At 35.0% G+C, this 72,089-nt stretch overlaps 1 protein-coding gene across 1 annotated transcript; it reads right to left on the reverse strand.

The window, feature by feature from the left end:
* Positions 1–1,915: 1,915 nt before the first annotated feature.
* LOC145689265 (uncharacterized) lies at positions 1,916–52,133 on the reverse strand. Its single transcript, XM_081763401.1, has 5 exons — positions 51,984–52,133; positions 49,903–50,203; positions 47,147–47,200; positions 26,156–26,261; positions 1,916–2,051 (listed from the first exon to the last, which is right to left on the reverse strand). The coding sequence occupies exons 1-5, from the start codon at positions 52,131–52,133 to the stop codon at positions 1,916–1,918; spliced, it is 747 nt and encodes a 248-aa protein (XP_081619527.1).
* Positions 52,134–72,089: the final 19,956 nt, after the last annotated feature.

The raw sequence follows: 72,089 nt of genomic DNA on the forward strand, positions 1-72,089 counted from the left end.
GACTGGATATGATTCATTTAAACATATCTTAATTAATCTAATTAGCTTTCGTGTTATTCCAAGGTCTGTAAGAACGCTGTATAATGTTTTTTTCCTAACCAAGTCGTACGCCTTTCTAAAATCAATAAATAGTTGATGTGTCGGGCTATTGTGTTCCCAATTTTTTCGAGTATTTGGCGAATGGTAAATATTTGGTCGATAGTTGATCGATTTCGTCTAAATCCGCACTGATAATCCCCAATAATTTGATCTGCGTATGGGGTCAGTCTTGCTAATACAATATTTGAAAGGATTTTATAGGATGTTGGTAGAAGAGAAATGCCTCGATAATTATTACAGTCAGTTTTGTCGCCTTTCTTGTGAATTGGAACAATGATTGATTCTTTACACTCTTGTGGCAATTCTTCCTTGTTCCAGATAAGGAGAATGAGTTTGTGTATCTTGATCCACAATTTTTCCCCTCCAGTTAAAATTAACTCAGCCGGAATTTCATTTATACCCGGAGATTTGTGTTTATTTAATTTCTTTATAGCGGTTACTACTTCTATTCGGTTGGGTTCTGGAATATACGCTTCTGCGGTGTGTATCTCCTTTTCTTCACGCACATTAGTTTTTGGCTGCGTGTTAAGCAAATCGTCAAAGAAATCTCTTAATCTATTTAAGATGCTATCCGTGTCAGTAAGAACTGTACCGCCAGGTTTATTTAATATATAAGCACGAGGTCGATAGCTTTTCTTAAAATCGTTGATTCCCTCATATATGTCCCGGATGTTTTTTTTTACTATTATCTTCAAGTTCCTTAATTTTAGCCTTCTTTGTTCTAAAAGTTTTGGAAGCTTCGCGCCTGATATCTGCGAAATTTAGTGTAGTCATTTCATTCATTCCATGTGGCTACAAAATCAAAATTTCCGATTTGGTTTGCTAAAATGGAGTACTGGTATGCAACATATATACCTTATATTTTGTTCAATTTAATACTGTAAATAGGATATGAACTTTGAGAAGTTAAAACGAGATTGGTAGAACGCGAATGTTTTCTAGTAGTTCTAATGGGGAAAGAACCATTCGAGAACTTGTATGGCTTTCAGTGTTATTGCGAAAGATTGTGTAATGTTTGAACTTTCTGCGCTAAGGTGGTCATTAAAATATTATATCTTATATAATAAAAATGGAATTTCATTTATATTGATTGGCAGAACTCTACTGTGTTTTTGGTCAATCATCTTATCAACTAGTCTCTTTAGCGTGCAACGGTCTTAAGTATAAAACTTTTAAATTATTTTTGTGTGGGTTTCTAACCGGCGCCTTCGGTTTTTTGCATGATTAAATCTAACGCATCGGCGCATTGTGAAACTACGCCTAACAGCCCAGGGAATCAACATAACGTCTATGTGACACGAATCACACCGGAGAAACCTAAGCGTTATATCCTGCACACTTATTTTGGAGCAAGATACTTTGTATTTTCACAATAAACTTACATGCTCATGTTGCAGTTTTTTTGCTGCGGAGTGTACGTTTTGCCTCAGTATTCAATAATATATTTTATACCGCTTTTTTAAATGATATTAATACAAGTAGATTTTGCACTTTCTTTCTATGTTCTGAATTGATTATTCGATTTGATTATTGATTTTTATACTGTACTGATTAATGTTGCTAACCCTATTTAATATACAGTAAAATATTTAAAGTTAGCTACAGATAGAAGAAATAGGCATATATATAAGCAACATATGTTGCCATCTTTAAAAAAAGTTTTTTTTCTCTATTACAATCTTAATTGAACTTGTACCGTTACAGTTAGTTTGCTACTACTAATGAATATTACCTAGGTATATTTATATGAATACACAAGTATACCTTGACTATCCTCAGGTCCAATAGTATCCTCAAATTTATGTTTTATTTTTCTCTAATGAATAAAGTGTTTACCTGTAATATCTGTCAAATCGCGGAGAACCCTCATTTTTGTTCTAACCCTGGAGCGAGTGATTACGGAACCATGTAGATGGTATTCTCCTCCTTTTAGAGGTTCATCCTCGCCAATTCTGAAAGTACACATATAAATGTTATCACATATATGCCATATTGAGAAAAATTGACAGAAGATACTGTAAAAAATATTTATTAAATCGCATATACTTGATCAACCTCTATTATGTTTTAATTTAATAAAATGGGAATGTTGAGACCTCATACACACTCGACAAATGGACAATTTTATATTATGATACACACAGAATACGTTAAGTGTAACACGAAAATTCAAACATGAACAGACAATGAAATTAATATGCTTCTTACTGTTTGTCTTTTCTCGCTCCTCGGAGTTTACAACATGACCCGGCAATATATTTCGCAGCTAGCAGTTTTCCATGTTACATGCTACAGTCAATTATCGTAAACTATTTAGTTTGTTTTATAATAGCTGATAGCGCTAAAATGAATGGCAGCCAACGAATGCATGATCATCACTTAGAAATATAAATTATTAGTTTATACTTACATAGACACTCGTACCGGAGTGATTCGTACACTATCAGAAAGAATGGACAATTATTTACCTTTTTTATCCTGGCATCATTTAAAAAGTAAAATAACATGAATGATTAATTGTAATGGTATCTATCACGTCTTTATGTGTAATAAAATTCTTCATTGACAGTGGCATTGCGCAACTGATAATATTCGTATTGTGTGCTTGGATTTAAATCACGCTTTCCTTTAAAAGAAGCGAAAACATATCACCTATAACAAATTAAATCTGAGATCATTTTAGCATCTTTTATAAATGAGAAATAAATTTCCTTGATCGGTGATCAGGACATGAAAGGGAATCTAGCATTGTGTAATCCCTTACGAAAACACAATCCCAGGGGAACAAAATCAAAAGTCATTGACACAGGAAGATATTAAGCGGTACCACGTAATTGGAATGTATCAAAGATAACGCAGGTCCCGTGTGGGGATTAGCAAGTCGTCGAAAGTCGGTTGGGCAATAATTTTGCTTAGTTGTAGCCAACTGTTCGACAACAAGAGAAATCCCAATGATTATAAATAAGCTAAGCCCTGATGTACCATCTACTGATCCTATGAATTTTGGCACTAAATATTGAACTTAGTGATTTAAGAGCCAGTCAAGTGAGTACCAGTTTCTTCAAATAATGAAGTACTTTTAGATAAAGATTTGCACACAAGTGACATCAAGTCGTCAATTTTGACTACTTAATGAAGTTTAGATTCAAATTAAGTTAGAGATGGGTAATATTTTTCTTTTTCTTGTTCATTTTTTCTAAAGTAGCGTTTGCGAAACTTTCTTATAAGACTATATAGGTGAATCTCATTTTAGTATTTCACAACCATTTGCCTGTATATGCCTATGTACAAGCATTTGTCTATACAACATTTTCATATGCATTTAAAGTGTGTCTACTTCTCTCATTATTATCTTCCGAACAAGTATCAATCTGCCCTAAAACTAGAAATTCGAGGAAAATTAATACTTACGAATTTATCGACTCTGCAATTAACGAAGTACATTCGTGTTTTTTTTAAGTTTTGTACGACAAAATCGCTCCAACACTTACCACATGATGAAAGTGACTTGTGATTTTCCTTTCACTTTCAGCACTTTCACAGATAGTTACAACGTGCTGATAAGATCTCTGAGATTTTATGAGCCTATTCCTGCCGATTCCTACATTTCCCATTGTGCAAACTGACTGAGTTTTTTTCTAGTTTTCCTTTTTCCTCTAACCAAACGTTAAGCCTCTTCATCCTATAGATTTTACCTTCTGCATTTTATTTTATTTCTTCCATATAGTATTCTTAATTCCTTACCCCATGCATGTACACTTTCCTTGTTGCCTTAAGGTTTATGTTTGTGTGGATTTAAGTATAACTTGTTTAGAACACTATGTGATTTTGTATGCCATATTCTTTTAAATCTTTAAATGGAATACGTAGTAGAAGCTACAACATTGTCGTGTCCATATCACATGCACAGTTTCATTTACCTTGAAAGTAGATTTCACGCTTCCCTTGTGTCATCCTAGTTCTCTGAGATAGCTTGTGATTTGTTGCTCCACGCAAGAAATGTTAATACGTGTTTTGCACTATATTTGTTTTCTTTACATATATTGGGAGTTTGAGTCTAGTACATGTGGCTTCTTGTGTGACCAATTGAAGTGTTATTAACAAAAAGTGATAGATAATTACTAAACGTTCAGAACAAGCTTGACGGGCTTCCCTACTTAGGTTACGTAGCTCTATCATTTACCGCTGCTCATTGTCTTCACCAGAGTTTAATAAAGTCACGTATATTGATCAAAACAATGATCTCAATGTCAACACAAATGGAGGTCTTGAAACCTCGACGCACACAAAATGAATCGCGTAATATTCGATATCGACCATAGCAAACGAAATACATTTTAATACATATAACTACTTTAATGTAGGTAAAAAGTGTATACGTTTAGTTATAATTTTTCTTAAATTCTATCTGAATTCTAAATGGATCACTGATTTTTTAAAAACAATGTAATAAAATTGGACAATTCAACTCGAATCTATGCGTGTATTATAAATTTCATTTTCTTGGAACGAACGGAAACGACTCTGCATGGTAAGTAAACGTAATAATCATGGATGGAGATTATTCTGCCTTGTATTTGGTAATTACTGAAGTTTTTAAACTACACAAGGTAATTTTGATTGTTTTTGCAAAACTGTGAAGAAGCAAATGAAGAAATGAAAGTGTGTAATTCAAAGTATATGACATCAAGCTACTGGTACAAAAACATGATTAATTGACTGAACTCCAGCATTGTGAATTTATAACCTATGCTCTAATTATTCTTTATTTAGATAGACTTTGATTTATCAGCATCAACTATTTCCATGCTTACTGAAATAATTATATTTTTAGAAAACAATTATCACAGTTTCAAAGAAAAAACACAATTGAAGTTGGAGTATAAAACTTGATCCTTAATTTAAAGAGAATTGCTAAACTTAAAATGATTTCGTAACTTGGTTTCTCCTTCTGATTCTGAAGCTTTCATTCGATTATGAGATAACGACTAATCATATCATTCGTGCTTTATGGAAGACGTAAATGGCGCATCCCTGCCGTCGCGTTCTACTCGTTCTCTCATAGGAAATTTTTAAAAAGTTGCAAAAAGCAGTTTCACACATAAATCACAAGCTTCTAAGGAGAGATCCACTGTCCCCACTTTAACTCACATTTTCGAAACCTTGGAAAATTTACAACAGAGTTTACTAAAATTAATGCCTAAATTGCAGTGTGTCCTGGCATCCGACTACAGATCATGTGATTGTATCTCTATCTGTTACACTTGCAATAGTCAGAGTATATTTCATGTTAAAAATTATAATCGATTTGTTGAGAATGACAGGAAATTTACCCATCGTTACAATCTCTTCTATCGTAATAATAATATTAAGTTAGTCGGAAGAAGTGTCCCTATATTTCTTGCAACATTTCTCCTTGCTCCTGATAGATTTCCTGCATTCTTTGCTCTTAATTGACCGGAACATTCATGTCATCATTCAAAGGTTCCCCAACCTCTCACGCGTCTTGTCAGCATAAAATAAATACCGATGTCACATTTTTTATTCTCCCTCTAATAACAATAATTTGCGGTCGGGAAATCTGTATAGTAAAAGTGCACCCAAAAGAGAGGTTTGTCTCTCAAATTCCTGTCGTTTCTATTATCTCAAAACTTGATTGAGTGATTAATTGGGGGTTGATTGGGACGTCGGCAGCGTGAGTATGTGTCTTTGTCACGATATACATGACTGCTGGACACGGTAAACAACAGTTAAAAGCAAGAAAAACCAAAACAATCTAAAAAAGCGCTGCAATAGTAAATAATAGAAAGGAAATAAGAGAACGAATAAATCGAAAAATATTATAACAACGACATTAACGAAAAAATAATAAAATGGTAGGAAAAGGATAAAACGCAGCAGCAATAGAAAAACGACAACACACCAAATGGCTCAGAGAAGGTAAGAGACATATGTGTCACTAAGAAATCATAGTACACGCCTAACAACGCTAACATTGTGCTCCAATGCACGGGTAAGGGTACATGGGAACCCGTGACGTTTTCTGAGATCTGTGTATTCAGGACATTCAACAAAATTGTGCTGAATACTCAGTGGTACAAAACATTCTTCACAACACTCGCGGATAATGCCAGGCAGCAAATAAGTATGAGTCAAATTAGAGTATCCGATACACAAATACGTCAGAAGCACTTCATCTAGACGACTACAGTGAGAGGAGGTATGCCACTCTCGTAATAGTGCCTGCAATGCGTGAAGCTTATTGTCAATTGCCTGATCCCAAACCGCTTGCCATGGAGAGCGCATTAAGATATACAAATTGTTATGGAGATCAGAGCAAGGAAGACTATGCTCCAATGCAACCTCTGCCAAGGCGATTTTCTTGACAGCTGTATCAGCACATTCGTTTGCCCGATTGAAGGCATGACCCGGCATCCACCAGACAACGACGACATAACCCTGTTGGTGTAGTTGGCATCTCATGAGACTGTCTTGAACGAGGGCATGTTTACTGGAGACATTCTGAACGCTCATATTCACGCTCTGGGAGTGGGAACAAATCAGCACACGACGTAGGGAAAGCTCAAGGACATGATCAAGGGCAAACTTAGGGTGGTTAATTCAGTAGTAAATAGTGAAGACAGGCAATGTATTTGAAAATCTGAGATACCGTCTTCGGTGACAAAGGCACAGCCAACATAATTCCCATCCTTAGAACCGTATGTATAAAACACATTAAAATCGAGGTACTGGTCTAACAGTAACACAAGCTCCTGCTAGAAATTCTAAGAACTAGTGTGCTGCTTTGAATGGAGAGACAAGCTTAAATCTTCGCTTGGTGGGAGAAGCAGCCAGAGTGACGTAGCACATAGATGAAGCAACGAGAGAGAGGGCCACACAAAATCTTCGGCGATAAAGCTCTCACACGCAGTTATGTACCAAGGGCGTGTAGCGCGATGACGTTGGGCATAAAAGATAGGGAGATATGGCAGAATGCCTTATGCAACATGGGGCAGACTTGGAATAAATGGAGAAACCTTGTGATTCAACGTAAACGATCAGTTGTGGTTCAAATTAATGACAGGGTTTTAGTTAGAAGGCACGTAAAATCGTAAATAGGAGAAATTATATCTAAGTCACTCCGTGACAAGTCAATCGGACCTTTTATGATCAGGAGATTCTTTACAAATAACACTCTTTTACTATCTAATGAAGAAGATGGCCAAAAGTTGTAAAGAAGGGCAAAAGTTTCCGAAGTAAAGAAATACTTTTAAAGACGGAACCAGATTGATAGTAACTCATAATCAGAACACATTGCTCAATATTAACTGACAAAATAGTGTTTTTGTATATTTTAATGTGATTTTTTCTTTGCTCAAATTCAAATCTTTTTAATAAGTTACATTTCAAAGAAATATTTTAGAAATACCTTATAAATATAACTTTGTTGATAGTTTATATAAAAGAGATAAGTTTAACATGTTAATTATAATTACTAATTGTCTAGTCAAAGTAATGATCTGAAAATTTCAAAAGGGTAATAAAAAATGATCGTGTATTTGTCTAGTTTCTAAAGAGAAATTTTTAATATTTGCAAATAATAATGAGAGTTTTATATTCCTAGCTATAACTGTGTATCCTGAATGTATCACGATTCTCCCAGAATTGTCTTGTTACCTTAAGGCAGGGCAAATTGTAACAAAAGCCGCCCCTGAATCTTGGATTTGGAAGACGATCGTCAGGACGACTATTATTACAAAAATATATAAGCAGAGATTAATTATAAAAATGTTATACAAATGTTGTATTTGGTCTAGGAATTAATTCGTGCGGTTGGTACGCACACATTGAAGCTGTAGTACAAACACAAAATACATAAATACCTTAAGAAAAATATTGTCCATCGCTAGCCACCACTTTCGCCCATCTGTCAGGCAATGTACGGATTCCGTGGCGAAAGAAGTCCTCATCCTTGGAAGCGATCCAGTCAGAGACCCATGTTTCGATATCTTCTGAAGAAGTAAACCGCTGTCCAATCAAATCGTTGTTCATGCAATCGAACAAGTAGTAGTCCAAAGGAGCAACGTCTGGTGAATACGGCGGGTGGGGTAAAACTTCCCATCCGACATTTTCTAAATAGGTTTTGACCGGTTTTGCGACATGTAGGCGAGCGTTATCATGTTGAACAATAAGTTTATCATGTCTGTTCTTCCATTCTGGTCGTGTTCTGGCCAGAGCTTGCTTCAAACGCATTAATTGTCGTCGATAACGTTCTCCATTCATAGTTTCACCCGGTTGCAGCAGCTCATAGTACACCACACCTTTCATATCCCACCATATGCACAGCATAACCTTTGCACAGTGAATATCTCGTTTTGGTTGTGATGGACCTGGTTCACCTGTTTTCACCCAGGCCTTTTTTCGTTTAGGGTTCTCGTAATGGATCCACTTCTCATCACCCGTAATAATTCGATGCAGAAACCCCTTTCTGCTCTGTCGTTGAAGCAGCAATTCGCAAATGGTTTTTCGTCTTTCAACGTCTCTGTCTTTCAATTCATGTGGAACCCAATGTGACATCTTTTGAATCATTCCCATGGCTTTCAAGCGTTTGGAGACTGTTGTTTGATCAACGGCTAATGCTGCTGCAAGTTGTTCCTGCGTTTGACACGAATCCTGCTCGAGCAATGCTGTCAATTCTTCGTCTTGAAATTTTTTGGCTGTCCAGCTCGTTCTTGGTCTGCCAAGCCGAAATCACCACTCCTAAACCGTGCAAACCACTTCTGACACGTTCGCTCAGCTAGAGCATTGTCACCATACACTTCCACCAAAATACGATGACTTTCAGTCGCACTTTTCTGCATGTTAAAGTATTGCAGCAGGACACCCCGCAAAAACACTTTATCAGGCACAAATTGCGCCATGTTCACTTAACTACAAACTGGTATTGTTGACGCTTTAATCCACTGCCCTATACTACGAACGATACGCGATGACAGGGGTTTGCAACACATGTGTGGATACACAGAACTGTGGGACGCTCCGTTCGTTGCGCCATCTCTTGTCCACTCGCACGAACTAATTCCTAGACCAAATAACTTTTTTATCTTTTGAAAAAGAAATAAAAAGGAAGAAAATCATAACGATTAAAAAGATTGTACGGAAAGTGTAAAAATGTGGAATAGTATTTTCAGACGGCAACACTGTTTCCTTCTTCCTTGCAGCGAAGCGGATTCCCAGACGGTGGGTTACGTATGGCATGCCCCACTGTGAGGATGTCTGCTTGGGACTTGTGTGACATGAGGAAGCGTGGTTTCGCTGCACGATCACGCGTTTGTTCTTGCGGTGTGATTAAATTCTTCGTTTAACCTTTGTTTAGTGTGTATAAAGGAGACCAATGCTTTTGTAGTTATCAATTACGAATATATTGGAAGAAAAAATAAAAGTGAGAATTGTTATATTCTCGCGAGTGTCTGAAAGTGGACACATAAGCGGAGTTGTTAAATGGGAATTGATTTACTTGAATCCTAATACGAATAATCGATTCTCGTAAAGAAAAGGCTTAAGAAAGTGAATGATTTAGGGTTATCACGCCAATTACCGGATCGTGTATCTGTGAATCGATCGATGAAAAATCGATCACTCCACTTTATTTCGTTTTTCCTGATTACGTAGTTACTTCCATTGAAAGGAAATTGTTGTTTGTGAATAATGGAGGGGTTTAGTAGAAGTTAAACGGAGGTCACTATTCCGTCCAAAGAAGAGCGACGACTAGAAACAGTTTGCTAAGGAAAGGTATTTCACCACCATTATAAGGTAAGAATCAGTTTAATTTTTGTCTCCGTGTGATCCTTGTCAATATTAGGGAATATTTTTCTTAAATGTGTGGATGTTTAGTAGTTCGCTTCCGCCAATATGGTATTGGTTTGCTTATTCGTTAAGTAAGGAAATTATCTAGACAGTTATTCAGCCGTTTTTGACCAAATCTCAACTCCATCCTTGAGAAGAATTTGCAGCAGTCAAACCTGGAACTATATATATATATATTGCATGAGATGTCTTATAGAAACTGAAATTAACGTTGGAATTTTTGAAGGGATTCATCCAAGTGTAACATTAGTGTGATTACGTGGCGTGACAACTTGTAACGTTTGAATCATATTTGACACTAATAAAATCTAGATTAAATTTTGAAAATGTAGAGAAAGAAAAAGAGGAAAAATTGCATTAAGAATAAGGTTATGTGGAGCCTTCCCTCAGATTTCTTGTATCAGTAACATTTGAGAGTTATATACATAATTGTGACCTTACTTAGCATTGAAAGTACTGAAAGTTTAATAATAAGTAGGAGATTATATTCTTATTTATTTGAAAGTACAAAAAAAAAAAAAGAAAAGAAAAGAAAATATTTGAAAAGTGGAAGTTTGAAGATTCACGTCCTATTTAGATTCGACATCAAATTATTATATTTGTTATTACTCGCTCCGAATTATTGCTTGTTATTCCTTTTTGGAGTTTGATAAAATTTATAATGAAGAAATCTTGAATGATTATTTCTCAAATTATATACATGTGTTTATGTGTTATTTTATTTCAGTTATCCAATTGTACACTATATTCAATAGTAGGTTCGTGGAATATGACACTGTTTGAGCCAATAAAAGGCAATGGTTGTTGGAGGAATGAGCTTAGATATCTTACGCAAGGATCTTCAGATTTCCCACACCGACAGCGCCCTATTGATGAAGGCTGGTTCATTTTCATTTCTTTTTTAACTGACCGGATTCTTTATTGGCGCGTTATAGCGATTGGAATATTGGACTATTTCGATATTCGTATATACATATCAAGATTTTAAACATTCTCCCAAGACCACGTACTAACTATACAATGCAATCATTAATGTTTCAGGATAAAACGAGCCATAACACTACAGAAGATATCAATCTCCAATTGATAATCATACCCCCTCTCTAAGACGCCTGATCGTTGAGATCTTCGTTATATTCACCGCTGTACAGGACGCTCGGAGACCCGGGAAGAAAAGATAAATGTTGCCGATATATCAACAGAATGTAAATATTGGTTCGAAATTGCAATAACATGGTCAAATTGAATATAAAATCTTATTTATGATTATCAGAAGCAGAAATTGGCTTCGTTTTCCGTTCATAGCTACCACCTTTAAAATACTTTTTTTTAAATTCTACATAGCGAATATTAACTTATTGATGCATATTTTCTATGGAAGTTTATGCCAAATTGACAACTCGTTCTTGAAGCAACTATGAAGCAAATATTGACGTTTCGTTGTTGAGTTTCATACACCAGAAAGCTCTGGAAGCCCTTCCGGTAGTGCTACAGGCAATTTACTTTTCAATATTGGGACCAACAATCTACATAGAGTTACGGCATACAATTTATTTTTTTCACGGGCAACCATACTGGCCTACAATGTTTTCTTTCAGCGAGTTTAGTAGACATCCTATAAATAACTCTTAAATATAATCTATATGAAAACTATTTCTACTGTATATAAAAGTTAACCGTTTTCCACTTACAATTTGATTCAAAAAATAATGTCTGCTATGAATTTTTGGGACGCTGAATCGATTCGATAAACATGTTAGTAGATAGAGATGTACCTCTCACCACTGTCTTCTGATTATTTGAAAGTTAATGAATAGACGTGTTTTCATTTATCTTGTAACGTAGTTAATAATGATAGGTATGGTAATTAAAAGAGAAGAATTATTTTTATAAATGACAGGTAAAAGTATTGTTATACCAATTATAATAAACACAGAACTAATTAACTTTTCGGTTATTCATAGAAAAGTTAAATATTGAAAATAATATGAATTAGGGCTTGGGTTAAATATCATGTAAATGGAATTTGAAATACCGTTCTCGGAAACGAATCGGTATGATAAAATATAATTAGTTTACTTTTCCTCAGAACTGAATTTTATTCGGGTTTGCAGTATTGTGGAATACAAATGTGTAATCATTATAAACACCAGTCGATATATTTAACATTGGTACATCTATGCCACCCCCATCAAAGAATGTAACGAGGTACGACGCATACTTGTAGAATTCAGAGTTAAAGTTTGTTCCGAATGCAGCTATCACACCTCAAAGATCAAGTGGATATGGTCTTTTGTATGTCCGTGGTGTACGATATTTCCTCGGTTTGAAACAATGCCCCATAATTGAAGAACAATATTCTATAAATTACTAATTTCTATAATAATGTTATAATACGATAGCAATTAACATATATTATTATATGACACAATACAGCATTGTTTAGATATTTTTTATTACTGGTAATTAATTGAACTATATATATGATAATAGGGCAATTGAGAAAGGTAGGGCACGGATATCATATTCATCAAAGGGAGTATAGGCCGCATGCTCGTACTTTTAATACATTAGCAACCTCCCATCAGGTGAGAGAAATCCTTCTATGTGTACCTTCATCTTGTACAACTAGACTTTATAGGGTCGTTGTAAAGTGTACACCTTTCAATGCCTGCAACATATTCAGATACAAATAAGTAATAATATTAAAAGTCAGGGTTGTCATTTGTCATCCTTTACGGTAGTTAACAATGTAATGAACTTCAATTTTAATATCTGCCTGAAGTCAGAGTGCAAGGTCCCTGTTGAAATATTGTGATTTATCATGAGCTGGGGAACCTTAATTACATTTCTTGAACATTATGCTAATTGTATGGTATATTTCAGACTTACAGATCATAATATTATTAATATAAATTAAAATTATCAAATTTTCTTAGACGTAGAATAATTATGCTTTAATTTTTACTCAGTACACAACCACAGGTGTTTAATCTATGAAAAGTGTGTTCATGAACAAGATAAGTCGTTTTCGAAAATTATAAAACGTCTACTACTACAAGATACACAACATCCGAGATTCACTACGTGCAACACACAGTATTTTAAGAAAATCAATATCTTATATCTGATAAAGAAAATTGTTGTATATACAATGATACTCATAGGTATTTACTGTGTATCCCGAACCAATTAAGGAACCCAATATTCGAATAAATGCATACTCATCTGCAATACGCAATACTTTTCAAAAAATGTTCTTGTTAACATGTTCGAAATATTTTATTCAAAATTAAAACCGTGGTTACAACATAAAATTTCAGATTGTCTCGATTGTGTCTAATATCGAGGAGCATACTAAAAGACGAACTTACGTGCTTAGTCACATCCATCCATGGCCTTGTTCCAGAGCTCTTATATTAACACATGAAAAAAGATAATGATGGAAAGTCTCGATATCGTATGCAATAACTAGAGTGATATTCAATATCGCAGTTGATACATTTAGTGTATTTCTCATAAATTATATCACTATCCCAGTAGGAACTCAAAATATTGTTTATTTGGATCAAGCTTCTACCCATACAGCTACAGTCAAATCAATGTTTGAAAGCCTTAAAAACTAAAATTAAGTATTGTCTTCCATCAGCGCATAGATCGATCGGCAAAGTCGAAGTGAGCATCCAAAATTTACAACAAGCCTTCAACTTTCTCTAACGGACAGATCAAGTTCATGGGAAAGATCTTCTCCAAATAGTATCAGCAATTGTAAACTATACCCTATTATGGCAAATTGGAATTTCCGCTTTTCAGTCGGTTTTTGGATTACCCCTATTTTTCACATAGACTAACTACTCAACTTTCCCACGAAGAATTATATATTGAGACCAGAATATATGAACATCTCGAATTACTTTCATTGGTTAATTATAAACGAAACCAGAATTTTGAGAAACTGCAACGAAAAGTCGAGTCTTGAAACCATCAGTGTTTGAACCCACATCAATTAGTCATGATCACAAGAATTCATACCAGAAAGAACACTTTTACCGACTATGATGGACTTTAAAAGGTGCTTTACACCTAATTCCAAATTTCTATATAGTGGAAGTACATAACACTCAGAAAACATAGTGAAAGAGAGACTGAAATGGTATATCCCACAGCCAGAGCAACAAGACTCACAATTCGTCACAAGTACAAGCAATTCCTGAAATCTTAAATCCATTGAGAAATCTTTCACGAAATGGTAATTGAAAAGAAAAAAAATCTGGCAATTTAAAATGCACTCAACCTTCTTCAACCTACTAATACCTTCACTTTGAAACTAAAATACCACGGTATGTAATTCAAGAATACGTAGGCTCTATTCATGCTCAATTCACGCTATTCTCTCCTTTTCTCGCTCGAATTCCCAGGACAGACGTCTTCCTTTCTTGAAATCCTTTTCTCTTCCCCCCAGCAGTTGATTTGCAACCAACTGTGGCAGCTTATTATTTTCCTTGCATTCATAACAACTCATAAAGCAATCAAAAGTTAATCTTTCCCTCCTAACCCTTCTTCATTCTGTTCTAATCTCAATTCTGGTCTGTCAACACCACTTTTGGAACGTCACGATGGCTCAAATTCATTGCTGCTGGATTGTCCTTCCCATTTTCTCCTTACTACATAGCACATTTCTCCTCCAAAGCGTGACGTTTCCTGGTGTTACAAGTATACTCTCCCTCCCTCCCTTCCTGATAGTTTCGTAGCTTTGCATTCCGGTACTCTAATATCTCTTAGATAGTGTTCAGTGTTAAGACCACTTTCAACTTCGCATTCAGATACCGTGATCTTCAATGTCAAGAGTCAATACGTGTTCATGAACATTGCACTTAAGCGTTTCAGGACAAAACTTTTAAGCAGAACCTCATCGCTCTCTACGATATACTTACTAATTTAAGCGTAATACAAATTTACATTCCCAAATTTACACAGGCTGTGAAAATTCCGTTTCAATAAATCACTTCTTTCTTTTTCCTTCTTCATGGCACTTGTGTTACTATTGATTAACTAAATTTAGATTAAACACCCTGTATCCCCACGTAATATAAAATTCCCTACACCAAAATACTTCCTTCCGCTGACTTAATGAATGAGTGTTTGATGCAATACATGATTCAGGAAGATGCGAGATGACACTTTGGCCAGACAGACGTCGTGATTCCAGAAGCCGTTGGAATATATCCACCCTAGTTTGACACTAGTATTCCTGCAGAGAAGCCCAAGTTCATCGCACACCCAATACTTCTAAAGGTGACAAGCCCGAGTGATTGCAGCAGACTCCACCACACTTGCAGATGTTGCTGAGCCCACTCTTCAGTTCATCACGCTGGTGGACAAAAGTCGATGTTCATTGCAGCAGATAATACGAGGTCCAGATGACATTGAGGCATGCTGTCCGGTGTTCATTCCTGCTACCACTTACATGGCTATGGCTGCAGAAACAACCGCCTCTGGATATAGTTGCTTAATGCCGACCCGCATATTAATGCTGAGAACAACAAAGCAAGAAGTCCAGCATTCTTTTGTGGAAACATCTGCAGTCCTCGCTCACTATCTCATATCTGGAAGACAGATGCTGCCTACCAGTGCACGCTCCCAGGATAACGATGATGGTATTTGGTTCGAGAATATAAATGTATTCCTTCCCTCCCTAGTGTTTTGGGCTATCATGATCAGCGAATAGTTACGATGTACAGATGTAGTTTCGCAAAGTGACCACTGAATGAAGGCCACAATCCCTAGAACTGATCTTATTCCTCAGACATGCACAATATGATTGCCTTCCATCATCCTTGCTTCATTTTTTCAATTTCCTTAGCGAACGCTTCAGTGAGAACATTCCTCGAAGTAACACTTCACTAATTACAAAATACAACAAATTTCAAGGTCAGGAAAACTTTATTTAAAATTGTGGGCGTTATTTCTGTATTTCGATCTCCTAAATTCGAAAATGACACTCAAAATATCGTTACACCTGCTGTTTTAGCACAAATAGGTTACATTTGCAATTGATGACAAAGCAATATAATGATATTATATTCGAAAACACCATATGAAGCTCAGAAGTGGCGGATCGCTTTCAACTGTGCAACAGTTGAGCCCCTAACGGCACACAGCAAACTGTCACATAGGAAATGGCATTTCCCGTTCGTCATTGTGTTGTTTGAGGAAGGAAGTACATGTTAGTTTACAACGTCTACCCAAGGCTATCTAAACTCTCCTAACATTTTTGTTATAGTTGTGGTGAAGAAAGGTTGAAGAAATATTACCGATTTCGTAAAGAACATCCACCATGTCTATCTCGGAGTGAAACTTGGGGACACTAACAGACCATGGGCACCATAGGTTGCGTGTATAGAAGATTTACGACGGTGGTTGTCAGGAAAAAATAAGCCATTACGATTTGGCATCCTTAAGATATGGCGGTAGCAACAGAATCATAACAACGACTTCAACTTCTGCTCTTGTAAGGTTCGTGGTTTCAACAAGAAAAACAAAAGGACTACGAAGTATCCAAACAGCATTCGCTCAGCTATTCGTCGTGTTCCACGTATCCCGGATATCCCTATACCATCACCTGCGCAGTCATTAGATACGGAACGACAGTGATAACATAGATACGGAAGACGGATGATGCTGAGTTTAAAGAAGGCATAGATGAGGGCAGTATTCTGTTCACTTAGTCAGATCTAAATGATTTAGTCGGTGATCTGAGACTGACATAGGACATATCTGAACTCTTAGGGTTAAGACTGGGTAAAAGACATTTTGCTCAAAAGGACTCGTTAGTGTTCTGCAGTGATGTACAGGGTTTGATGGGTCAGCTGAACATTCTGTAAGCGCCAGATGACTAGAGAATATTTATCGGCATATCTAAAAAAACCTGAAGGCAGTTCTGCTGCACAATGGTAATATGTGTTCCTGAATATCCGTCGGCACTTGTGTGCACCTAAACGAAGCCTTGGCAACATGAAGGTGCTTCTTACTACCATACATTATGAAGATCATAATTGGATGTTGTGTAGTGATTTGACAACGTTAGGTACTTCTAGAACAACAATTAGGATATATAAAGTTCGCTTGTTTCATCTATGAATGGAACAATCGGGCTCGTGACAAGCATTTTGAGCAAAATTAGATGTTCTGAAGGTTGGAATTGATTCCAGGGGACAGAAATATCAAGTGTGACTCTCTAGGGAAAAGAGACAGAATACTCTTGCTACCTCTGCACATCAAATTTGCCATAATGAAGCAGTTTGTCAAGGCATTACCTAAGTGTGGCAACTGTCAAATAATTCTGTAGCAACTCTATTCACCAATCTGTCAGATACCAAGTTCAAATAAGGTGAGTTTACTTGTCCGGATATTCGTAAACTAATTCTGAAAGAAGGTTCCCTTCATTTAAAGAAAACCCTGGAGTTAGAAGCCTGGACTGCCTTAACTGTATGGTTCAAAACAATCGTAGCCTAGATTATATCGACATAGTTGAGAACATGTTGACAAACGTCGAAATGGCTGGATGCTTAATGAATTTCAAGATACATTGTTTACATTCGCATCTTGAGATTTTACCTCGAAATCTGGGTGTTCTTGTGAAGAACAGGATGAAGTAATCCATCAGGATATCAAGGACGTGGAACAACGATACCAGGGCACTTGGGATGTTTGAATCTTGAACGACTACTTCTGGAGGCTTTAACATAGCACCCGGAAATTCCGCATGAGAGGAAAAGCAGGAGCTACTTTATACCCACAAGAAAGACTGGAATGAATGATCTTAATGCATATTCTGTAGCACATTCTCTATATGTATGTGTTCACTGTGGGCATATTTCAGTATTTGTTGTAACAAACTAATATTCTACTTCAGCATGATTCATGTTCCAGATATATGTGTAATACTTCAATATGTGTTATCAATGTTGGCAAAGTATACGATTTGTGTCAAAGCAGTGGTTCATAAGATCTTTCGAGCGACATTTTCGAAATCAGAAGGTCGAAATACATAGGAAAGACCTAATTTTGCGAGAAAGATTTTGAGTGATGCATTGTGTTATGAATATGAACTGGAATCAATATCCAGTTGATGGTGTAGTGTGCTGAAGTACAAGTATTATTTTAAAATTTTTGCTTCTTCTGGCATATTTTAGATACAGGTAAAACCTATTCTGCCTCTTAGAATACGAAGATGACTAAAAAGCATATAGATCTTGTTTTCTTACAGTAGGCGTTCAGTTCTTCGCCCTTTTATATTGTGAGAAAAGCCGGCATTACCCAGTGTGTTAGACACATCTATATACATTAAAATTGTTGTATTTGCAAACAAAATCAACAGGCTAGGTTTCCATAAACACGTAAATTCACTTTCAAGAAAGTGGAACCAGAAAATGAAAGTGACAAACTCAAACCAGAAACACAAGTAAGGATCTCATAGAGATGAAAGGCAAAAACAAAGATTATATATAAATTCAACAAAAAACAAACAAATAGTCAGAACGGTTAGAAACGTCAATAGCGACAGATTGCTCAGTACCTAGGTTATCGTCTGTATCTCTGAGTAGTCAAGTCAATTGACAACAGAAAAAGTCTGAATCTTTATAATGTTCTACAGTAGATTCAATCCCTCTTCAAAACAATAGAGAGAAATTCAGTGTGCGGAGGTCTTCCTCCGAGACAGGATTACAGTTATTTCAATTCATGATTTCTCTATTGTATTCAATTTGTGACCGCTTTTGTATTAAACACTTAATTAAAATTTAATGTTCCTTCATAAGAATTATAACCAGATGCATTTAACTTAGTTTTGCTTTCACAGAGCATTTTAGTTAGTATAAATTATTTCTTTACTTATTATGAGAAATCTCCTTTCAATACATACATATATTTTTTAAGATTTCAATAAGATAATGATAATATAAGCAAATTTCTCTCATATTTAAATTTATTTCTTTAATGTTACACTCTTCAATTCTTAAAGTTTCGAAAGAGCTGAAACACTCACACAATCGCATACACACATGCATATATAAAGTTGAGAAAGAGAGAGAAGACAGAGATAGAGAGAGAAAACAACCAAAACCTCACCACGTACGTATAAAAATCTTCAATATACTTGAGTGAAAAATATTGAAAGAACTTCTGCCTTTCTTTTTACAGCAAAAGTGAGTATCTGAAAGTTTCTTGAAAGGACCTTGAACGTCAAGTGGAGATGGCTTTAGTAGTAATGAACTTATAATCTGGAACCACGATCCGATTTCGGACGTTCTTTTTTTATTTCTACATATTCTACTTATACATCTGACTGTTTTTCAAGAACGTCGATTTTATAATGTTGATATGTATCCGCAGTATGACAAATAGTTGCAGACAAATACACTTTATTAAGTTTTATTGCTTTCATGTTTTCGCAATTTCTATTGTACATACATATAATATACCAATCTTTTGCGAACCCCAACTAGATTTCAGATATTATGTTTTTAATATAATAGTTACTTATGTTCTAAAATGAACGTGTGAATTTACATACATTTGATTTATTTTAATTAAATTCGATTATATAATTATTTCTGTATTGATCAATATATTATTACATACTAGAATCTGACTGAAACGGGAGAGAGGAACTCACGACTGTACAATTAAATGTAGACCGCTTTACCACATGCTTTCCTTTGGAAATATTCACGTTGCATGCACGAAGGTCTGTATAATTTAGTTGTATTCAAAGAAAACATTCTTTATTTCTTAAACAAACTTATGAGTTTGATTGTTTTCCTTCCACTTGTTTGTACGACTCTTACCAATCAAAGAAATGTAAATACTCTGAAAAGCAGGAATTTAGAATAACAATAACTTGACATCAGATTCTCCATTTTTCATGACAACAATATTTTCTATTTCATTCGCTCTTGGCCATATTTAATGCTAAGATTGAAAAGGCTGCATGTTGCTTATATTTTCTTTATTCCTGATTCACACAAGCCCGAAGTTAGCCGAAGTTGGTCTGCTGCGCAAGAACGGGGAAAGGAGAAATAAGCATACAAGGTCATAAGCTGAAAAATCCGCTATTAGCAATACTATCGTAATCCTGAATAAAAGCCTCGATTAAAGAAAAATATCCTTAAGTTATTTCCGTGTTATTCACATCCTTGTTATACACGAAAGTTATACACATTCTAAACTGTTTTGTAAAAGAACGATTGGATGTAATGGGATTCGATCTTGTGTCAAAATAGTAGAAACATTTCTAGTCCACCACTCTAACCACATAATTACGGAGACTTCTGTTTTAGGTTTTTGGTTTCGTTTATATCTTGGCGAGTGTCATTTCCACCATCAAGAAGTTTTTTTTCTGATTATTTGTACATTTACGTACGATATCTTAGTTACAAAGCTAATTTTTATTTGGCAAACAATCTAGACTCTAGGTGTTAAAAAAATCATTTCAATATTTTACTATACTTTTTAGATCCTTGCCCCAATTGTTTTACTGGCAATTTTCAATTCTCATTCGCAATCTTACTCTTCTACTGCAAAATTCCCTAGAAAACATGATCTCTAGGATACACAAAACCGATCATAATGTTCTTTCTTGCTTATAATTTCAATATGTTATTATATATTTTGTAAATATCTCAATAAATATATTCTTTCTGTTATATTCACTTACTAATAACAGAATGCAGGTTTCAATTCATTGGCTAGGAAAAAAATAACTTTATATACCCTATTCAGTAATGTTAAAGGCAATGTAATTGATTTGTTAAAATTGACTACTTTATTGTCAATTCCTCTACCTGTAAACGAATCATGCAGGTTTAACATTAAATTGATCAAAATATTTTGCGTCCATAACACTAATAGTAGAACAAGAGTCTATACAACCTTCTAATCTTTTTCCTAAGATAAAAGCATTAACAAAGGTAGCAACACTTTTTTGCCCTACAACTTCATTACTGTTATTCCTGCTTTTACTTTCTGCATTATCCAAACACATTTTCTCTTTACTAACTTTTCCATCTCTTGTTGTCTCTTTTGTAAGTTTCTTGTTTTAAACTTAACTTCTCCTCCTACATTTTCATTTTCCCTATGTTCTAATGTCGCGCTGTTCATTCGTTTCGAGAGATTCAAAGTACGTTTTATATTGCATCTCCTAGCATAATGTGGACCAAAACACTCATAGCAAGCTATGTGCTTTTTTAAAACTGCCTTCTTTACTTTCTCCTCAGCTACAGAAAATATATTTATAATTTCGTACGTATTTATATTCTTTAAATATATTACATAAGAATGCAATTCACTCTCAGTAGACTCTAATGAACTCGGTACTCAAATTCCAGAAAATCTCTTACAAGACGTGGATCGAGACCACTCAACACAATATCTTTTATGTGATTCTTATCTAATCTACCATTACAACGGATTCATACGGAAAAATATTTAATTCATTTAAAGATTCAACGTTTAATAAAAATTGAAACAGTGACATATCGTCATTTCCATCGCACATATTAATTTCATTACTTAGACTACAAAAAGTATTATCAGCTACACCTATGGTAAGTTTATCTAAGTTAGTCATGAATGACTGAGAACCATGTAATAAATATGAACCGTTATGCATTGATTGCATATTAACAACAGGGTTCCTACTTCCACTATTACAATTCATTTCTTTATTGATTGTCAAATATTTATTCTCATCGACTACATTCGCCGATTGATCAACCAAATGGAAAGAACGAAACAGCTGATTTCTACATCAACTACTAAGAAAACTGTTCATGTCTGCTTCACGGTTAACTGACCTTGCACAACCACTAACTAGTTCGTCTGTCAGCTCCGTTGATAACAACCTCCTATGTTCTTCCAAGTTATCTGCACTACCAGGCGTAACAAAAGGATTACCTACCTGTGATCCGAGTCTATGTGATTGCCTTACGTAACTTCATGTTGTGGAACTCATCCATATCATCAGGGACTGATTTATATTTTCTGCATCTCCATTTGCAAAGTGATTCAATAGTAGTTGTGGTCTGCGTCCAATAGAATAATGAAAAAAAAAACACCACTTTTCTTTCCTTTCTCACGTGTCCGCAACGTGCAAGAAAGTTAACCCTTAACTGTGTTGGTGGGGTATTTAAATACCCCAGCGCCTCCTTCCAGCAATGTACATTTTCTTATTGTCGGCAGATGTTTCTGTTTTTCAACGTAATTTCATTTTGTAGTGGACTTGTGAATATGATGCTGTTTGAACGTCCTTATGATTCTATCGGTAATAATAACACCTTGCTGGCGTATACAAATCTCCCAGGAGCACAGTTACGGAAGTTTATTTTCTTTATTAAATTTTACTTTTGCTCTCAAAGAAAAACATAAAAGGTTGTATCTTGACACTGAAAGTACTACAAAAGGTTTCGGTAATAGTAAGCCTTGAGATGAGGGTGAAATCGCTACCATAAATCAGAACGAGCTAGAATCTGACGTTGAATCCAATACGGATAGTGAGTTTAACATTGAGAGTGACCATTCATGTTACACAGAAAAAAGTGAACACAGTTCATTATCTGTCCCTTACCTCCGCTCCTAACCCGCGTATTAATGATAATAAGTGAATAAAAAATCTTCAGTAATACATATTAGCCCTAGAGGGAAGTGGTAAGGTAAGAGTAATTTGACAGAAGACATCTTGAAATCGGCCATTTTGAATGAAAGTGAAGTTTTGACAAATGAAAACCATAGCATGTGACACCTCATTTTAATAATAAAAATATCTGTCATGACAAATAATGTATGCATGTCCTCATGAGAGAAAATAATAATTGAAATCGGAGCCAGACACTTGAGTGATGTCCCTTGTAAGGTTTTTGTTTTTTACAACTGCAAGAATTTGCAAGGAATATCATTTGTAGCTTTCTCCTGATTGTGTGTAATTATGTCTGTAACCATTACACAAAATAAAACTATTACTACAAGATTTAAAGTGTAATTTTTAATGTGGAGTTTCCAGATACCCCACCAGCCGACAAATGTGACTTTTTTTTACCAGAATAGTTAAGGGTTAACACTGTCGTAATAACACAAGTCTTTCGGCTACCAACAGCAAGGTTACAGCTATATTAACGTAAAGTTTGTATTCAATGGGTCCCAATAACAATATTTAGGGTGATAATTCCTTTCGATTTTTTCTGCACAGTTCGTATAAATTGCCTCTTTCTTCGTTGCTCAACACTCGGATAAGTATTTTTAAAGATAAGTATTCTGAACTTTACGCCGGCGAGTTAGATTTAATAATGCAACACACCGAAGGTGACGGGTGAGAAACCCACGCAAAATAATTTAAAAGTTTTATACTTAAGAGTGTTGTACGCTAAAGAGACAAGTTGATAAGATAATTGCCAAAAAACACAGTAGAGTCGTGCCAATCATAAAAATGAAATTCCATTTTTAATAATCAAGATATAATATATTAATGACCACCTTAGCGCAAAAAGTTCGAACATTACACAGTCTTTCACAATAGCACTGAAAGCAATATGAGTTCTCGAAAGCTTCTCTCCACATTAGAAGTACCAGATAACATTCGCATTCTACCAATCCCGTTTTAACTGCTGAAAGTTCATTTGATAATTTCAGAATTAAATTGAACAAAACATAAGGTTTATATGTTGTTTATCAGTAGTCCATTTTAGCAAACCACATCGGGAATTTATAATAAAGAGTAGCAAGCACCACATGTAACTCCAAAAATCTTTTAGATTATACGTTACACATGTGTTAAATAGACAAATCCTTGTAATCACATATAACTTATTGGATTTCTATAAGCTTTTTCATTACAAAATCTTCTTCACAATTCTTAGTAACATTCAGAAACCACCAATAAAGAACATATATTTCATTTCGGAGGCCACATAAACAAGTATAACATATGCACCTATTTCGACTACTATTCAGGTTCATGTTACCCGAGTCTGCAAGTCTCCATTCAGAATACTTATGGCTTCCCTGCCACTTGCCTCCAACCACGAAGCGTTTATAGTTACTCAAGTCCCCGCTAATTTTTGAGGGCGCCGGCAGCAAATGTTTTTTTTAAAGTAATATGCTTTTCCTACAACATATTACAGTCCCTGCTAGCAAGAGGGTTCTTGCTCACTGCTGATAAGACTACAAATTGTCCGTGGTAAAGATGTCAACGGTTGAGCCTCTTTCAATGATAATGAAGGTTTTCAATCAATAATTTAAATGTCATTTATCGTACTTAAATCCAAAGCATTCATGACACTGAGAAGGTTATTGCAGATGATAATATTAACATATTATTTTAATAAGTATCAAATTCTGTAAATTGTTTTCAGTACTATATCCTATTTTAAAAAACTTATTTTTTAAAATTTTGTTTGCATCGCGTGATACTCCAATTCGGCTAATCTATATTCCCTAAGAACACAAACCTGACTCCAATTTATTATCTTAGATTACGGTAAATTGATTATTTTTTTCCATCATATTTCTTTTTGATCAAAGTGAACCAGTATAATTAAAAATTCAATTTTAATAATATTTTTTCTAAAACTAATTACAATACTATACACAATTTAATTTTTCTTTAGATAGCTGTCCAACGTGTTTATTTCATACTTATTATCACTGATACAACAATCAATTTAGCTGTCAATTTTATAATTTATTCTTCTATTCTAATTATTGCAACTGCTATTTTGTTAAGTATACTAAAAACTGAATTACGACACTTATACGCATTACATTTCAAGCAATCAGAATTCCAAGGTTATAACTATATTACATAGCACTTCTTGTACTATTTTCATTCTCTGACAAGAGCACTGAATCTAGAAATACTGGCATTTGTTTTACCACTTCCAATTCTAAGAGGATTGCACATGCAGGTTGCATCTTCAGAGCCAACTCTAGAAAAACAATTTACGATATATATATATATATATATATATATATATATATATATATATATATATATATATATATATCACTTTTTTGTTCTATGGCTACAAACGTTGAAACCAGAAAGTTGTGATTCAAACTACTTCCAGTTTGATTGAGGTTTAACGGAGGATATTTTCCATAACTTTGGTGGAGATGATTTATGTTTTCGAAGTTCAGTTAATTAATCAAGCAGTTTCTAGCTACCGAAAACCATTTTCAATCTGTGGTGGACCGGTAGTACCAGTAAGTGTTTCCAGTTACGTTTAGTAAAATAATACGATTGGGAATATAACTATCATTACGCTTATTCTACGAAGTTTGATATTGCGAAAATCGTTTCGATCATCCGATGTTTAATTTTCGTTTAGCTAAGTTTTATTTATTTAATTGATGTATAACGAACTTTGGGAACTGAACATCTAGGCGGAAAACAATAGAGAAATGTGTGTGCATAAACGAATGCTTTCGGAACTGTAATTTATCGAAAATTATTCGGAACAGTGTAGGCAATATCTCGAGAACGATATGTTCGATCAACGTCCGATGAAAAATGTGATTACGTAGATGACAAATAATGCCCAGTTAATCTGGAATGTGGTAGTGACAAGGTTAGAAAAGGAAATTAGAATTTTATTCATATAGCCTTCTAAAACAGAAAATTATATTTCAGAAACTTAAACTGATCTTACTTTATACATAATGGTACACTTATAGAATGCAATATCAAAAGAACTTATAATATTTTTATACTATCTTCATTCGAAATTACTTCCAGTTCTATGATTAGTTATATAAAGTAAGAAATGACGCATCTATAATTGTATCCTGTTGATCTATTATTATTCTCTTCATGTTTTCTGTAGCGATTGATTACACACACACACACATATATATATATATAAGTATTTAATAAGTTTTTAGATAGCGAAATAATATGGAGAAAAATATTAATGCAATTTGTTGAATCTCCGCAATGTACAGCAAACAAAATTTAAATAAACTATTATATAATTTACGTATCTAATATGATGTATGATTGTGGCAGTACAAATGATTATTTGGAGGGAGATAATGAATAAAGACTGTAAATTCAGAATAAAGTAATCTGCACAAAGAAGAGGATAATGTCTGGGGAGGGAGGAAAGTATTAACTAAAGATAATAATAATAGTACGTACGTAGTGTAACCAGATTGTAGAAGTGAATTTTGGCCACATCCTAATAGACAATTGCAATATAATCCCTTGTCTTTCTGATCAGGTGTTGCAACTAATTCCAATTTGTCTGAAAAAACAATCAATATAAATGCAATATAAAGCTGTAAGGAAACAAGGTTATTAAGTTGAGTTACTTACTGATAGGAACTTAGAAGTACTAATAATAAGTGTTAACGACATTTTTTTTAAATTTTAATAACATGAAAGCAAATCTGTTTCTTCGCTCTCTTTGCATGCCATTTTGACATTAATATTTAGACAATTTAATTCAACGTTTGACTTGTAATGTTATAAATTACTAAAGGAAAAGTGGATCAATAGAGCGAAAGTCTCTGTAGGAGGTAAGTAATGTACTCCCACGCGCAAAAAAAAATTGCGCGTATACTGTAACTCACGATTTTCCGCATTTATTTCTTTTTCCTTACGTTTATGGGTAAAATTGAGTTATTAGTATGTGGAGATAATAGAGAGCAATCCACCTAAGGAGATATTTCAAAAAAATATAATAAAATAATAAAAATATAAACAAAAAACAAAATTATGCTCGGTTTTGTGTATACTGGCAACGATGATTTCTAGGGATTTTTCAGTAGCACAGCACGATTGCGGAGGGAATTCAGTAGGGGAGTCGAGATGGATCAAGAAACTGGATAGTGGACTAAAATGTTGCATTTATTGGTTAAAACCTAGTGTGTAGATTGCCTCCCTAATATAAATTAGCTTCTGTAACTAAGATGTCGTACGAAAATATAGAATTAAACAGAAAAACTCTTATGTTAAGGTTCGAAGCGATACGCACCATGGTTATGAAGATTATTTCTTAAGAAAAAAGAACAAACACAACGTAGCCTCTGTGGTTAGGTGGATAGAGTGGCGGACTCGTAGATATTTTATTATTTTGACACCACATCGAATCCCATCCTATCCCATCCCATTTTTTTTTAACAAAACATTATTGGAAGTGTATAAGTTTCATGTTAATAAGAACCGAAACAGTATAATAAGGAAATAACTTATTGATAGTATCCTTTAATCGACGTATTTATTCAGTATTAGAATACGTGTACTATTGGAAACAGTTATTGTTTTCAGTTTATGGTCTTGTATGTTACCTGCCCGTTCTTCAACAGCAGACAACTCACTTCGGATTTGTGTGTCAAGAACAAGAAAAATAACATACGCGACCTTGACAGTCTTCCCAAGTTTACCCCTTGTTATATCGACATGACGTTACATCGAATCATGCTTGTTGTCGTGAAAAAAAGGAAGAAAGGAAAAAGCTGATGTCAAATTATCATTTGTGTGTGTGTGTTTGTGTTCTTGTGTTTTTTTTTCTTTTTAAAGTATTGACTTTCTCCCTCTCTCTCTCTTTTTCATATCCACAATTGCAAGAAATTATGACGACTTTTGTGGGTTTATTGGGAATAGGACGATTTATTTTGGATTGCTAACAGACATTTTTTTTTACCATTTGCTTTAAACTTTCGCTTTGTGGCTCTTAGCACCCACAAAAGGAAATTTTAAACTATATACGCAGTTCCCGTTTTCACCGGCCGCTGAAAAGATATTGGGGAAGAGAAAAGTGCTTGCCGTAAAAATAATGAATAAAAAAAGCAAATTAAAACAAATAATTTATAAATCTTTATAATACACTGTAAAGTTACGAGCGATTACGGCTAAGAATTTAACGTGAGATTAAAATTACGAGTATTATGTATTATGATTAAACAAATAATATACAATAAGCAAACTACAAGCAAATAATATATTTAACAACCTGAGTGCTTAAAAACAATTACTTTATTTTTAATTTTTATTTTTTAAAAATTATTTACTTTGATTAGATGGCCAGTTTGATTTATAGGAATGATTTTTTAAAAATTTTATTTATAATTTGCGCTAGCGGCAACGAATGAGAGTAGGGGATAATTTATATCACACTTGCGTTTTATTATGCACTGCACAAGGAGGGTGGGGATTAAGTAAGCCGCAGTTTTTTTCTTTTGGTTTTTTTTACAGTAATTTGGTTTTCTGTAAAAGTCAAAAACTAATTTGAGTTTTATGCTTATATTTACTAAATTCTAAGAACGACAAAAACACGATTTCAAAATGCAATCATAAGTGTGTGTAAGGGATGTTTTCGTTGAACGAAGGTAAATTATACAGATCTATGTATGCGGAACACGAATATTTCCAAAAGATAGCATGAATATGAAAGATAATCATACCATATTTCTACATTATATAGTAGCGTGAAAAACTGATATTAAAATGATATAACAAACAGCCATAAGCTTTTTTTTCTAGCACGGCAACACATTAAATTTTGGGAATTACAAATTATCACCTTACGTGTCGTTGTATTCCTATTCGTTTTCACGTTCGAGCGACGAAAGAAGAAATTGTAGTAATAGTGATAAAAATCGAATTCGTGATTTCAATGAATTCAAGTTTCACGCACCCACATATCGAAAAAGTAATTTTGATGTCTGTCCATCTGTTCGTCTGTCGGTTCGTCACGCTTTCTCATGAATTCAAATAGAGGCCATACTGTCGACGTATCTGGACCGAATTCTATACATGAAGTTTTTATAACACTTTAAAAAAACTAACTAACTCTATGGTCTATGGAACCCGGAGGTTCAATGCCGCGTTCACAAAAACTCTCCACTGACTTCTATTCTTAGCTAACTGTATCCAGTTTCTACTTTGTGTTCCAATCTCTGCGAGATCCATCTTAATACTGTCCTCCCATCTGCGCCTAGGTCTTCCTAATGGTCGTTTTCCGATTGGTCTTCCAGTCAAGACTTTGAAAGCATTTCTACTTTCTTTCATTCTAGCTACATGACCCGCCCACCTAAGCCTCCTAGACTTGACGACCCTAACAATGTTGGGTAGACCATATAAATTGTGTAGTTCCTCGTTATGAAGTTTCCGCCATTCCCCATTCCCGTTCCTCTTTTGTCCGAATATTCGTCTCAGGATCTTGTTCTCAAATACTTTCAGTCTATGTTCATCCCTCAGAGTAAGTGACCATATTTCGCAGCTATACAGAACAACAGGCATAATTACCGTTTTGTATATTTTAAGCTTCAAATTCCTCGACAGACTTCGCGACAACAAGAGATTTTGAACCGAATAGTAACACGAATTCCCTGCTTTGAGTCGACATTTAATTTCTTCGTGAATAAGATTTTCCTCTCTTAATATTGATTCTAGATATTTGAAACTATCCACTTTACCAAAAGTATTATTTAATATTTTAACGCATCCATAATTTGCTGTATTCCGGTCCCGACGCACTTCAATGTATTTAGTTTTCTCTGCATTTACTTCTAAACCCATGTCCCTGCAAGAGTTTAATAAGATCTCTGCATTTCTTTCTATTGTTCTCCTATCATCCCCTATTAAATTTACATCATCAGCATATTCCATAACCTGGTCAATACCGTTCAACTAACTGTAGGCCTTGGTTGCTATCTTTGATTTTCCTCATAGCGTATTCCAGAACGAAGTAAAATAATAATGGCGACAACACATCTCCTTGTTTCAGGCCATTTTCGACGTGAAAGCTCTGGACAAAAATTTTCCTACCCGGACTTTACTTTGGGATTCATTTAAACATATCTTAAATAATCTAATTAGCTTTCTCGGTTTTCCAAGTTTTGTAACAACGTTGTATAATGTTTCTCTCCTAACCGAGTCGTATGCCTTTCTAAAATCAATAAATAACTGATGTACCGGGTATTGTATTCCCACTTTTTTCCGAGTATTTGGCGAATGGTAAATATTTGGTCGATAGTTGATCGATTTCGTCTAAATCCGCACTGATAATCTCCAATAATTTCATCTGCGTATGGGGTCAGTCTTGCTAACAGATTATTTGAAAGGATTTTATAGGATGTTGATAGAAGAGAAATGCCTCGATAATTATAACAGTCAGTTTTGTCGCCTTTCTAGTAAATTGGAACAATGATTGATTCCTTCCACTCTTGTGGCAATTCTTCCTTGTTCCATATAAGGAGAATGAGTTTGTGTATCTTGTTCCACAATTTTTCGCCACCAGCTAAAATTAACTCAGCCGGAATTTCATCTACACCCGGAGATTTGTGTTTATAACACTATCGTTTCGAATTCTATATCCTCCGACACCTAAAAATAAGGGTAGTTTACTGAAGGATGAAAATTTAAAATCATTAAATTGTCTCAAAAACGGCTGTAAAGATTTTGCTTGTATTTTTACAAATATAGTATGAATCATTGCTCTGAAAAAATACGTAAGTGTAATTTACTGTATGGGATGCATTTTTTTGAACAATTTTCTCCATCACATTTTATAAATAAATGTATCATTAATAACCTGACAATAGGACACAATTCGTTCGTTCTGTAAACATTCAGAAGAGGTAGTTTAGCCTACTCTTCGACGATTTTCCCATTAACGCCTGACCCAATTTTGTTCATATTTCATAAATAAATGTTACATAAATAACCTAACGATATGGTATAATTCCATCATACTAAAGAGCTAGGAGTGGTATATTACTTTTCGGAGCAAGTTTTACCCTACGATTTTGTCGATAATTACTCTGGCAATTTTGTTCGTATTTCATAAATAGCATAACTTGTTTGTTCTGAAAAGATATACAAGGGATATTTTATTCTTGGGGATGACTTTTTTAACGATTTTCTCAGAAAGTATTCAGACGCTTTTGCTCATAGTTCACATACAATTATCTCCTTAATAATTCTAATGTATGGCATAAGTTATTTTTAACAGAAATATGACGAATGGGTACTTTGCTTTTGGACGTAAGTTGCTTCGAACAAAGTTTTCTAAAACACATTATTTTGTTCGCATTTCCCAAATAAATGTTTCAGTAATAGCTGCAGCCTAACACGAGTCAGTTTAAGAAATTCGAGCGAGAAAATTCAGTGCGTTTCATCCGTACCCATTCTTAAATATATTTTTAAATGTTATACCCAATCACAATTTTCCTAACAAAATCGAAACTTCTTTTTAAATGTGCCTTGTTGTGGCCAAATGGTTCAAGTGCATTGGTTCTGGATTTGATTCCCGGTGAGAGCTAGTGTATTTTTACCCAACGTTAAAGAATAGGTGCAAAGAGAAAAGGGTTTAAACAAGTCTAACCAAGCTAATGAATAATACAAAGAAATAATACAATATTACGAAATTATAGAACAAACGTTGTTAATATTAGATATTTGCATTTAAAATGTCCAACCCACGACTGTCAACTCCAAAGGTAAGAAAGTGAAACATCCAATACCAGGTTAATCAGTGGTCTCTAGTTAAAGCTATCCTACTAGGAAGTGATTGAGATACCAAAAATATTGTAATCGCTGGGGGACATGTTAGGAGAATACATTGGGTGAGAGAGTTTAATACTGGAACTCATCAATAGTCCCTGCACCTTCGTTGAGTATTGAAATGCGTAGGTCTATATAGGTTTGCATTGAAATGAGCATTAATACACAACATCTGTTGAACATTACGGGGGGCTTGCGGACAGGTTTGCAGTACATTTTACGGGGTTCGATATTGTAACGATCCTAGCAAACTCCTCAGCCTTTCCGCACTGTACTCTATAAGTTAAATTCGTGCTTAATTAAAACTATGTGTTTAAATTTAACACTGTTAACCATTAATACCTGTGCACTACGGGCAACAATCCGCCAGTAATTCTTTATTTTTGCCCTTTGTTTTAGCGTCATAAATGTCTTTGTTCTTAAATTTCTTTGTCTATGGTTTTGCATATACGTAGCTGGACATTAAATTTTGACTTCTACGCCATATGAATCTAATTACAAACACACCTATAGAACGAACACAACAAACTTAGAATATATAGTTTATGTATGGAAAATCATACACGAGGCGCTGCACGGGAGAGCAGTGTGCATACATATGGCAGTCAACTTCCTAAGAAATTTACAATAATAATAATGACAATAATAATAATAATAATAATAATAATAATAATAATAATAATAATAATAATAATAATAATAATAATAATAATAAAAACAGAAAACGAAATAGTTATTTACATAATGTATTTATTTAAGCATGGAAGTGCAATAGACTTAAGTTATTTCTCTCTCTCTCTCTTTGAAGGCAACAACCTTTAGGGTGCCAAGACGTAGAAAAGGACTTGTGGCACTCATGACTATAGAGTGGTGTGTGTTTGGCATATCGGGTTCATTCGTTGTTAGCCCCAGCTTTCTAGACCGGATGCAGTTATTCCCGGTAGAAAATACAAGAAAATATACCTTTCTATTACTATTAAAGTAAATAATTACACTCATTCCCTCAACGTGATACTTGTTTGTTTAACTGTATACAGACAGCTGATCCATGGGAGAATCGTTGATAATAATAAATAAAATAAACTCGACAAATATTCTTGTAATTTGCTGGGCACGCCAGTGTGCCTGTTATCCGGTTGTGGCACACTGGAATGTAGGGTATGACTTTCTAATTTTTCCCCACTATTTTAAGTGCTTCAATTGAAATTAATCTATAATAATAAGAGTGAATTTAGTCTTCTTACCCTTCGATTTAGAAATAAGGTCCGCTAGAATTGTATATTTAAAAAATAATAATACTCAGAATTTTATAGAGTAGTTTGTTTTATTCGAAATGACATACTTCCTGCAACTGTTTGGGTTGGAATTATTTGAGATCAAATCTTTAAGTTTTACGACCCACGGTTATACCGACTAGGCTAAAGGACACGGTGATGATGAGAAATGAATGAAATGGTGGAATGAAGAAAGTGGGAGAAAACGGGAGAACCCCGAGAAAACCCATCCACATGGTGTTTGTCCACCACAAAATTCACTTGGTGCGAGCTGGGGTCGAACCAAGGATCCCATGTACCAAAGGTGAACGCTTTATCACTGAGCCACCGCGGCCCCTCTGAAATTATTTATAGGAGAGAGTGACTACTTTATGAAAACTTGATATCAAACACATTTGTTTAAAAATACCAGCTTTTTGTGAAATATTGCTTAATATTCAGGAAAACCTAAGTCAATAAAATAATAATAATAATAATAATAATAATAATAATAATAATAATCTTAAATTAAAAACTCTCTGGACCTAGTGCATTGGCACAATTCCACGAATTAAAAAGAGTTTGTTTACTTCTCATGTAAGTGTAGAAGGACTTAATCCCTGTTGCTTTCAATATACGAAGAAAGTGTCCAACTGTCAAATGATATGCTACATAAAATGCCCTATGCAACATAATGTAATATAGAGTCATCATTTCAGGTTGTCTAAAGAACACTTTCGTTTTAGCAAGAAAGGAAGAAAATAGAAAATACTCAGTTTTAACCTAGTAGAAAGTTTGCAGATTTAAGAGAAAATGTACAGAGTTGTTGGATATTAAATGTAGTTCGGATTAATGGAGTAAGACACTGTAGTTCATTGTATGAAATATACTGGGAGTGACCAAGCCATTGCCTATGGAAATATCGAAAGAGATACGTTAATGGTGTTAGTTGCAAACTGTTGTAGAAATGAAAATTTAAGGAAATCTCTAAAACTCTGAAATCACAGATCCATATTGACTAACTGCTAAGTAAAACTGCTAAATCTGACTAAAGCAAAAAAAAAGTCTTAATGACCTGTGTTACAGTTTCAGACACATCATTCTCATATCAAAACTACGATAGAAGTAAATTATGAATACAGGTGAATTTGTAGTTCTGGAATACCAACAAATGATTTTGCTAGATGTAAATTTTGGGAAAACTTTTTTATAAGGTTTTAGATTTATTTATTGGTTTGTTTGTTTATTAGCTTCTCCATGCCGTAAACGTCGCCAACACCTAGTGGCCCACTTGCTGGTAAATGGCGATCGTCAATATAGCGACGCGTCGAAGGATTGCCGCTAGTGTGCCACTAGTGGCAGGGATTCGTCGAGTCGAAGCAGATATCTAGAATCGGGGATATTGAAGTTACCACCACGTAACAGCGAGGACTTCATTTTGATCCCCGCTCCTTTGATTTGTCACGGATAATCGCAAAGGGACCAACACGAACTATCGCCAGTCATGTGCATGCGGTTATTATTATATATTACTTTTCCCTGACGAATTGTTATTATAAGGACAATACTTGAGCTCCGGGGGTCTAGAGTAACTCCTGCCTTTACATCATGAAGTGAAAAATCTTGAGATATAATTGTATGAATTTAGTTGGCAACTGTCGCCGATCACTAGCAAGTGAATATGGGAGAACTATCAAAAAAGTAAATAGACGCTTGCCATTTTGTTATAACATTACATGACGAATGCATTTGATCTGATTCCAAACAGTTATCGTCAAATATACACGGTTAATGGAGCACTCTGATTAGAAATATTAAAAATACTTCAACGATTTATCACTCTACAAGCTGTGTCTTCATAATCGCCTCTGTGGCGAATTCGGAGGAACACGTAACTATTAACCCTAAGGTTGGTGGTTCACGCCCAGCTCAGGGCACTTTATTTTTACTTTTTTAAAAAATGTTTGTAGACTTACCTTAATGCAAAGGCGATTTAACGTATTTTAGGGGAACGATTTTGTGGTTCGTTGTCGTTCCGTCGCTTCTCTACCGGTGGTGGTATAATTTTCAAAGCGGAAGTGGGACCAATTTTTGGCTGCGGGACCTCCAATTTTTGGGGACATGTCGCTAGTTGCCTATCAGTAGTCCACCGACGCGTACGGCATGGGGTTGTCCCCTCACAAGTGAGGCAGATTGTAATCGACCAAGAGTGTTTGGGAAAAATGGGAAACCTCTTCCGACTTCGACTTCTTAATAATCCGTTTAGGATCAAGTCGAATCAAGGCTGCGTCACGGGAAGGTAGAACAAGTGAGGCAATCTTGCCAAGCACTACGCTGAAGAGCCTCTGTCTCATTTAAGACTTAGACTCTTCAGGAAAAGTAACAAGTTTATTACTTGTAATTTATTCTTTGAGTCAAAGTATTTTGCAATAAACCATCGTTATGTAAGATATTTTTACGATTGTATATTATTAATTTCGAAAATTGTACACATAATATAATTTCCCATCATGGATTTGAAAAAAATCAAAGTTCGAACAAAGAAAGATCTTCGATCCACATGTCTCTTTCATTATTGACCCTTAATTTATTTTAGTCGTAGACAAAGCGAATCGACGGGATGGCTCTAAGTGAAAACATTCATTTAGATGGTTAAGTAATCTGGAAATTCCTGCTGTTATTTCACGAAACACAACAAATCTTGAGAAACAAAAACAATTTGGTTACCAGGGGAAGGGAGTAAATCATCTGCTTACGTTTGCTTAACTAGGAAGAAGGCAAGGGCGCCGATCCTAGGGGGCCGGGCCCCCCAAAGCTCATGTAGGCCCCCTTTGTATTTATGAATATACAATATTTGGCATAATTTGAATGCAATTTGCCTTAAAATACTAATATATATCGTCTGCATTTGAATGCCCTCCCAGAAAAAAAAATACAGAGAAATCGGCGCCCTTGGAAGAAGGTCTAGTGAAAGGAAAAAATGAAATGAAATCTTTGATTTTTACGTCCCACGGTTATGCCGGTTAGGCTAAAGGAGACGGTGATGATGAATAATGAATGAAATGGTGGAATGAAGAAAGTGAGAGGAAACGGGAGAACCCCAAAAAACCCACGCACACGGTGTTTGTCCACCACATCTAGTGAAAGGAATAAAAATGTGATAACGTAATGCTTGAACAACTCTATCAAATGCAGAAAAGTAAATTAGTATTCAACACTTCTTTCAATTTTAAGCATTTCAAAGATTCTCGTAATTTAGTAGCGTCCCGGATTTACATTTTTGAAGTACGGGTACTCTATCTATACCTTACGTTTCAGACCACGCACTTAAGCCGCTTTGCCACAAGAGGCACATAGGAGTTTTCTTTCGATTTCCTTAGGAATATTGAGAATGGTATGACTTTTAAAACTATGTTTAAAAAAAGAATACATATCGACACAATAAGATGATAATCTAATACCTAGGAAATATATTGAATTGTTTTTAATTTGTTCTCACGCTACCAAAACAGTATTTTTTTTATTCCAGCCTTTTAATATAAGCATTTCACACTATTGTCTGTTCTAGGACAATACAATTCTAGTTCATGTATATGCTAGCTTTGAAAATACAGTAGAATTTCGCTTATCCGACATAAACAGGCTGGATAATATGGATGTGTTAAGAAAAGACCTATTAAAAGTAAAACTTATGATATAATTTTACATATTACACATCTAATAATAATGTTTTATAACAAATAACTGCACTGCACTGAATCAGGAACGTATCCAGCGTGAGGGCCTGAGGGCTGTCCCCCTCCGAAACTCAAACACTTTTTAATAAACATGCTTTTACCCTTTTGAGATTCTTTTATATCAGTTTACTAATAGTCAGTGTCCAAACTTTGGGCAATGTGCTGTTGTCTTGTTATAATTCTAAGAACATACCATAATGCCATTATACCATTTGGAATTAAAGAACAGGAATTAAATAGGATTAACATTTTGTTTCCGTTCTGTTTTTAACTTTAATATATTAGAACGATACACTCAATGTCTTCTTGCTATTTTTGTTATGTGATATACGTAGCAGACAGTTTTCTTTAGTTACATTTCCCTCGAAAATGTTTCATTTTGTTTGTGCTATAATGCAGTTTCCAAAGTAAACCGGTTTATAAATGAAAAGTAGGAAAAGTTTAAGAGAAATACAGAACTGTTGCATTATTATTATTATTATTATTATTATTATTATTATTATTATTATTATTATTATTATTATTATTGATATTTTTAAAACATTAGAATTACGTCCTTACGAGGATTCGTGTTGGGCCCCCTCCGAATAGAAAACCTGGATACGTGTCTGCACTGAATGATAGATGTATGAGTCAACGTGTAGATGGGCGCGCTAGGCGATATACTCCAGAGCATGAAAAATAGATTAAGACCACAACTTGCAGTTCTTCTTGCCGATTGGTGCTTTCTGCAATGATATATCGGATCATACGGTATGTGTAACAAAGGATGGTCGGATAAGCGAGACCATGGTGTATTGGTGTTTCACGCACCTAAACCTGTAAAATGTTTGTATAAACGATTATCTTTCACTCCCTAGCTAAATTTGTGGGTATGATCACACACCTTGCCTCATAAAGTATAGTCTTATAAAGAAAAAAATATTTTTTTTAGCTAACAGCTATAGGGAAGTCAACTTCAGTAATTTACTTTAGTTTTTTTTTTTTTTTTTTTAATAATGGCAAACTAGTCCATTTCATCACGATAAATCACGTTTCATACTAAGATGTCTTTTTCTGTCCGTATATATCCTTTACATTTTGTTGGAGACAAAATTGTTATTTTCCCAAGAAAACAGGGTGAGAGAAGCTATACAACAACATGAACTGAAAGCAATAGCTATTAGCAATAATACTGTAATCCTGGATATCAATAAGTTGTCCTTAGTATATTGCTTCGGTTATTATTAACATAAAAATTATAATGTTTTGTAAAAAAAAAGAAAAAAGAAAAGAAAAAGAAAAAAAGAAAAAGATAGAATGGGATAGGATGGGATTCGATGTGGTGTCAAAGTAATAAAATATCCGCCACTCTATCCACCTAACCACAGAGGCTACGTTGTATTTGTTCTTTTTTCTTAAGAAATAAACTTCATAACCATGGTGCGTATCGCTTCGAACCTTAACATAAGAGTTTTTCTGTTTAATTCTATATTTTCGTACGACATCTTAGTTACAGAAGCTAATTTATATTTGGCAGGCAATCTACACACTAGGTTTTAACCAATAAATGCAACATTTTAGTCCACTATCCAGTTTCTTGATCCATCTCGACTCCCCTACTGAATTCCCTCCGCAATCGTGCTGTGCTACTGAAAAAATCCCAAAAATCATCGTTGCCAGTATACACAAAACCGAGCATAATTTTGTTTTTTGTTTATATTTTTATTATTTTATTATATTTTTTTGAAATATCTCCTTAGATGGATTGCTCTCTATTATCTCCACATACTAATAACTCAATTTTACCCATAAACGTAAGGAAAAAGGAATAAATGCGGAAAATCGTGAGTTACAGTATACGAGCATTTTTTTTGCGCATGGGAGTACATTACAATAGATCACACACTTACTTTAAATATTAAACTAAACGAAGGTTAATTACTTGTAACCTAGACAATTACACGTATAGTAACCGATTACCATAATACAGTTGTGACCGATCAGTTGCCATAATTTGAGAAGTCGACAGTGATAGGTCACTACGAGTCAATTAACAAAATAAATCCAATCTGTAGTTTTGATTATGGACAATAGAAGCGGCCAGCGTAATCATCCTTGCTAGAAATTATGACAAAACTAGATGGTTGAAGAAGTTCCTTCTCGAACGCATGGCAAAAGCAAAGGAATACAAACATATAATATAATACTCACTGTTGTCATCTTAATCATAATGTAAACTTAAGGGGCGTATATTAACAAATGTTTTTTAAGTTGTTTGAGTTTCATTTTCCGGATAAAATCTCTGGTGTTGATTATGTGGATCTCCTTGATGAAGAGAATTCTAAATGCCGTCCGTGGTGTTATTATAAAAAGCAGAAGTGAAACAAAAGTGACATTCCAAGGAAATAATACCATGCTTGGCGAATCAGAGTAAGTCTACAGTCTTTTCTTGCTGCCTTCTGTCAATCTAATCCGCACTCCTTGCCAATAATCTTGAGCAGTTTTCCCTCATGCGTACAAAACAGTTTAAGGCATTGAATCTTACACTCTCTGAAAATGGAAAAGCTTTGTTTAGCGCTAGGAAGTCACAGACCTATGATTACTGAATGACTTAGCCAATTAGCGCACAGCATTCGATGAATCGGAAGCGTGCTTTTATTTATTTCTCAAAAAAATATGTCTTCAGCACTTTCATCATTTATAGTTCCTGGGCCTGCCGTCTATTCCTTCCAAGTTTTTTGTGGTTTCCTGGGTAACATTGGTTGTCTGTACTTCACTTGTAGAAGCATAAAACTTGGCTGCGAGGATGTATACTGTTGCACGTATGTCGTAACGTTTTGCATGTGAATAAATATATATGAGCTTTTTAAACTTTAAATTCTGAGGGATAATGGAAGGCTAGATACAAACAATTATTAATAATTACGTATTTTGTTAAGATTTCGGTTAGCACGTGATAGCTGAGACGTAAATTTTAGGCGTCCGATTTATCGGTCACTGCGCATGGGGACATTTTGCATTCACTATAAGGTCCATTTTGGATAGGCAATATATATTATTTGTTTTAAATTTGTTTGTATTGAGTCTTTGGGTTACTTCAGAACCACTTTCCATTAAATGCATTCTGTTTATTTTAAAAATGCGTTTACGTAGGAATAACGAATTTATTTCTAATTACTATATGTTTATGTAACTTAACATATAGTATATCTTTATTTGAACAACAATGCCCAACGATGCTATGATCCGAATTCGTTATATAAGCTGAAACTATCTCTGGGAAAGCTTTCGTCTTTGTTCCAAAAACATTGTGATCTTGAAGAAACAATTACAATTGATGACATTAAGAACCCATATAATGGTAAGCATTATGCAATACAATTTATAAGAATGAAGACCATCCGCTTTGGATACAAAAATAAGCCATTTGCACTAGTTTAGGTTATATGAAAGGTTTCCAATTGTATACAATGAAAGAAAAAGAAAGAGAATATCACTATGGAATGGATGGGAGTGTCATACTGTGTTTGCTATCTTCACCAAACATTCCCCACAATGCTCGATATAAAATATTCTTCCACAACTGGTTTACTTGCATAGATCTCATGAATTATCTGAGTAATATGGGTATTTGTATACATGATGGGGTGCACATGACTATCTTATCAACGAAAAAAACAACATTGTTAGGATGAACGACAGCAATATAGTTACAGTATAACGAACTAGTAACAATTTTACTTGGGTTCAACAAGTGATAGTTTAAGGCAAAGGTGTCAAGGATAAGCGTGGAGTAGTCTAACATTATAGCCAGCTACAATAAAGGAATTGGAGGAATAGATTTACTTCACAAGTGTGTAGCATCATACAACAACACTAAGGAAGCGAAGATGACACTGGCCAATGTTTGTTTATTTTCTACTTATTTCAGTTGTGAATTCTTGTTTTCTGGCAAATAAATTTCAATTCAAGAAATACTTTGATTTCCTTCTCAGTTTTAGAATGTATATCGGTCTTTCGTTATTGATAATGTGTGGAACAGTGTCTCGAAAAGGGAAGTCAATAAACCAACCCTTTCAAGATACGCCCTTTGATCGCTATGATCATTTGCCTATGTCAAGCAGAACTAAACGAAGATGTGCCTAAAATTGCTCAGGAAAGTGCAAATTGATAAATGGCTTATAGGACTTCATTCTAAAAGTTTCCCAAGCATATCTTCAGTAAAATGGTCATGTAATAGTAAAAATAGACAATGTGTGCTTATTCAGAACATTCCTGTAGTAAAGAAAATTGTATATAGATATAGCTGTCTTTTCTGACATTTTCCGTAATTATATATATGAACTATACCGACAATCTGTAAGAAGTATTTCCTCACATTAAAATAAGTGAAAACGTCCTTATGTACCTATGGCTAAAATTTGTCCAAAATCGCTACAATGCCAAATTTCAACAGGCCGTATTTGGGATTCAAGGAACTGTTGATATTGATCCTTATTAGTTGAAAGGAAGCCACGCATACAAAATCCAAATGTTCATATTTCGTAAATTTTCAAAAGGTATAAATGATATTCCCTGCAGGGTATAATTCTCATATATGCTCCCAATAGAGTTTTCAGATATATCTTGATTTCAAATAGGGTCCAAAGTAGGCAGAATGTAAGCTTTGACAGAAATGGGCATCCATTAATTGAAAGGAAGTAGGAAATGTTAGGAACTGGTGGTTCTGTATTCCTTTGTGTTCGGAATAATGTGTGTTGCGATGCATTTGGTGAAGGTAGATTTTACATGTTCTTCACTTATAAATGTGAAAGAAAACATTGGACTTGCATTTTTCCGACTACGAGAAACATTGGTACTTACGATTTTTAACACTTCTGACATCGCGCCAAAAAATTCTGTCACTGCTATCAATCCTTATCGTTTGCCTGCTTTGAACTAATCATAAGCTCAGAACATATCTCAAAATTCGGTTGATGGCATGTCTGGGAATTTCACTCTGTATGGAATACTGTTTACACCCACTTAAAATTAGTGAAATATGATTTTTTTTATTGTGTATGCGTGACTTCCTCTAAGCTGGTAAGTACCACCATTCACAGTTTTTGGAATTCGAAATATTGCCTCTTGAAATTTGGCTTTTTCACGATTTTGAACAGCCCTAGCTTTGAATATATGAACTTTTCTTCAGAGGTCCATACGAACTTTTGTCTTATTTTTATGTAAGGAATCACTTCTTACAGTATGTCGTTATATCTTATTAACACCCTTTATATATCATATTAGTGCGTTCTTCGTTATGCCATTCAAAATTATGTGTTATTGTCTTTCGTTATAAGAACATTTTAAGACCATACAAAATCAGAATAAAACGAATCCTAACGATTTAAGTGATTAATGTACACAACGTCCGATTTACCAGACCTTAAGTAACTACCGTATTATGACATAACTAAAACTTATGTCAACCACAATATGTTCACATGGCTTCTCTGCGTGTAGTGCAACCAAATAATTTCAAATAATATATCTGATAAACTTTGTGCATTAAAGGGTTAAGATGTACTAAGCGATATGGCACTCTCAAATAAAAATGGCTACCTGCTTCATCACAAAACATACGTAAGATTCAAGATACAATCCAGAATTATAATTTAGATGTTACTACCAATTGTTTTTCTACTGTTGAATATTAAGTGGGTGTGCCTAATGCTTTCGGTATTACTACAAAAAACTATTTTAATATGCGTTGAGTCAACATGAAAAATTACAAGACTCACTTCAGAGCGCATGTGACGATACTACCTTTCATATATAATTTAAGATACAAATAGAGATCTCATACTGTGATATACGCTGAACAACGTCTGTCGTGATTCTGAGTTCGACTTGCTATAGATGATTAGTAGCATTTGTTCGGAAGAGAATATCTCTCTTGGACGCTGTATAACTTTGATTTTAGTAATTTTAATATCATGCCACACCTCAACAATAGCCCGGGGCCACGGTGGCTCAGTGGCAGAGCGTTCACCTCTGGTGCTTGGGGTCCCGGGTTCGATCCCAGCCCCAGCCAAGTGAACTTTGTGGTGGACAATCACCGTGTGGGGGGGTTTTCTCGGGGCTCTCCCGTTTCCTCCCACTTTCTTCGTTCCATCATTTCATTCATTACTCATTATCACCGTCTCCTTTAGCCTAGCCGGCATAACCATGGGACGTAAAACTCAAAGATTTCATTTCATTTTCATTTTTTCAACAATAGTGATGAACAGCCAACAACTTTTTCTCCTCCCATCTGTAAACATTTAGAGGTCGTGGTGAATAATCTTAAGACCACATTATTTGTTCAGCGAATTTGATTAGCATTGCCACCTTTCTGATTCATTTCTGAATAATCTTTCACATCTGAAATTTTTGTTTTGTTTGCGATTTTGAAAAGTCTTACACTGCCTGCGGTTTCGTGATCCCATCGCAAAGACAATTAAATACAGAGATTTAACCTCTATGTAGACCGTGAAGTCCATACTGGATCTATCACAGCTATTTGTGCAAGGAAATGCTATCCTTCAGGTAACGTTCTTAGTGTTACACTGCATCATATTCCCGTTAATAGCGTTCTGTTGCAGATTGAGTCACCTATGTACCTAGGTACGACATGTTCCATCTTCATTATTTAGTCAATTTATTCATTACTCATCCAGTTATCTTTACCATCTTAAGCAGCAAGTAAACTTACCTTAATTCGCTTAAGTAGCGGGCAGCGTTAGACAGACTCCCAATTTCTTGCTCAGAACACATAGTATGTACATTTTTACAGACAAAGACTTGGTATCTTTATCCAAGATACTCTTCGCTCCGCAGTGTGAGTTAAGAATATTGTAAGATTAATTTGAAAAGTTAGGAGCTACAGAAATGTATAAATTTGATTTTATTTTCTACGACAATCTTTATTTAAAAAGTTTGCTCTAAAAATATAACGCAGAATCATTATAATCTTTGGGCATAAAACCAATATAAAATCGTCAAAGTAGTTACGGTAAATAGGTGTACTAAGGCCTATTCAGCCTTCTAATGAATCCCCGAAAGGTAAAGGCAAACCGAGTGAGAGAATGTTAGGATTCTCAGTGTTCCACTCCAGCAAAGAGAGACCGAAGTCCAGTAGAACACCAAACAATCTAGATGGACAGGAACTCTACAGATTTTAACGCAAACTACGTGATTGTGGTTATTATTATCTGAGGGAAGTTGCAAACTAAATCATTTCTTAGCATCAGTGACGCTGGTGTTCTTATTGCATGACATGAATAATTAGTGAGGATGATTCCTGCCATCTACTTTACGTAGCACCTAGTATTAAAAGAGCGCATGTTTTTTTGCAAACAAAAGTTACTTGTTCATGTTTAAAAATACGTCCACATACAGGATACTACAATATGTAGCAATAATTACAACTAGGCTTCTGATTTGAGTATTAATTTGAAATGTTATAATACTCTATCTGAACAATTTACTTTATGTTGTTTATTACCTTTCTGTTCGTTCACCTCTACCGAACCAACACTTTATAACATGGGAATTCAAACACCAATTAAATTTATAGCACTATACTTTTCTACGGAAGAAAATTAATCGTGCTTAAGTGGCCTTGCAAGAAATCCTACAGCCTAATAGCGTTTTGAACTCGTTGAGAGCTGGTAACCAAAACGAATGTTAAGTACTCATTTACAATACGTTCTTAATTATGTGAACCTTAATATTGACGAAGTACGGCCGCCACTTGATCTGCTACGTGCATATGCTATTCCATCATAGTTATGAACTGCAAGAAGGACCGATTTTTCCCTAGTCATCACTTATTCAACAGGACATAAGTAACACGAATGAAAGTATTTCTTCGTGTTATTAGCATAGCGATTCGATTATAGCGTATTGTATGCGGACAACTACAGACGCTAAATTTCTGTTGGCTATTCTTTATCTTCAGACAAAAAGAACTCTTGATTTAGTCTATATTCTTAGTATTCAGGAGTGAATTTACATAAGTTGTAATACCCTCGATTATGGTGATAAGTTCTTGATTTATCGTCTGTTTACCTGCACCTTATCTCTAATTGTTGCTCATAACCTGAATATTTTTAACAAACACGACATCATTGGAAAATATTTTTGAAATGCAATTTGTTAATGCAACAGAGCAGTGCGGCGAATGCCTATGGATAATTGATTCTATCGGTTTTCGGGGATTATATCGATTCTGGCAGAGCAGTCAAAAATACTACATTAACAGATGTTGTACTGAAGTATTTCTTCTCTGTTGTGATTGCAACAACTTCTTCCAAAGGATGAGCTCTGATTGGTGTACTATTAGGAATTAGACAATTAAAAGAAATACAAACTAATTAAAAACTACAATAATGATTTGATAGACAACGTCGCTGTAGGAGATTATGCAATTCTGATGTGTTTGACTTTTGTTCTTACATTACAATTTTGCAGAGGAATTTTTAGTCCGTATTTCAAACATGTATGGTGTATTCGAAATATTAGTTTAGAATTTCCAGAATGCTCACACTCAAAATAACATTTAGAAAGAAATAGTAATAGTCCACTTTTGTAAGATAATCATGCTTTCGTGATAGTAGCCTCGGAATTGATATGATATGCAGTCCCTGAGGCTTCCTTCTTAAATTTTGCGTGCAGCGTAAAATTTCTTTATTTTGCTTGGCACTTTGTTCGTCATATCTTTCAATTTTGATTTTATAATACTTTAACTTCTACGTGACTACATTTGTATAGAGATTCTTGAGGTATTTATTTTAACTCGTGTACATTTTGTTTTTTTTTTCTTGGGAGTATATCTTTATTTTCTAGTATTCTGTTGAGAAAAATGCTGCTTAAGTTTTTATGGCCTTTAGAAATGGACCACATAGATTCGTCTACAACATTACCACAAACATGTCACTCGATCATTTATATATCATGGTTTATTTTGTTTATAAATTTAGCATTAAATTTTCTTTTGTAAACATTATTTGTTAAGTACTAACGTTTTTGTGGCTGGAAAAAATCATACGAAGACTATCATCTTATACTAATCAATTACTAATCCAACTACAATAAAGATTTAATGTGTTTGAAATTTTAGAATACCTTGTATTCAGTTTATAGTATTGTTAAATTAAACATTTTGCTGTACGTTAATACCATGGTGTGCAAACCTTTAGGAACCGAGTATGTTTCGCATGTCGTGTCACTCAGAAGTGAACTAGATCATTAAAACTTGGTACTTAAATTGAAAGCAATGTCAAAATATAACACAGCAAACCAAAGCAAGAAACCTGTGATTAGAGGTACAGAAATTTGACTTTTACGCAGAGACAAATAATTCGCATTGAGACTTCTGTGAATTATGATGGCTCCTCTATCATTCAAGAAGGGTAAGAAGGTCCTCAAGGGAATAAACACAGGCAGCTATGTACTCTCTGTAACGTTTTCCTTGATGCTCATAAATTTGCTAATTAGTTATTATGGTATGCGGGGTATCTAGTTCCATTCTTCAACAGCAATACTGTTAATGCTGGATAATGCATCTGCACGTACTGTAAAACGTCTCCCTTTAACACATCATATATGGTCGACCAGGGTTTAGTCAGGAGACATGGCACTCCACTCATCAATTATCCTCACGTTAAAAATCCGTTATCTTTACACTTTGACATGGTTGCGCGCATTATCGTCCATGAATGTTATTTCGGGTTCTGACGGCTTCTCAAAACGCGTTAGGGCAATTAGTGCTTAACATTCCTGGTAAATGTGCTCACTTCAAAAATTGGGAGGTTGGTAAGCATATGGTACATGCTCCCCTATCCAAAAACACCTAGACCACAAATCCAAAATGTCACCAACTGCACCGTGTACTCCAAGCTATAGTAAGATGAGTTTAAATAAATTTAAGTAGACAAACTCAATCTCCAATAACAAGACAAAAGAATTAGAAACCTACGTTCCCTGAGTTTAGCCTTTATTTCCTCGGGATCAATTAAAATGATGCTGCTTTGACGTAAAAGTATGAACTGTGAGATTAACTGTGAGTCTTACAGAGCTGTTAATTGTGATTTCATTGGTGCCTGCTTCTGACAACGATACCTTATTATCTCTTGCCTAATATAGCGGTGTTTTGCTGCGTGCATTGTATCACAGCCTTTCCTTTAAACAATATTCCCGTTGATTTCTTATACATGAGAAGCAATACTGTCAGTATTACGAAACGCCTGTAAGACTCTCGTCGAACTTACCCTTTATTCAGAGTCCCGATAAATTTTACACTTGCGGAGCAATTCAGATGTCTCTTGGATATGTTGTGAGTAAAACTACCACAACGCATCTTCCGACTAACACGGACTGCCTCGTTCCAATACTTCAATGTTTCCTGGTGGGGAAACAGATCCGTTATTTTTAGCTAGGAGGGTCAGGAGTTGCAACGCTTTGCTTCATGTGAATGTATAAGAGACTTTTGATGTCATGCGGTGGGATTTAATTTATTTCCACCGAGTCCGCATTATTATTTCATGTAACTTTATCTATCTCATCCTAAAGTTTTGCACACCAGTGTAATATGATAAAATTAATACTGTGTCAAAGCAGAGACGTACCTTTAACCCTCTTCAAACATTTGTTTCCTGCATCGTCACATAACTTCTGACGATCTAAAAATGAGAACAATGTAACAGTAAATATTGTAAATGCTGTACTGGATGGATATTAAGAGTGTTACAATTAAAGTAAAAACAAAAAATGACGGATTTTAAATATGTATTTTTCTAACAAGCATCTATTGTCGAATAATTCTTAGTTGATATTTGTTTAAATTTTCTCATGCTTGCTTTTTATTAAAATAAAATTGTGAAAGTTGGATATATATTTAGTCTTTAATTTCCGATTTAAATGAATGTGATTCTTCATGTGGATGAAGAGTCATACCTAGAAAAACATAAAATTGTGCAAGTATTTATCAGCGTTCCTAAGTGATATTTGTTAATGAGTAAATGTTTCTATCACAAATCGTATGTTTTTCAGTTCAGCGTTGAATATTCGATATTTAAGACTATGCATCCTAGCATCTAGGAGTGACTACAGAAATTGTATGATTCAGGAATCTTGCGAAAGTTGACGTATTTTTGCCAAGTAAAACTTTACTATTATTGGCACATTTTTTCAAACTCTTTCTGCAGCAAGAGCATTGAGTAAGTTAGATTTAAGTTTCATCGTAACAAAACACTGGAAATGAAAATAGAATATACGAAACATAGTGTTTCGTGAGAACTAATGTTTATTGTGATATTCTGGTTTGGAATCATACATGTTTTAAAATTACAATTACAAGAAAAAATCAGCAAATAATTATGCTCCATATGTTTACCTTCCTTGATATGTAATGTGGTCCCACTCCATATCTATTATAAAAATGCATATCATAAAATTAGAAACATCTGAAGAGAATTGAATATTCCTTATTAACAAACATGGAATCACTGTTGACCTGGAATTAGCTTTAGGTTGCCATGAAGTTATTGATACAGATTACAGAAGTTTCCCATTGAATAATGTAAAATTTCTCATGAAGTACTCAGTTCTTCAGCGAGTATAAAAGGGATGGTCTCTTCGGAGTCGGAGTTCGACAAATGACCATAATGCGTTCAAAATGTTGGTGATCTGAGGATGGGTGCATTAGGGGAAATATATTTTACTTTATTCAGATTTTCAATAAATCAGATCTTAAGTTTTTGCAGTGTTAATTGGCGTATTACCATCCTTGATAGTTTCGTTTTTATTCATAGCAACACCTGCATTACAGGTTGCATCTGGTTACCTAAATATTCAATAGTCACTACAGTTATGAGTTCTGCAATAATAATCATAGGTCAGAAATCATACAAAATATGGTAGCGACATCATGCTAGAGTGATCGCCATGTTCTGTGATAGGAAGGTAACAGTTCGAAACATATACAGTCTGACAACAAGTTCCACAACTGTCTTGAAATAGCCTACTTACAACACCAGAAGAATTTTGAACACTTTACGTTCCTACACATATCATTTCCTTGCCAGACACAATCATCAAACCGCTATAGATGCTCTGGAACCCCTGAAGAAAGTTGTTCACGGGCATAAATCAATATTTTCAGAACCACTGGAATATTCGTCTTAATCAATGATATATCCACATTGAGCTCTCTTGTGAAACCAAATTTTTGCTTGGGCAAGAGCATGAAGTCCACTGGGAACAAACCCACCTAAACATAGTGTGCACAAGGCCAAAAATTGTATTGCTAAGGCCATTATTTTCGTCAAAGGTTGACACATAGGAAAATGCTTCCGTCCGCATCATTCTATTTCTCTTTCCGTTTTATACTTAGAAGAACTGACTTATTCCTTAAACATCCTGCATGTTTACCTAATGTGATCCCTCTATACCTCATGCTCTCCCGTAAGTTAAAGTCTGCCGTCATAAAAGAGATATTGCATCAGATGAAACTGATGAACTCACAGTACTGAACACCATTCCACAATACATTTCTTTGACGTTCCAGAGTCTGAGCGATTGATCCTATGAGGGTGTGCGGCCAGGAAATCACACGTTTAAATATAAGGTGGTAATACTTTTCCTATTATATTAAGGTAGATGATTTCTAGTTAGTCTCGCAAATTAATCAAAGGACTGTGTACCTTCTACGGGTATCTGCCATACCTAAATAAAGTATTTTGTAGAACTAAGTGAAGTGAAGTTCCACTGGGCCTTACCTTTCATTTGAAGCAATTATCGTCTACTTTGCTTATATTGGTCATCATTTGTACAGTTATGCTGTTATTGGTGATTATAACAATTTTGCAAATGAGAACCCAATAATTAATAACTTGTATTGGACCGTGAATTTTACTCTGGGTTTATGTAGGTGATATTTGATTTCCAAATTAACTGTTTTCTTTCTCTTTCCCTTTAGTGATGATTCTCTTAAATTGTCTATTATGTCTGTTTACAATGGTAAAGGAAATATTCTTCGCAGATAATGTTTTGTTATGTGTTCTGAAGATCTTCATAATTTTGAATAGTGTTTTACGTGATAAATTTAACAGCAATTAGATCTTAAATACAGTTGTGCTAACAAACACCATCCAATCTGGTATCCGCTTTACAATTCGGGAAATATCTAATTTTAAAAAATTCACAAGACTCAGTTCTCCATTATGCGACATCTTACAAACGACCATGTACCATAGCAATAAAGATAGTAAGGAACAGTAAGTAAATAACTGTTATCAGTATATCACATATGTTAATAAGTGCAAAATACATGGATTTCCATTACTTTAGTAGTCATCTGTATGTTTTAGTAACTTATTATTACCTGTAACATATCCCATAATGTAGTCAGTGCAACCACACAGTTCCAACTTTTTCTCTACTAAACATTGAGCAATACAGGCTGAGTAGCTGTAGTACTTGAAAGCCCATAAACCTTCCGTTTCATGGGGAAATTTGCACTTGCGAGACTCTGGTGGTAGAACTATTACATCGTTGTCTACCTCTTCTTGCACTACAACATATCTCAAGAATAGTCCCTTTGGAAGACGTTCCATTGTTTCCCCGTAGGCTAAAGATCCAATGCCATTTTCAAGTGGTATTCCAGTGTCTTGTAGTACGAAGAACTGAAACAATAACACATCAGTAAAACATTTAATTATTTCTGACTTCAGTTGTGATAAAAGAGTGTGGTATAAAGTAGTTTACCGAAAATTTTGATGAAGCTGTGTAATTCTTGGGGAGTGACGAATTTTGTCGTACAGAAGAGTTAGTTTTAATAAGTATTGAGAAAGAAAATAAAAATAAAATTGTAATGAATATAAATAAATCCTTCTTTTGAGCTAATCTGAGAATAGTCAGATAACTTGTCTCTTTCATTATTATATGAGATTACGTTTCTGAAACTACATTACGTGTCTATAAAAACAATCAAATACAAAACTAATTATTTTCAATTTACTATTTTCTTTAACTTTCTTCTTTCATTAAAAATTTGAATATACCCCATCAGGCAGTCGCGGTCGGAAAGAGGGATTACTGCCGTTGACGGTGGCGGGTCACCGAAGGCAGCCGCCAGCCGTAAGCGGCCACACGACAATTTAGTTCAAAGTTGCCTATCTTTTGCCGAGGCGGCAAGCGGTCGAAAATCGTAAAATAAAATACCCTTTACCAACACTTTGCCGCTTGTTACTGACCGTTGGAGTCGGCAAAACAGTTCAAACGCCCCTTTCCGACCATCTGCCGAATCCTTATGAAGGCCTGTTTTCGACAGTGGCGCCGGTGCATTTACTGCGCCTTTACGACTGTTTGCCGACAGCTCAGAAAGACCACTTTCCGACGCCTTTAATGATCATTTCCGGGTGTTTGCCGAGTGCTAGTCAAGACAACTATTCGTCGCGGTCGAAAATCGCGCTGAAAGACGCCGGCGTCCGGCGCCGGCAATCCTACCGCGGCATGTGGTTGGCATGTACAAATTGTCCAACTGTAGGTGGCAGAATCCAGATGGGGCAATAATATCATGTTTGGTACCCTAAATTCCTGAACATTTCTTGAGAATTAGGTACACATCGATAAAGGCTTAAAGCATACTTTGGTGATGTGGCGCATTAAGTAGTTTATAAAATAAATCGATGCATCCACACAAATATGATTAAATGAACATTTCTTGACAAATGGAATTTCAGGCCTTGTAAACCCTTTTTTTCTTACAAACATATCTTATTGTATTTTTCATTTCCTTTCTACGCTTTGAAATAAATTTCTTTCATAAGTTTAACAGTAGAAGAACCAGATTTTCGATTTTTCTAAAACAGCCATTGGAGAGCAATTTTATTCCCATTAGAAATTCACATCTTATTAAGAGCAAATTATATTTTTGTATTTATAAATGGTGTAACAATGACAATATATGATTCAACGCGCTTCATAATATGCTTTTGCCTAAGGAAGCAAAAAAGAAAGAAAATGAAAAAGAAAAAAGAAAAAAAATAATAAGATATGACTCAACGCATTACAAATTATAACTCAAGATGTTAGAAAATGAGTATGATTCACACGAATATAAACTATTAAACACACATATTCCAAAGTTCATTAGACACCAGCACAAATTGAACAATATGGACGCTTAAGAGTCACAGAAACGCATTTCCCCAAATTGGTTTCTGGCATCCCTCACAACTAACAGAAGTCTTATTCTGTCCGTTCCATGGTTGAAAGGCACACTTATTCCGTTTTGTGGTGAACACTGGAACAACCGGAGGACAATTCTTGCGCAAAGCATCAAGCACGTAGTTCTTCCACTAGCGCAAGAAAATATTCTCAGCATGAAATTGTGGAGCCTGATGATTCCTCTAAAAGTATCCAAGCATTGAGTGCGGCAATGTCAAGGACGTTGTCAAATACCTGAACAGGCCACCTGCATGTTCCACATCTTGTAGTGTATTTCCTCAGCATCTGGTCCGCTACATCTGCGCCGCATTTTGTGTAATTGTAGTAATTGACAGTGTTCGGTTTCTTCTTTGGGCTATCGTCCTTAGACACATTAGTATGCATGGTGCTAAGAATTACCACTTTGTATTTGCTCTCGCACCTATATATTGTTACCGTTTCATTTCCATTTCTCAGTTCAAGAGTCGAATATCGTGGGGTTGAGGTGTCACGCGCAATATGAGGTAATTCCCGCTTGTTCAAACGCATCGTTCCAATAATTGCGGTTTTCTTCATAGAAAGTTCATCTGCAAGTTTCACAGAAATAGAAAATTGTCAGTAGTAACGTTGTGTCTGGAATTTAGATGCTGCTGCAGTAATTTTAACACCACACTCTCCCCGAGTTTTATATCATTTAGTTGGTCTTCATCTTTGCTAAAATAAGGGGTAGCCACTTAACACATATTCGGATTCTACATCAGTAGCTTACAAGAATTTGATCCCAAACTTGTCCGGCTTATTTGCCATGTATAGTATAAATCTGCACCTTGATTTGCATGGCAGCAAATGTTCACCGACGGTTATTTCCTTTCCAGGATTGTCACACAAATAACAGTTTTCCATGAGTTGTTTCCAGGTCTCAGACGCGAGAGCAAATTTATTAATTGCCAGGCGCTCAGCCCTGCTGCTTTGCACATCAAATCTGAGATGCCGCATATTTTTACGGAAACGATTGAGTGACACTGTATCTTTGAACACAGGTGGTTCCCATTTCTTGTTCCATAAGTTATCAGCACAAAATTGCGAATGACCTAGTGCACCACGGACATACAGCAGGGCGAAAAATGCATCGAGTCCTTCTAGTGTTATATTCCAGTTACTGTCCTGTCCAAAAGTATGTCGTGCTTCGGCAAAAGTACATGCTTGAATGTGTTTCACTATTGATTCATTCACCATCAGGAATTCACCCAACGTTACGACGAGCAAAAAGATGTTTGTCCACTTACAATTGTCACAATATTGCGAGATGTCGTGCGACCTGTAATGGAAGTGGAGCTGCTAAGATTTATAGGAGTCCAAACAATACAACTAGATTATGTGTACTTCTTTTCACTGCTACCTGTAGGCTGACTAACCGCATTGTTACCTTGTTCTTGCCCGCGTCCACGATCACGTCTACTTGAAAGTCCTTGTCAACGCACACTGGCAAAAGCTGCACAAAGACTACTGCGAGAATTGCTGGCGCTAGGGGTCGTCAAACAAGGTAATTTGACTTTTTTTGTTTTCCTCTTAGAGACCACGATAATAGGTGCGTGTTTCGTCATGTCGAGAAAACAACAGTCATCGGGAATTGAAAAACTTACGTTCATTTGAGAATTTGTCATCTTATGTGGGTCAAAATGACTCCTCTTGGCTGTTCTAAGTATATATATGATCATCTATTTTAATAACTAAGAAAGAAATGTGAACATTTGCCACAGTACATTTGAATTCCATTTTAGCAAAAGTCAGAAAATTTCATCATCGACTTTCCATTGTTTATTGGTTTAAGTAAAAGGAAATTCGAAAAGTATCAAAATGATCTCGACGGCGCTTCTAGTGTTAAGTTCATAAAGTAGCATCTAGTAAAAATAATTTTAGAAATATACATTTTGAATTATCATCTACTAATTTCTAAGTATATTCTACCACACTGTGTCCTAGAATGTCCCCTGCTATTTATGAAATAAATGATATTTCTATGGCAACTAGTTTATGAATAGGCATATCAACCAAATTCTCTTGCATATGAGATTTAAACCATCATAAAATTAAATACAATTGTTCAGTGTATCGTGTGAAACCTTAGTTTCGTTTCGTAGTGAAGAATTTTTTTTTTAGTGTCAGTTGTCTCAGGTTTGATTTGTGGTATGGGAGTTATCTCGAAATCTTTTAATAATATTTCTAGGCCAGATATCCTAAGGATTAGCAGGGTTTTATACATTTGTTTTTACAAGATATAGAAGATATCGTCTGAGTAATAACGATATGAAAAATGAAGCTTTTCATTGATGTAACTGAAAACAATTAGTGGTATTCAGTATAATTTCATTAATCACAAATTCATGACTCTATTTCGACATTTTAAATTCATATTTAAGAATAGAACTATTTGTCTTAGAAAGAGATTTTAAGAAGAAACTAAATTAAAACGTAATTCAAACTGGAGTGTTTGTGTTTCAAAACATGTAAACTTTATTATGATTTCTGCCACAGGGTGTATCAAATTTTTTATAACGTGTTTTTCAATAGTTAATTGATATTAGTTAATTCAAATGCACTTGCACTAAAGTAGAATTTTTGTTAACCAGATTAAGAAAAATTTGCAAGAAGATTGCTTTATTTGAGTGACCTTGATTTTTGCTGTTAATATATTTAAATAAATATAATACCTTCGTTTTTCTGCTGTAATTCGTACATGAGGTGATTTCCAGGTGTATAGAATGCCTCTTAAATTACTAGATTTTCAGTTTTTTGTATATTACTCGAACCTTAAATATGAAAATTTACTTTTCTAATTTATAAACATAATTTCTGAAGTAATAAATAACTTAAATATTAATTAAAGAATACTAATACGTGAATAGAGTTGACACACTTGAAAACATTTTTTGGAACTAGATTTAGTGATACTTAGTTGTAACCAGATTTAGTATATTTTTCTTATCTTTTATGGCACCTTTTTCTATGCTGAAAAAGAATATGATAATCTACTACTTATGTTATATAACCAATGTTTCCAACATAGCTGAGCTGATAAGAGAGTATAATGTGTTTTTCAAACTTTACGTAATACAGCAGAGTAACCTTTCAAATTAAACGTATAATAACGCATTAAACATTTTGAAACCCCTATGTAAGATTACAGAGCATACATGAGGAAGCATATGATCCTTTAACAACTTAATTTGTGTCGGCAGAAGATAATGGGGGTTCACTGTTTCTCTTTTAGTTCTTTTTTCCAACTTATGTTACATAGTAGGGCTTACACAAGAAAGAATTGAAGTATTATTTCCAACCCTTATTTAACAAAGCAGAGAATACAAAAGCCTATGAACATGGTGGAAAATAATGGGACGTTTGCTCGTTCTGTTTTATAATATTTTTCAAGCACTATGACCACATAAAGAAATTAGATAGTAAAAGAATGTGGCAGTTTTCAACCCCTATTTAACAGCATAAATTAAGAGATTATGTAACAAAGCACAGATGACAACATATAATTACCTCGTAATTACTATGTAACATAGCAGAGCTAATAAAAGGAGTATGACTTTTGACCAAATTTGCAATCCCTATGTAACATAGCAATGAAACATAAGAAAGGCTGTAGCTCCTCTAATACCACTATTTATCATATCGGTGATTACTCAAGAAAATCTACAAGCAAATTGACATAACTGTCTAAGGAATTCGCCACCCGTCCGGGACATTTGCTTATGCTAGCACTTATTTTGGAATGGTACAGACTATTCTAAAAATTGTAGTAAGTGTTAATTGCTGTTAGACAATTATGTGTAAAAGAAACGATACTGTTTTAAAGCTTTTTAAGCCAATGTGGTCAAATGCTAATGAATATTTCTTAATTACTGTGTGCTCTGGAAAATGGTGAGATATCTTTTCCTAATAGATAGGTAAACAATGTGGCTTAGCAACAGCGATTTTTCTGTTTTCGTTACTTCTGAATATTGTGCAGTGTAGAGCGAGCGGTAGTGAGTGACATCAAGATACTACAGAATCAGTAATCTCACTGTTCAGGGAAAAATGGGCGTGGAAGTTACACCAAGTGAAGTGTGTCGCAGCCATCGTGTTGGTCCCCATGCCTCAGGCAAACTTAGACCTATCATAGTTAAGTTCACCAATTATCAGATCAAGGCCAAGGTGTTTGCAAATAAGAACAAACTGAAAGGAACGAAAATAACAATTCGGGAAGACCTGTGTTCTCAGCGCTTGCTGGTCTACAAAGCAGCATCAGCTGGGTTCGGCTTTAAGAACACTTGGACTTACGATGGACAAATTGTACTGAAACATGGAAATATTAAGCATTATATTAGTAGCTTTGCTCAGATGGACAACATATAAGTGCAATCCTTGTAGCACGTTTCTGTGAATAATTATGAATACTCTCTTGCAATACGAATCTATTCAACTTTCTTTTTATTTGTTGCTAGTTTCGTGAATTACTTTTATAGTTCAGTGTATTTAACGCTTCTATCAATATCTATTTCAATTCATATTTGTACTCCACTTCATATTGCAAAGCTAGGGATGGATAGATTACATATATTTTTCTTGTGTAGTACCTACAACATTCTCCTCATGTGTCGGATATCTTTTGTGTGTGTAGTTGTGTTGTTTATGTATCCAGTGTCGGCAGGAGACGCTTTGTTCTCTCTTTGTGTGGTCATGCTATTATTTTGGTGTTATGCGGGTGTTTTCGTCTTGTTTTTGTTTTTGATGAATATTCTGGTAAGTAGAACTACCGACTATCTTGTACGTATGTATAGAGAAGGGATTCTTGTAAAAATTTTAAGTATATTATATTACATTGCATCTGATTATCTTCTCAAGATAGGACAATGAATGACACATTCACATACTTAAATATGGCAACCTTGATTTCTAACTGTTTCAGTTGGTTTGACACTTTCACCCTCATAGAAAGTGACAATGGCCTTCCTCCCTCCCCTTTGCAAACTACCTCTCATGACCAGAAGCCAGAATTTCCCGAAGGGAACTTCAACGCTATTCATTTCAATGCTCAAAGCCTTCTTTCAAATTTCGTGGAAATTGAAAGCATTGTGTCCTCTTTAAAACATGTGAATGCAGTACTTATTTCTGAGTCCTGGCTACAGGAATCCATCTCAAACAAGCTCGTCCATTTATCAAGTTTCCATCTCTTTACAAATAATAGAAAGGGTAAACGCGGCGGGGGTGTGGCAATATACTTACGAAACAACTTCCAGGTCATACTTCTGTCTCAGTCAGCTGGTGTATATAACAGTAGTTCAGAATATATTATACTCGAAGTCACTATAGGTCACCAGACATTGCTTTTTATTGTTGCGTATCGTCCACCATGTACATCTTTCATAAACTTTGTTGACGATATTGCACAACATTTATCCAATTACCAGCATTCCATAATAATGGGTGATAAAAATTGGGATCTTTTAACAACGAAAGACGAAGTCTTGCAATATCGGGATACGATCTAGGGCCTTAACCATGCTATCTGTCCTCTTGGTCCAACCCATCACATAAGGAACTCAGAATCATTGATAGATATGATACTGGTATCCAAGGAAGAACATGTAATTAACCATGGTCAAATCCACACACCCGGCATCTCGTACCACGATGTGTTTTATATTTCCTACAAACTTCGAGTTCCGCAATATAAAACTAAATTCACATCATACAGAGACTTTAGGTACATGAATGAAGGAGACCTGAACATCGACGCTGCCTGCTTGCCGTGGCACTCAATAAACTGCCTCCCTACAGTTGACGAGCAGGTAAATACTCTAAATTCTTTAATAATAAATTTGTATCATAGACACGCCCCTGTAGCTAAGAAACGCGTTTCGCGACCTCCATCACCATGGTTAACCAAAGAATTATATTCGTTAATGGCGCGGAGAGATAAAGCTTATAGATCATACAGGAGACATGTTAAAAATAGTGATCCTTCCAGTGATAGCACAATAAATCCCAATACAAAATTCGAAAACTATATAATATTAAGAAACCGTTGAACTCAAGAAGTAAGGAAGGCAAAACGCCGCTTTGTCTATGAAATACTTGAACTCGAAAATAATGGAGCAGTTCTATGGAAACGGCTAAAAGTATTAGGTGTTGCGAGAAACATAGCCAAGAAAGCAGTTAACTATACATAAGATGAATTGAACATTTTTTCTGTGAAAGCCGTATGAATAATTTGTAGCTTCGGAAATTAACTGTTCTCGTTTTCTCACGTACAGCCTGCACATGTATTAAAAGCAATCCAAACAATTAAATCTCAAGCCACTGGTACAGATGATATTTCAATAACCATGATCAGGAAAATTCTACCGCATGTACTTAGTCCTATCACTGACATATTTAATTACTCTCTTTCGACAGATACTTTTCCCAGAGTATGGAAATTCGCTAAAGTCCGCCCACTTCCAAAAAAGAACAACGCTGACAATATCGCAGACTATCGTCCTATCAGTGTCCTTCCCGTGCTATCAAAAAGTTTTCAATATATTTTAATGATCAAATTCGGGAATACTTAATAACAAATAATTTATTGGATACATTTCAATCTGGTTTTCGAAGTAATCATGCACATGCACTGCACTAGTAAACGTAACAGAGGAAATAATATGGGCTATTGATAACAGAACACTGATGCTCCTGACTCTACTTGACTATAGTAAGGCATTTTAAACGATTGATTTTGACATATTAGTTCAGAAATTATCATTATTGTTTAATTTTTCTGAATCAGTGGTTAAATAGTTTCATTCTTACCTTCACGAACGTAAATAAATCGTAGTGATCAATCAGGATCATATATCGACATGGCATTGTATCAACAGTGGAGTGCCGCAGGGTAGCGTACTAGGTCCCCTTCTCTTTGCCCTTTACATTAATGATTTTCCTAAAATTCTCACCTAATGTAAATTCCATATTTACGCTGATGATTTTCAGTTATGTGCTGCTTTCCCCAACAACATAAAAATGCGATTGAGAAAATAAATCCTGAGTTAAACAAAATCAGCGACTGGTCTACGGCTCATGGTTTAAAATAAAATGCAACAAAATCGCAGTACATCTTAATTGGTTACCCAGGAATTCTCTCTTCTATTAATATCTATCAGCTTCTAAATATAAAATTGGCCAATACTGTTATTCCATTCTCCACAACTGTCAAAAATTTGCAAGTTATACTAAATCAAAATCTCTCCTGGTCAGATCAAGTAAATAGAGTTTGTAAGAGAGCATTTGGTTCCCTGCATACGTTAAATCGACTAAGTAATTTCTTACCAATATCACTGAAGATCAAACTTGTCAAGGTGCTGGTGTTTCCCCATCTTGACTATTGCGACTCAGTCTATTCTGACCTAACAAAAAATTAATCAAAGCGCTTCCAAAGAGTGCAAAATTCCTGCATTAGATGTGTTTTCAATATAACTTACAGGGAACATCTCACATCTTTTTATTAAAAACTGTCATGACTGACGTTAGTTGGAAGAAGAAATTTACATAATCTTATCCTATTGTACAAAATACTTACTACGACAGAACCATCGTATCTAGCCCGTAGATTTTTATATTTATCAGACTTTCAGACTAGAAGCACAAGATCACAAGATAATTTCTTACTCTCCATACCCAGTCACAGTTCTGATTCACACTCAAAATCATTCACAGAAGTACCAAATGCCTCTGGAACAGTCTACCTCAATTAATACCCAACATTTTCACAGTTGCCAAATTTAAAAATTCTGTAAATTTCCTTCTCTTAAGTAAAGATAAGGATACTGCTAGCACATGAGGCATCTTCGTTTTACGAGATTATTAATAACCCACATATGAACACACAACCAATAGGTAACCTATGTTAATTTGTACAGCTTATATATTCATACTTCTAGTACCGCTATATGCAATATGCAATTCAGGTTTCTCCATGTTATTTTGTTTCCTCTATTGTATATTATTTTCAATGTTTGTTTTTGAAGTGTTTAACTATTTTTTTACTTCAGTAGTATATTCCTTTTATGTTGTTCACTACTTTTCTGTTGAAATTGTTAATATTTTCTATATATTGGTGCTCTTTTTTTTTTTTTTTTTTAAAAAGTAATATATGCACGTGGTTAAGTGCTCGGAGAAGACTGCAGAACCTTAATGTCGCCACGTAAAAGAAGCCATAAATATATAAATAAATAAATAAATAAATAAAACTTTATCTCCGTGTTTGTTCAAGTTAATAGAGCTGTGCTGCACGTCCTCGTGCTACTCACCCTTGGTACATCCATGCGCGTGAGAGATTTATCGCTGACATTTCCTGTGGCCATCTCTGTCATTGCTTTAGCATCGTACAATACCACCATGGTTGCTTCGTACACCCAGCTATGATTTAACTCTGTCATTTCATTCATAACAGAATACTAGTTTCCAAGTGTTCCAACAGGAGTTTGCAGCACTTTTAGAATAGTACCTTAATTTCAATGTGTTTTATACGGACGGTTCTAAGGACGAGAATTATGTTGGCTGTGCCTTTGCCACCGACGAGGGCAGCTCAGAGTTCCAATTGCATCGCCTAAGCTCATCCTTTACATCGGAAATAACTGCCATTACGCTTGCCTTGGACCACGCTCTAACCCTTTTGCTACAAAGTGTGCTCGTTTGCACCGATTCTCAGAGCACGGTTCTGAGTCTTCAGAATGTCCGCAAAAAACATTTCCCCGTTCAAGACATTCTCGTGAGATGTCATCTGTTACAGCAATAGGGTTCTGTCGTCGTTGTCTGCTGGGTGCCGGAACACGTCAGCATTCAGGGAAACGAACAATGTGACACAGCTCCCAGGACTGCCGCCTTGGCCGAGTTTCACCAGAGCGTACACTATCTCCGATCTTTGCCTCCATTTCTCCAGCTTGATGCGCATTTACTGGCAAGCAGTCTGGGAGCAGGAATATGATGTTAAACTTCACGCAGTTAAGTCAATTTTCGAGAATTGGCAAAGGTCTTTACCCCTCAATCGTAGAAATGAAATGCTCCTGGCGTGTTTGCTAATGGGACACATTTTCATCTAACACGTAGTTATTTGTTGCATGGTTAGGACCGCCCCTATTGTGACGAGTGTATTGTTCATCTGAGTATTCAACCCATTCTTGTTGAATGTCCCGAATAGTCAGATCTTAGAGAACCCTATGGACTGCCTTCTCTTCTTACCCGTGCTTTGAAGGATGCCACTGATATAAATAGACGGGTACTTGAGTTCATTCATGCTTCTGGGGTTGCTCACGTTCTCTGAGCTCTTTTAGTTTGTCGCTACTGTTTCATTCTTGCTATCTTTTATACTTCTTTCACCTTTTATTGTTTTTCTTTACATTGTTATTGTTATGTATTTTATCTTACATATGCTTTTATTCTCTGCTTTTGATTTTTTCTACCTTTAGGTTTAGCTTGTTCTTCTTTCAATTTTAGTTCTGGCAAACCAAGTTCATTCTGACGGGGATGTATAGCCTCGATGCCGACATTCCCATTAATCATAAATGCATTCATTCTTTAACAATGTTAAAGTAAAATACAAAAGGAAGTGAGTTTATAATAAGTGAACGTGTTCATTCAGGTAATATAGTATCTTCAAGTCTCTGCCTGCTTTCCTTCGGCAGCTATTATCAGTACATATAACGCATTAATAAGCATTATAAGTGCTATATGCAACTAGGAATATTTTAAAATACTAGTATTTATTAAACGCAAACAATAGTATTTTGCATTCCGCGAATTGAGTTTTAGATATAGAGAAAAAATAGTGTATTTAAGGTGGTATCAGGGAAATGGTAGGAGCATCGTGTGACCGGTGATTAGTATTTTAACCTTCGATTAGTCGCGCCGCGGTCAAAAGCACCGCAGGGAAATTATTTTTGATCGTGTGTCCACTCTGTTTGTCCGACAGACTCCACCGTCTAGCTAATCTTCCCCCTCACCTTCCCGAACATTCCTGTTCAATCACTCCGTTATCCGTTGTTTAGTTTAACTACTAGTGATTGATTAGTGATTCTGCGGTGCTTTCCACCGCGCGCGACTAACCGTGTAATGTTTTTTCTCAGTGTTTCGCTCTGCACGTGACCTTTGCTTAGGAGATGTTTTAAGCTTTATAAACATAAATATTATTTTAATGGACGGAAGAGAGGTCGACAGAATTAACAAACTGATACCAAGTGTGAAAAAAGATAAAATTAGAAATGAACAGCTTAAAACAACGGAGGGAAATGTTATGAATGGACTATTTGGATAAATCAGCCGAGATAATCTCGTGGAAGCTTTGTTTGAGGAAGATCATAACAAATATACATAAGTGAGTGAATACGAAAGGTGAAGTGAGGAGTCTGCGAAAGAGTCTGAAGATCTTAAACCAGAAATGACTAGCGATTCCCTGAATGTAGTCAGAGCAGGAGAGGACGAAATAAGCGACGACGAAGTGTAGAACAGTGTAAATTTGAAGATAACCTAAAATAATTCAATGTAGTGCTGTATAGGTGAAGTTTCAAAATAACAGGACCGTAAAATAATTCAATGTAAATTTGATTGTATTTCAATTTAGCGCCCCTTTCAGCATCAAGGCTATGTGAGACGTGCACCTACTGCTTAACGTGGAATCCGAACCACATGAGCTTCACCGGGAATCGAACCTGGAAGTCCCAAACCAAAGACGTGTATGCTAACCGCTTAGCTACGAGTGAGCTCTAATTGAATGTAAAATGCGATGTGAAGCTTTGTTTTAGTGATATATAGTATTTATTTTACTAATTTACTATTGCATTTCTAATTTTAGACGAACCAAAGAGTTGACAAAAACAAAAGATCATCATCAGATTTAGAATTTTCAATAAAAGTGCGTAGTTATCTATCTATGTAACAAAAAAAAACATTTTATTCCAAATAGAAATTAAGAAAATACTGCACATGTCTAATAGTAGGTTCCTTTAATAGTTATTTCTGTAAAACTTATTATAATAAAAAAAAAATATTCCCTCTTAGTCAGAAAATATATAAAATTGCGTTTCTAGTACAAGAAAAATGTTTAAAACGATATTTGCAACACATTATGATCGTGCGGTCCTTTTGACCGCGCGCGACTACTCGCGTTACTTTTTCAGCGCGACTTCCCGAAGGTTAAGAAACATTTAGAATTGAAATGGCGTCAGACAAAACGTATGAGTAGTGATGTGAGGTGCAATATTTTCCAGAACATTTTCCGCTACATTTTTTCGGAAAATTTTCCATTCTAAAAGTATCAGTAATCAAGTAACAATTCCTCAGTAATCATAAAATTGATTGGATTCACGTACAGAAATGTTAAAAAGTGTAAATTGATTAAAGAATCTGAAAATTTTTATGGTTCAGACAATTTGCAGTCCTATGTAGAAATAAGCGAATTAATTTCTCATGAATCAAAATATTTTCTGTGTTCTATGAAAAATTGAAGATATATTTTTTGAGTCGGAAAATTTTCATTTTCAAGCCAAAAGTAAAACAACCTTTTATGAATCGGAAAGGTTATTGCTGTGTAGAAACAACTGAAAGGAATATACATAGATCGGAAAATTTTCATTACGATGTAGAAACAAGTGGAAATAATTCATAAGAAGGACAATTTTGGATATTATATATATATAGGTGGAAAATTTTCCACTATATTTAACTGCAAATAGACCTACAAAATTGAATTTCTGTAGAGGAACGTTAGTCAGTAACAAATTATAATTTTCCAATTAGCTTTCATGACCCGGAAAATTTTCTAATATTTCAAATTGGGAAGTAAAAATTTACATAGTGTTTCTCTCTCTCTCTCTTCGAGCTCATTCGTTGCTAAGCGGTTAGCATATGCGCCTTTGGCATGGGAGACCTGCTCGATTCCCGGCCGGAGCTCACCCAGTTTGCATTCCACGTTAATCAGTTGATCCCGTCTCATATAGGTTCGCTGCTGAAAGGGACGTTAAACTCAAAATCAACTCAAATCAACTCTCTCTCTCTCTCTCTCTCTCTCTCTCTCTCTGTGTGTGTGTGTGGGGGGGGGGGGTTATGGGTGTATATATATATATATATATATATATATATGCTGCCTAATTTTCCTCTACAGGATTCGAATTTTATATCTCAATGTGCAGTTACATATTGTGTAAAATTTTCCACCTAACATCACTATACATAATATCCAAAACTGTCCGGCTTATGGAAGTTTTTGCACTTGTTTCTACATCGCAATGACAATTTTCCGATCCATGAAACTTCTTTTCACTTGTTCCTACAGAGCAATAAAATTTTCCAATTCATAAAAGATGTTTCATTTTCACTTCAAAATGATAATTTTTTTTTCAACTCATGGAAAATTTTTCAATTTTTCCATATAGTTAGAAAATATTTTGATTCACGAAAAGTAGTGTCAGTGGTTTCTACATAGTACTGAAAATTGTTTGAGCCATGAAAAATTTCAGATTGTTTAAACGTTATTTCAGTTTCAAAGTATTTGTTTAGGATGGAAAATTTTCCGGAAACATATAGAAGAAAATATTCCACCTCACGTCACGACTAAACAACGATGTAGGAATAAGTGGAGTATGTTTTTATAAATCGGAAAATTTTCATCCCTGCGTATGAGCTTCACATGCTCCAGACTGCCTTGCACAGACATGGTCTTTGTGTTTCCGTGTGACGATGCTTTATGTAAATACACTGAAGCAACATTTTCTATAAAATAAATAGTACAGATTAATCATATTACTTTGATGATTAAAATAAATATAATTGTCTATTTTCTCTTGGATTTGGAAACGAATATTTCATAATTGCTATATAAAATAATTAATGGGTCGAACATTTAAGCACGAATAAAGTGGTTAACGGTGCGGTGTATTTGGATAGTGCTTCAACATTTACCAATAGGATATTAAGTGCTATATTCCCTACAAGTGCTGATCATGATGTCAGATATCAAATAGAGCTCTTTCGAGTTTAAGCGTTTAGCGTACGCGTCTGCGGCGCTTTATTCGCGGGTTCGATTTTAATTGTTTCGGATTGCATGTTAACCAGTATGTCTCGTCTCATGTAGCTTCGCTGTTGAAAGGGACGTTAAACTTAAAATCAGCTAAACTCAACAGATATCAAATACTTAACCGTGAATAGCTTGCAAAAAGTGTGCCTTATATAGGTATACTATTAATATTTATCAATAGGACATTAAGTACTACATGTCCCAAAAGTGCTGACCTAGAGGTCAGATATTTAACACTGATAATGTAGAAGGTGTAACATATTGAGGTGGTATTTTTAAATTTACCAATAGAACATTCAGTCCTATATGTCCCAAAAGTGATGAAAATAAGATAGGAGGTCAAATATTTATGAATGTATAACTTTCCCGAACGGAAAGTGAAGCCAATTTTCATCGGTCCACTGCCGCATAGAAATGAAGGGAAAGTGAGAACCTGCACTGATTCGCTTTCGTTCCCAAGCGTAAAGCCACCGAAGCGGAAGTATAGTGGCTACCGTGGTAGAAAAGTTAGCTTTTTTTCGCCGGGAGATGTTATAAAGAGGTTTCGACGAATGACTGCTGAATGATGGTGAGAATTCGGTAACGTATGATTGATGCTGGGAAGTATAGTGCCCTTGTTGCTCTCATTTGTTTCTTGTACGTTAGGACGTAAGAAAAATAGGTGACAGCATTGCTAATCAGGTAACTGTTGTCAGACGGTACATAGACTTACAAAACTATTGTCGCGACCGTGTACAGCAGAACGTATTACGTTATTAGTTGCTTGGAAAACATATCAAACATACTGCGTAAAGTTTTGCTCATTGCAAACAAGAAAATCCAATTTAAAAATTCTCACTGACAATTACTAGTTACTTCTGATGTACTCCGAAGGCATGTCATTGGTGTTACGACCTCCTCAGAAAGTATTCTGCTACAAACGAGCCAATTGGGAACAATATCGTTCCGATCAGGACACTGCTGTTAATAAATTGCTCATGCCTACTACACAATACGATCTTGATCACACAATTACTAATCTCACTGAATCTGTTCAAGAATCAGCACAACGTTCCATTCCAACAACAGAAATACAATTGCATAAAACAAAATTGTCTCCTCATTATTTACCTTTCATATCCACTTCTCGTAGAGCCCATCGCGATATATATAGGGCGTGTATGGAAAAATCAGAAAACATGTATCCCATTATTTTATAGGCACTAGATTTCAGTGAAAAAGTATTGCCCCAGGGTTCCCGGGAGGGTTCCCAACACAAGAGTTTCCAACGGCAAGGGGGTCAAGTAGTATATCGTTAGGAAGTACTGTTAAAAGAAACAAGATGGAACCAATTCCGAGTCCTTACACAAACCCTGTTCAAAATGGGCGTATATTGAAATGTTAACACAGTTTCCATTGAATGGTTGCATCATTTCAAAAGTACAACATGTCGAGATAAAAAATGCTAAAGTGTCCCTGGGTGTCCCAGATTGGTTCCAACTCAAAATCTTCGAATGGCAGGAAAGGCCAGGTAGTATATCGTTGAAAAGGTATTGTTAGGAGAAAGAAAATGTTACCAATCTCGACTCCCTACACAAAACCTGTGCAAAATGGTGGTAGATCGAAATGTCAAGAAACTGTGCATTTCAGATTCTGAGGTCACCCTAGCAATCTTAAACAGTGGATCAGATGTCAAAAGCGATCAACACGTGTCGCATCATTTCTAAATTACAACATATAGAGGTAAAATAAATTACTTCGTGATTCCCCTCAGGGTATGAAATGGGTTTAATTTCAAACGTGTCTAGTAGACATATATGTCATATTGTATGTCGCTCGAAAGATCTAAATAAAAAGTATTGTTATAATACGACTGGCCAAGAATATTAAGGTGTCAAAATATCGATCAATCATGCTTCTAATATGATATTTTACTAGTAGTGAGTGCAAACAGACATGGCTTTTTAAATTGTATGGAATTGATGTTGGAAGTATTGACCTCAACTCAGTTATCCATTGGATAATGGTATACTGTAGGTTTACTTTAGAAAGATTCGAAGAATTGCACGCAGAAGGAAATAATATGAAGCCACGCTTTAGATGATATACAGGTAATTGTCAAGAATCGCCAGTATTATTATTAATAATAATAATAATAATAATAATAATAATAATAATAATAATAATAATAATAATAATAATAATAATAATAAGGAGAAGAAGAATAAGAAGAAGGTGGAGGAGGAGGAGGAGTAGAATCCTGTATTCAGAAATTCAAATTACAATGACACTTGAACTAACTAGTTGTCAAATTCACTGGCACCATTGATAATCACCCTTTCTGCACCAACATTCTGTACATACATTAACGGAAAATCCTTTTCTGTGCTTCGTGCGGAATAGAATTTGCTTCTGTACCTGTTTACCCACACTGTCTCGTTTACGTGTTAGTCAGAAACATCGACAGCTGCGGCAGTAAAGCATTGCCTGTACGAGTTAATAAGTATGTTTTTGACTTAGGTTAAAGCAAAAACATCATTTACACTTTCATTTCTTATGTCATTTCGCGCTTTGTTTCCGAACTTACTGGCCATAAGACAAAGTGGAGATAATTTTCTTTTATGGGCAATGTGGTCGAAACTGCAGAGCAACTTCTAGAGGGTTCAATGAATTATTTCCTAATCGACCAATCGATCTGAAGTACGTATCTGATTTACTACAGAAATTTCGCGAAACACAATGTGTAAAAGATCGGTTCCACTCCTGTCGGCCCCAAGTGAATGAGGGCACAGTGTTGGAAGTTCTTGGCAACGCTATTATAACACTTAAGCAATCCTTGAATGAAACGATTGCATCCTTGGGCATTCCCAAAGCCACAATCGGCTATCCCTGAGAAAACATTCGTTTCATCCATATAAAATGCACATTACTTACGAGCTCAGTGTGAGTGTCTTTGATCGTCGTCTTGAATTTTGTGAAATTATGACTGAACGAATCCCTGCAAATAGGCAGTTTGTGCACATTTGTTTCAGCGACGAAAGCACATTTTTCTTAATGGACGTGTCAACACTGAAAGTATGCGTTACTGGAGAGATTTATATTTCCATATTTCAAGAGGACGTCCCAAGAATCACAAAAAATCAATGGTTTGGCGGAAATCTTAGGAAAACACATAGCAGACCCCCTGTTCATTGAGTGCACTTTAACCAGGAAAGATATTTATTTCTGTTCGAAAATCTAGTAAACTATCTCATTACAATGGTAATCGAAACTAGTACCACTGAAGAAGCCAGAATTTGATTCAGAAGAAACTATATTTCAACGTTATGGTTGTCCTGCACATTATGATTGCGCTGTGCGCAATGATCTGGACTGTAGATACCGAAAGAAATATATTGGCACGCGAGGAGCAATTGAGTGGCCCTAGATTTTTCTCTAAATGACATTTTCTTATGAATACATATAAAAAAGGGTCTACAGGATACAGTCAACTTCATTACTGGAACTAAGGACTTAAATTGCTACAGCTTGTCAGCAAATACCACCACTTACTTTTCAGCACGCACGTCAGGCATTTGAAGATCGATAATGTTCTTGTCAGGAGGTGAATGGTGAGCAATTTCAGCATATATTAAACTAAAGTTTAACCCAGTATTACGCCATGTAATTGTACTCGAAGTGTGATCATAGTGGGATTATGGAGACGTGTAGAACGATCTCTGCATCTACACGTGCTGAATCAGATACGGACAAATTTACGTATCTGATTCAGGAATATCGAGCCACACACCCCTTCACATATCATTCTTCTTAAAAGTAAATTGAGTTTTACACATTTTGGAACTGTAAGGCATACCCTGGTGCGTTTGTTTTTTTCCCACGATAAGTATTCTACTTTTGGAACGATGAGAAATGTGTTATTCTTGTTTCACATGTGATTTCCTTTTGTAGATTTCTATGAATGGCTACAGACATTTTAATGGACACCGTGTTGACATTTTGACCGACCGCCATTTGTCACGGGGTTCGTATAAGGACTCGAGACTGGTACCATCTTTTTTAACAATACATTTCCAACGATAGACTAATTGACCCTATTGCCATTTGAAAATTTTGAGTTCGACCTCATCTGAGACCCCCAGGGGACAGTGTAGTAAAAATTTTAACCTCGATATGTTGTACTTTTTAAATGGTACTTCACGTGTTATTCGCTTCTGATACGTGAACAACCGTTTCAGATATCTGTGGGTTTGCGCAGAATCTGCAATGTGCACGACCGCCATTTTGCACAAGTTTCATGTAGGAACTCGGGACTGGTACCATCTTGTTTCTTTTAACAATACCTTTCCAACGATATACTACTTGACCACCCTTTGCATTTGAAAATTTTAAAGTTGGATCCCATATATATGCTACATTGCTATGAATGTTTCCAAACTAGAAAGAAAACTTGGGAAATATGCACTATAATTAACAATAAAAATAGACAAAAACAAGTTAATAGAATTTAAGAACACACAATAAGAACTGGGAAATGAAAAATCTTACACAGAGGAATTGATTTTAAAATCATGTTATTAACCTTGTAAACCTGCTGTTAATCGAAAAATCTACCCGATATGAGGTATTTAAACTTGCTGTTTTGTTCTTGTAAAATTTACTATTAATAGAGAAATGAACTACCATTAAATACTGTTATTCTTATTTAAGTAGACTGTAATGCTGCGGAAATTCTCTTTGACTGCACTAAAAATGCACAACGAAAATGTGTTATTTAATGTTGTTTAATATACACTTTGTCTGTTTATTTATTTAAAACGTTTCATTTATTGTAATTTTTTGTCATAATTATTTAATCTATATGTATTATAAAGCTGTTTATTCAAGTCATGCATACCCAAAGCCGGATATTATGTTTCGAATATTTTTTTTATTCGTGCGTCTAATTTTATATTCCGAAGCTAAGGTATATTGTGCTATAAAGAATTAAATATTTAAGACTATTTCTTTTTTCTATATTTTTAAAATCAATGTACTAAATGAGCTTCTACTCTTTTCTACTCACTGTAGGGTGGTTAAAGAGAACAAGAAGTTATTAAATCTGGTTACTGAAAATAAATAATATAATCAGGTTAAAAAAATGATGCCGCAATTGCAACGCAGAAATTATTTTCTTAATTATTTCAAAAGATTACCTCAATATGTCGCCAGATTTACAAGTTATTCTGTCTTAAATATATTACCGCTGACTTCATGGCCAGCACTTTTGGGGCATGTAGTATTTAATGTCCTATTGTTAAATGTGAAAACTCCAGCTCAGTATGTAGCATTTGTTAAAAGTTATTCAGGCTCAAATATTTAACCTAGAAATTATTTTGTAGTAATTGTTAAGTATGTTCGTTCAATTCAAGAGAAAATAAACAATTATATTTATTTTTATCATTAAAGTAATATGTTTAATATGTGTTACTTGTTTTCTAGAAAATAAAGCTTCACTATATCTACACACAGCATTGTCAAACTAAAATACAAAGGGGAAGGTTTGCGCAAGGCAGTCTGGAGTATACGATTCTGGTAAGTTTCGCGTTACGTCAACATAATCATGATTTTTTCTTAAAATTACTCACTGGCAAAATTATGCTTCTACCTCTTCCATTACAGCATTATAATTACACTCACATTGTTTTTCTATAACCAGTAGCGACCGGTAGAATGTGATTTCGGGTGTTGCAGTACGAACAATCGGAGAAAGAAGATATAAACTGGACTCATTGACTAATCAGCATAAGTTTGGATACAAATGCTATGTGACATGTGAAATTAAATAAAATTCTGATTTGAAAAATAAAAGAAAAATGCAAAATATTTTATTTGATTAAACACCTTATTTAATTAGTAAGCCCATTTTCCTTTCTTTAATTGGAATAAATTTGTCTAATACATGTTAGTTGAACTCTGGTATTTCCATTATCAGGTTTCATCGATGGAAAGTATAACCAATGGTGATAACCATTCTTGGAACATTCAATTCCTTAAAACTGTCAATTTTTTCCGATGTGGAAAAACGCCTGTCTCCCTTTGCTGACTTCATAGGTACAATTAATAGTAATTTCAGAAGCTTTGTAAATGTACTAAATATTTTCTCTAGATTATTGCGAACAATTCATTCTAGCAAACCAAGTTTCTGACAGTGATCCAAATTCCTCTGCAGCGTAGACTGAAGACAGTGACAGAAATCAGTGTTATAAAAACATGTAAATTGAACACACTTTATTCAGAGTTTATCGAGGGAAATTAATAAAAAACTTTAGAAATATATCTAAGGTAAACAACATTGTTGCCGTAAGATGTCCTGTGAATTTAAACCGTATTTAAATATTCTTTTGAATTGCCATTTGCTTGCTTTGTCTAAGCCTTCATTACAAGTTTTTCCTGAGTGCAGAGCTGGGCAAACGGTCGTTTTCTGTATTTACAAAAATCATGGTATATAATTCGTTCAGAATGTATAGCTTATTTACAGAATTAGAGCACACATAACTGAAGTAAATCTAATAACTAACCTCCCCCCCCCCAAAAAAAAACAGATTTAGAAAAGACAGCTAATGCAAAAGAGCGTATGAATCGCGAATGTCACTTATACAGTAACCCACACACTTGCGTAAAAAAAAAAAAGAACTACATTACAAATCATCTGTCTTGGTTGTAAGGAATGCACGATGAACACAATAAATATACTTCCACACGAGACGAAACAAGGTTTATTAGTGATACGTTCCGGAAAGCATACTTTGAAAGCCACCAGATGTAGGATTAGCATGAAAGAGAAGCTAAACAGTATTGCCAGTTCTAAACCCAAAAATGTTTGCTGGGAGCGGTCCAAAATATTTCAAGGGGTCCAATATGTCCATGTAATATCGAACCTATCATATTCTGCACCCGAAAAGACGATAAGTAGTTAATTACTGTCACCTATATTTTTAGAAAAAAAGAACGATTATTTTTATACGGAAAGAAAGAGTATATTATAAGACGTAAAATAAAATATTTAGCCTGCATTAAGAAATTCTACAAATGTTAGTCGAGTTTTGAAATTGTTTGCAGATTCGGACCCGGTGGACCCCTCCCTCTTGGCTACGCCCCTGAGCATTGCTAACTAGTCGCAAATTCAATGCAGCGTTTCCCGCTATAATGTTTTATGTGATAAGTTATCAAGAGTATAAAATACATTTGTTTCTTAAAAAAATACATATATGCTAAAATACTATCCACGAAGGGGATATTCTATATAT

This window comes from Thermobia domestica, chromosome 7 (assembly GCF_964235325.1).
Source record: "Thermobia domestica chromosome 7, izTheDome1.hap1.1, whole genome shotgun sequence".
Classification (NCBI taxonomy): Eukaryota; Metazoa; Arthropoda; class Insecta; order Zygentoma; family Lepismatidae; genus Thermobia; species Thermobia domestica.

Coding starts and splice junctions, on each gene's coding strand:
- LOC145689265 (XM_081763401.1), bottom strand. CDS start 52,133: ATGCATACTAATGTGTCTAAGGACGATAGCCCAAAGAAGAAACCGAAC. Junction 50,204..51,983: donor CATGCAGGTGGCCTGTTCAG/GTATTTGACAAC, acceptor TTATTGTTTCAG/TTCTTCGTACTACAAGACAC. Junction 47,201..49,902: donor CATTATGGGATATGTTACAG/GTAATAATAAGT, acceptor TCTCATTTTTAG/ATCGTCAGAAGTTATGTGAC.